This window comes from Bombyx mori, chromosome 9, assembly GCF_030269925.1.
Source record: "Bombyx mori chromosome 9, ASM3026992v2".
Classification (NCBI taxonomy): Eukaryota; Metazoa; Arthropoda; class Insecta; order Lepidoptera; family Bombycidae; genus Bombyx; species Bombyx mori.
This window is the reverse complement of record NC_085115.1, coordinates 16,205,336-16,277,424: the sequence shown is the minus strand read 5'-3', so window position 1 is coordinate 16,277,424 and position 72,089 is coordinate 16,205,336. Positions and strand designations below refer to the sequence as shown.

At 41.2% G+C, this 72,089-nt stretch overlaps 2 protein-coding genes and 1 non-coding gene across 3 annotated transcripts; 2 read left to right on the top strand and 1 right to left on the bottom strand.

Moving 5' to 3' along the window:
* Positions 1-41,893: 41,893 nt before the first annotated feature.
* Positions 41,894-41,966, top strand: TRNAR-CCU (transfer RNA arginine (anticodon CCU)). Its single transcript has one exon. It is a non-coding gene; the product is annotated as a tRNA-Arg (tRNA).
* Positions 41,967-44,850: 2,884 nt separating this feature from the next.
* On the bottom strand, positions 44,851-45,384 carry LOC101738813 (craniofacial development protein 2-like). Its single transcript, XM_004931210.2, has one exon. The coding sequence runs from the start codon at positions 45,382-45,384 to the stop codon at positions 44,851-44,853; it is 534 nt and encodes a 177-aa protein (XP_004931267.2).
* Positions 45,385-49,903: 4,519 nt separating this feature from the next.
* LOC101744263 (uncharacterized) lies at positions 49,904-52,254 on the top strand. The gene is made up of 2 exons (XM_038013068.2): positions 49,904-50,038; positions 50,209-52,254. The coding sequence occupies exon 2, from the start codon at positions 50,221-50,223 to the stop codon at positions 52,051-52,053; it is 1,833 nt and encodes a 610-aa protein (XP_037868996.1). The 5' UTR covers positions 49,904-50,038; positions 50,209-50,220; the 3' UTR covers positions 52,054-52,254.
* The last annotated feature ends 19,835 nt before the right edge of the window (positions 52,255-72,089 follow it).

Here is a 72,089-nt window from a genome sequence, read left to right as displayed (position 1 = left end):
GAGCCCATAGACATCAACAACGTAAATGCGCCATCCACCTCGAGATATAAGTTCTAAGGTCTCCGTATAGTTACAACGGCTGCCCTGCCCTTCAAACCGAAACGCATTACTGCTTCACCGCAGAAATAGGCGGGGTGGTGGTACTAGCTGATGCGGACTCACAAGAAACCCTACCATCAGTAATAACTAACTTCACTACATTTCTTTCTCTGCCCTTTATAGTCCTTAAGAATAAGGGTCAGCACTTATAATAAACTTAATATGAAGTGTGATCTTTGTCCTTGCTCTGTCGTGTACTGGGCTCTGATTTCTAATCGCTAGAGTCGAATCCTCTGAATTAAAAGATGTCTAATTTCTTAAAAAATATCTATCCTGCTGTTCAGTACCTCGTGTGAGGCGGGAAGTGTTCACAAACAAATATCTTTACTTCAAAATTCAGAAACTGCATTTGTGCTTAATAAATTAAATAAATTTTCATTTTAACCATGTATGTCGCGGTTCCACTCACCTGCCTGACACATTGGTGCACTATTATTGAAATAAGATAGAAGGCGGTTGTGTTATAACAGATCTGTAGTAAGCACTTTAATACAATAAGGACTTTTAATTATTCATTTATATCATAGTGTGGATGTCACCTTAAGATATCAAAGTCCTTGAGGTCAAACATTTGCAGGCAGGCCCCAAAAATATTTTTTTTTTTCTTCAAAAATTCCTATTGTCAGTGTGAGATATACACATAATTTCATGATAAAATCAGGACACCGAAACCCTGTTAGATAAACAATCCTACTGAAATATGATAATGAATATAGAACCTTGCCCACGGGTAAAGGTGATGTCCAGCCGGAAACGGGGATCGGGGAGGTCAGCCGCCCTGACTTAATTTCCGGTCGCCTCTCGTTCTCAGATCTAGCGATTATCCCCTCAGTTTCTTGTGTTTGGTAATAAAACGGAGTGTGAATATATATTTTTACAAAAAAAGTAATATTGCTGACCGGTATTAATATATTAATAAATATCGTACATAGCACATGTGCTGCCATCTATTGTCAATGATTTAGGTTTATAAATCTTCTATTTACAGGATTTATTAGAGTTAAAACAAAAGATGCTTAACTACGCTATAATATTATTTATTTATGCAATGTGTTAAAATACCCCCAAAATAGCATCACCTCATTTCTTCCCGTGGTTGTCACCATCAAAGATTGGGTAGCAGCGTTCTGTGAGAGCTATACCAGCGTACTGCCAAGGTCGACTGACATTTTTGCCACGCGATAAGGAATATTGAAAGCCTGTTTGGATAGCAACCACGGTCCTGCCTATTTCTGAGGCGAAGCATACATTCTTTTCAGTTTAAAAGGTAGGATAAGCGTTATACAATACAATTAACCGTTGACTTTAAGTCTCAAGCCGAATGGCAGTATTTACGTAGTGAAGTCCATGGGTTCCTAGGCACGCCCAACCTCAGTTGAGCCGCGAACTCGTTCACCAATGTATGCAAATGTACGCAAAAGATCCAACTTCAAAAAAAATTGAATTGGTGATTCACCATTGAAATATCTTTAAGAAAATGTAGTACTTCACATCAGTATATTAATGACGAAATTTGCTTAATTCCTGTTGTATTCTAAAGCCCTTTTTTAATCAAGAACTAGCAATTGACCGTCCTTGGATAGCAACCGTTGGATAAAAGCGACAATAAAAGGTGATAGACCTGTAACGTTGATTGGTACACTCGTGTAGAAAATTGTTAGAATTTATTGTTATTTTTTTACAGTGACCGGATAATACTTCTAAAAATAAACTATGCCAACCAGCTTAAGAAATTCAGTAGCTAATTTGGTATGACTCTAGCCTTCATATGCAGTTATCATTGATTACGTCGTGGCAAAAGCAGCGAGATCCAAAACGTGTTGACGTGTCCTGACACTGGTAGTGGGCCGCATTGTAAGGCGTGTAATCACATGAGTATTTGGACCGCGAGACAGTCAATCATTCATAAAAAAACCAACCTGGTTATCACATTTTTTCATAATTTTTCTTAGTATTTACTTTTATATAAACTTCTGACATAAATAATAATATTTAGAGCATTTTAAAGATTTAAAATAATATAAAAAAATATACTTCCGTTACTGCATATTATAACCAATTATGACCACTCTAGCTGACTAGTTTTAATCGTTATGCACTCAATGGTGATCAGTCGTCTCGAGTTAGGTAGTTCACGGTAAGGTAGTGCTGCTCTAAATTCCGTATATATAGATACTCCTCAAAGGAGTAGGACCTGCCCTATATCATCAATGTAAGAAAATCCCTCAATTCAGAGGCAAGTGTCACACTTCTCAACTGGTGAAGTTTATTATTAGGTACTACAAAAACTACGATTGATCTCATCAATCAAATTGGCACTGCTGGGGTCCATGGGCGACGGACCTCTCACCATCAGGTGGACCGTATGCTTTTCCCCTTCCAATGGGAATAAAAAGACGAAAAATAATAATAATAATAACAAATCACTCATGATGCTTCATATGAATTTTAGAAATTCTTACGGTCCAATAAGTTTACTAATACGTGTAAGAGAGCTTGGGCATTATGGTCGATCAGGTTACCCAACAACTAGTCCAAAGGAAAGCCAAATTTACAACTGATTTTTTTGTTGATACGCCTTCTTCTTATTTTCTTCTTATTTTTTCAGCAAAACAGTCACCTCTTAAGGTTATAATATATACGGTTGATATGTCGACCTGAAATCTCAAGTTGGATTGCACTATGTTCGGTAGCCTACAGACACAATTACATTAAAAACGCCACCTACCTTTAGGCATGACTAATTTGTATCAGAAATAGATGGGAATGTAATATTTGTTCAAAAAATGGCTTATATTGTTTAAAAAAATACACAACAGTGAAACACCAACCTAATAACACACAACGTGAGAAATAAATCAATTGACCGCAGTTCATTGCCCCAAGGTTCAAGGCATGAGGTAAACGCACCTTTATTGACCAATTGGCCACATCCTCTAGGGTCCACGACCCCATTATCCTATTGCTTCATAAGGTGCGCATTGATACCGCTTATCTGTGCATTGTCGTCTGCATATCCGATGCTTAGGGCTGGCAAATGGGTCTTTCCTTTACGTTTAATAGACCTGGGAATGCCAGCGAGGTATTCTGAAAGATGCCCGCTGTGACCGCCAACAAGTCATGGACTTAATTAATTATTCGGAATTTACAGTTATATTTGTACGATCTGGTCTGGTTGTTTTCTGATTATGAAACTTAAAAAATATGTAGATTTGGGTAATGAGACTTGGTACTCGCAAAGGGGCTTATCAGTAAGCTCATAACCATACAGAAAGAAACAGAAAAGATTATTTTGTAAGAAGCAAAATCAATAGCCTTGCCTATCATTGCGAGACCTCCTTATCACCTTATCATCTCGAGAGGCGACTCTGTACTGGAAGGCGCAGTGGGGGCTGGCTCCCATGAAATGGACCATTGACCTGATAAAGATACGCTGGATGCGAGCTGCACATGAGCTGTCATCAGTGGATGTCTTATTATTATTGCTTGACACCAATGATGTATGTCATCTAGCATGATACTAATCCTTGTCTCAATGAATACAAAAAATTGTCTTTTGGTTATTTTTTAACTATCAAAATTAATTTTTGATATTTAGATTGATACTCAATAAAAAGATTATCACAAGGATATCAATATGATAAATAAAAAAATAGGAAGAAGATGTTTTTAAACAAGCTTTTATTTTATTTGGACGGTGATCACCGGTCAGTCAGCTAGTTGATTCAAGACCGCCGGTACGGGTGCGCGGACGCTCGATTGCATTCAATTGACGGCAATCAACTATAATTTACTGCGTCCCCCTCTCCCCCGCAATACAGCTTTCACTTCTCACTGGTACATGTGAGCACAGAAGTGGTGGAGAATTAAACACATTAATTTATTGAATTTGGAAACAACTTTACTCATTTTTAATTTTCTTTTTATGCAATAACAGAAATGGTTGTTCCATCCTGCAATTAATAACTGCTTCGTGGCAGAAATAGTGGCTGCCATGTGGCACTCACTAGTGTTGGCTCAAAATAAAATATATTAAGAGTCCGCATGAGTAGCGCCGTCACTAAAATTAAATATACAAAGTATATTTCATATTCTTCATATTCAATTTTTCTTACACGATGCTATTTTTCATCGTGAAATTCCCTGTAGAATCTGAACACGCACACAGTCGGATCGCATGCCACAAGTCTATCAGGCGCCTCCTATTTTAGGTTGCCTTTAAGTGAGTTCGCTTGGACGGGTGTTCATGTATACAAAAAATAAATGCAAAGACAAAAATATTAAAATACTAGCTTCTGCCCGCGACTCCATCCGCGTGGAATAGTTACTTTGGCATAACGCTACATTTTACCCCCCACTTCATTTACGTAGAAAGTGAAAATATTTTGAAACATTATTTATTGGTGCTCCACATAAATTGGTCTTACCGTGACGTTATCTAGCATATAGCCTTCCTTAATAAATGGGCTATCTAACACGGAAATAACTTTTCAAATTGAACCAGTTCCCGAGATTAGCGCGTTCAAACAAACAAACTCTTCAGCTTTATAATATTAGTATAGATATACGCAAAAAAGAAAACAGCCTATTCCTTCCTTCTTGTCCTTCTTCAAGCAAGGCTAGTGGAGAATACTTAACGGTAGGTAGCAGCTTGGCTCTGCCCTTGGCATTGGTGAAATCCATGGGCAACGGTAACCACTTACCATCAGGTACGCTCGTCTGCCTACTGGGGCAATAAAAAAAAACATGCCTATCACAACTGCGACCCGTGTCATGAATATTATTAATACATTACTTAAAGGCATGTGGCGAAACTAGGTTACCTACAAAGCAAGAAATTGTGGACAAGGTACTTGATTAACGATTTTCAGAAACAAACCAGTGGTCAGACTCAAACCTGCGTCCCTCTCTCCGTCGGGAACCACCGAACAACAAGCACGATCTCATTAACCCATAAATCTATTAACCACCTTTCGAATATTAATAAATTTTCCTCCAAAAATATTCACGAAAACAAACACCGATCGATCCACACCGACATTATGTGTTGTAATAACAAATACATACGTTCGTCTGTTTATTTCTAGTACGGGCTGTGTTCGTAGCACACCGATATAATATATTAATGAATTATGTTTGTTTAGGTTGAAACATTATTTGCAGATCAACGTGGCTAACCCGACTAAGTGCAGTAAGGCAATTCGCTGTACAGACGACTCTATAAAAGACAAAACATATTATTATCCGCAACACGCTTCGTCAGATTATAGAAACAGAGTTATCAGCAACATGCTTCGTCAAAAAGTATAATGCTTACTTTCAGCTACAAGCGTCGTCAAAGACAAAATAAATCAAACATATACCTGCCTCCCACCTCAGTAAGACAGTACGAGGGCTGCACTAAAAGTATCGGGAATGGGATATTTCCACTGTTCCTGTCATATTAAAATATTTTTAATTGAAAACTCCTTGGTTTTAAAAATCGAATACCATTTATTTATTTAAAAAAAGATTCTCGGTCTTGTCACGAGGTTTTGTCAAACTTGTTTAGTCGTTGAGAAAATGGAATTGACTCGAGAAAATTCAAGAGCGATGATTTATTATGACTTTCGAAGTGGTTTAACACAAAAACAGTGTGTTGACCGGATGATTTCTGCATTTGGTGATGAAGCCCCATCCAAAACCACAAAAAACAAAAATTATTACTTGATTGATTTACAAAGATTGTAAATAAGTTTGAATTTTTTCTTATTTATTTTGCATATTTGTTTAAGCCCATGGACCATCTAGTGTTAAACGAATAGTGGAGCTCATTGAAATTACGAAATAAATATCGCCACTGTGAGGCATGAGGTCTGAACCTCAACTATATTGTACAACGGCTGTCCTACACTTCAAATTAGAACCAATTGCTGTTTCGCGGTAGAGATAGGTAAGGTTATTGCATCTGAAAGTGGAAGAAAAGTGGAAGGAAAGAGGCCTAGGGGGCGTAGTCCCATGCGTTGGTCCGATCAGATTAAGACGACTTTGGAATCCAGCATCAATCAAATATCCATCCGCGGAGGACAGGAGTGAATGGAAGAACATAGTTCTAACAAAAGTGCTCCGTAAAGGTCACGACCCTCAGCACTGAGGAATACGACGAACGGAGGAGGATTTCATCTGAAGTTAAGTGGTTGCAATGCGTTCAATTATTATGCCAAATGTCCAATTACTTTTTTTTTTTAATGCTTAGATGTGTGGACGAGCTCACAGCCCGTATAATGCACGATGTTATTCCTTCACCGTGGAAGTCAATCGTGAACATTTGTTGAGTACATATTTCATTAGAAAAATTGGTACCCGCCAGCGAGATTCGAACACCGGTGCATCGCTCGATACGAATGCACCGGACGTCTTATCCTTTAGACCACGACGACTTAAAATTCTTAGTGTAGCAGCATTCTTCATGTAGTAAAACGCAGAGATAAACTCGCTAAAGGCTTTCGGTAACGCCAGCTCAAAGGCCTTACTTGCCTCAAACGTATACAACAGACGTGACTCCTTAGAGGTTTATGGCTCACATAAGGAAAATACAAACGTAAAGCCGAGGTAAATCATATTAAACCGTACTCATTGTATCATGAAAGGTGTTTCATTCGCACCGCGGCGCCTTTCATCTGTTCCCGTCTCGATTTCATAGATTAAATATAGACTTTTGAAATCAACTAATGATGCCTAAGATCTGCGAGCTTCTGAGAGGACTATTGAATATTTTTTAACCAAGTAACTAAGCATTGTGTGTAACAAGATAGTATTTTAAGCATCGGTTTTAGTCTAAGTACTTCACATGTAAATTTAACCGGCAATGCCTTATGCTCAATCTCAATAGTTTCATCTTATGAGTCCTTTTTTTTTTTTTTTTTCGGGTAGAGGGCCGAACCTCCTACGAGGTCCCCGCGCAAAAGGGGCGCGCGGGGTATGTGAGACTCTACGATCTGCATGGTGTTATGAGCAGACCGCGGGACCAAGGATTTTAGGGCCCACCCACTAAACGACTCCTCTGCACTCTTACACCCGACGTCCGATCCCCTCCGAGGTCAGAACCCGGATGAGGTAGGGGGGTTACCGCGGTCAACACTACAACCAGACGGCGCGGCTCACCCCCAAGGACGCCCAGCCGACGGAGCCTTCGAGGCGAATCGAAGGCTCTGAAACGTCGGCCGTCTCGGTACGGCAGCCCGTCGGGCCGCCCAGACGGTGCCGCTGGTGTCCCGGAATACCCCGCTGGACCAGAACCAGCCTGCCAGGTCGGGACGCGATACACCGTCGACCGGTCGCTCTATTTACTCCATGGCAGCGCGCTAGAGTGCTGGTAGCGCGCCGCGCGGCCTCACCCCCTCAGGTCGCCCCTTGACCTTCACCGGGGGGAGTTCGCCTCTTACAGGGGCCGAAGTCGGACAAAAGCCCTTCTGCGGCCCCCGGCTCGGCGGCGACGGATAGGTGCGGAGAGGGATGAGCTCTCCCTCTCTCGTTCCGCCGCCTCCTTCTGCGAGATGGTGCACTCGCAGAAGTCGAGCATCGCCTTCCAGGACTCATCGCTGCCGAGCATCGTAGCCACGACAGTCGGCAGCGACAAGTCCGGTCCTATTTGCGAGACAAGGACACGGCGTTGCTCCACCCATGCGGGGCAATGTGCGAGCGTATGCTCGACCGTGTCCTCGTCGCAGTCACAGTGGTGACACTCCATCGTCGGTTCCCTCCGGGCAACGCGATGCAGGTACCGGCCGAAACACCCATGGCCGGTAAGCATTTGCGTCAACCGGAAGGTGAGACGCCCTTGGTCACGGTTCGCCCATTTCGCGAGGACCGGGCGCACCGCCTCGACGGTCCGGAGACCGGCCGACGGGTCCGCCAAGCGGCGAGACCACGCCTCCAACACAGACCGCCGAGATTGGAGCCTCCGCGCTCTAATTGCTCCTTCTCCGGGACGTGGTTCCCCCCTGTCGCGAAGGTCACAACGCCACGCATAATCGGCAGCGAGCGCCTCCGCCTCCAGGTCCCAGGGAGGCGTCCCGGCGAGAACGCACGCCGCCTCGAAGGAGACGGTGCGGTATCCACGAATCGCCCTGACTGCGATTGCACGCTGCGGGCGTCGCAGCGCCACGACGTTTCTGCGAGTCAAGGCGCGGCACCACACGGGGGCTCCGTATAATGCAATAGACCGCACCACCCCCACGTAGAGGCGGCGCACCACCGTGTCAGGCCCTCCGACGTTTGGCAAGAGCCGACTCAGCGATCCAGCCGTCGCCATCAGTCGGGGGCCCAACTTCTCGAAATGAGCGCGGAAGTTCCAACGACCGTCCAATTCGAGACCGAGGTACCGTAACCCAGTCACCCCGACCTCGACGCGGACGCCTCCAATCACCAGGTGGGCCCCGGGTGGCGGCTCTCTCCCAGCCCTGTGAAACAGCAGGGCCTGGGATTTCTCGAGGGCCACGTCGAGGCCCAGCCTTCGGATCTTACCGACGACGAATGCCACCCCTGCGCAGGCAAGACGAGCAGACTCTTGGTAGTTCCTCCCCCGGGCCACGACCAACGTGTCATCCGCGTAACACACAACGCTTAGGCCCGGGAGAGGGCCGTGCAGGGCGCTCCTCAGAGCCCATATTCCACAGGAGAGGGCCAAGGACCGACCCCTGTGGAACACCGCGCTCGACCGGAAAGCGGAGCACCGCACCACCGTGTCCGGTGCACACGACCGATCTGTCCTCGAGATAGGACCCGATCAGTCGGCGGAGGTACGCGGGGACGCCATGATATTCGAGCGCCCCCGCGATCACTGACCAGGGCAAGGTGTTAAAAGCGTTGGCGATATCCAGGGACACCGCCAAGGCCACCCCACCCCGGGCGACAGCTTCGTCAGAGAGGGCACGCACGCGCATAATCGCGTCGATAGTAGAGCGGCCCTCTCTGAAGCCATACTGTTCCTCCGACAGATCGGGACCCGTCCCGGTCAGGTGCCGGACGATGCGGGCGGCGATAACTCGCTCCAACAATTTTCCCGCCTCGTCCAGCAACACGATGGGGCGGTACCCCGCAGGTGAGTCTGCGGGGCGCCCCTCCTTCCTCAGAAGGACGAGTCTGCCCGTCTTCCACTGCTTAGGAAACCGTCCCGACTCGAAGCAGGCTTCAAAGAGCCGCACGAGCCGGTCCCCAAGGGCACCGAAGGCCAAATCCCAGACCCGGCCGTGAACACCGTCAGGGCCGGGGGCCGCGTCTTTTCTCCGCATCCTCAACACGGCCGCATGAATCTCTTCCTCCAAAATGCTCGGAGGGACCACCTCAGCAACACCGCTCACGTCACTGCGAGGCGGCGCGCCCATGGAGGGAGGCTCAAAGTCCCTCTCCATCTGCGGGAACAGCCCGGAGACAATCTCCCGCAGCTGCTGAGGCTGGAGACGCTCCGTCACTGGGAGCGCCCACGGCCGCAATTTCTTGCGGACCGTTTGGTACGGGCGCCCCCAGGGATCCTGATCGAGCATCTCCAGGAGCGTCTGCATGCCCTGAGATTTGGCCTCACCGATGGCCAGTCGCAACGCTTCCTGCTTTTGGCGGCAGTCGGCACGCAACCGGTCCGCTACCTCCGCGAAGTCCTCATCGCGAAGGCGGCGGCGGCGATGGCGAGCGCTCCGGCGGCGCGCCCGCACGCACTCCTCGCGGAGTTGCGCGATTTCGGGCGACCACCAGTACGCACCGCCACGCGGAGCACTGCTGCCTACCCGGGGCATCGCTGAGTCACAAATACGACCCATCGTTCCCCGGAACCAGTCAGCCTCTGACTCCACGTCCACGGGGCTAGTAGGCACGGGTGCCCACGCAGCCACCGTGGCTGCCTCCACCAGGAGCTCCTTATTCAGGCGCTTCAGTGCCCACCTGGGGAATGACCGAGGAGCACTTCGCGGGAGCTCCTCCTCACCGCGGGCGTTCATAGCCGACGCGGATCGAGAGGAGGCTGAGAGCTCAAATCGGACGTATCGATGGTCCGAGAGCGTCTCCGCCCCCTCAAGAACGCGCCAGCCACGGGTGCGGCGTGCGATGGACGGAGATGCGAATGTCACGTCCACGTGAGATTCGCCGTTCCATCGCACGCAAGTCGCGACCGAACCTCTGTTCAAAAGACAGAGACCAGCCGCGATCGCCCACTCCGAGAGCATCCTGCCGCGTGAGTCCGAGCGGGAGGAACCCCAAGTCACCCATTTTGCGTTGAGGTCTCCCGCTAAGATAACCGGGCGGGACCCGAGGCGGTGAACCAACACCTCAAGCCCGCCCAGGAACTGCTCGAACTCGGCGAGATGTCTATTCGGAGAGAAGTATACCCCGATCACGACGGTTTCGTCGACCCTGGCCGCGACATAACCGGATCCCCTGGCCACCATCACCAGGGGGGGTAACGCCGCGGCCTGCCTGATAGTAATAGCCACGGAGCCGTCGACGTCCCCGATCCAGGCATCCTGGTCCGCAGGGACGAAGTACGGCTCCGCGGCTATGGCAACATCGATTGACCACTCCACCATGGTGTGGACGAGGAGATCCTGCGCCCTGGCGGAGTGGTTCAAATTCGCCTGGAGGAAGCGATGAACGTGACCCATTATTAAGGGGCCACGTCCATTGCTCCTTCGTCCGTCCCGCCCTCCGGCTCTAGGACCGCGGCGGGAACTGACTCGCCAGCTGCTTTATTTGCAACCGGTTTCTTTTTATTTATTTTACCCTTCCTCCTCTTGGATGAGAAAGAGGTAAAATGACATGCTGGGCCACCAACACGGTGGTTGGCCTGCCGCTTCTCCGCGTCGCACAATACACAGTGTGGCATGGCGGCAGTGCAGGAAGCGGCCTTGTGCCCAGATTGGCCGCACCGGAAACATAGTCCGCTGCGGTCAACAGCTGACGAGCACTTGGCGAGGCCGTGCCCGGTGCCGAAACATCGAAGGCATCGCCATGGTCGAGCTTCCTGCAACTGCACGTGGGCAATGACCCACCCCACGCGTAGCCTACCGGGCGTGTCAGCGGGCTTTCCCTGTGCAGGCGTAGCCAGTAGGGTGGCTGTCTGTACGGGGCACCGCGCCCATACAGAGCGAGTTCCGGAATATGTACTCCGAAGCTCCCCCACCTTGACGTTTGCAAGAGCACAGTTCCCCTGCAATGCGATAGCGGCAGCCACCTCCTCTTTCGTGGCGCACTCGTCCAGGCCCGTCACCTTGATCTCCGCCATTCTGACAGGCCTGTCGATCCTCACCACCTCCGGATCAGGCAAGATCTCGCGGAGCCGGGCCATAAGTCGGTCCGCAACCGCTCCTGAGTCAGCACCGGGACATTCGAGCAAACGAGCGCCGTTAGCCGTGTGTCGAACCTTCAGTCCGCCTTCCACTCCGATGGCGTCAATATCCACGCCACCACGCGCCCGGGCCATCACTTCTTCGTAAGTGATACCCTTGTCTTTAGCGGCCGGCAACAATTCTAAAACAACTGCAGCCGACCGCGGAGCGCGTGTCTTGCCGGATCTTCCTCCTCGACGGTTCTTCCGTATCTTCACCGCTGGACCCTCTACGCGGGGAGCGGCAACTGCCTGGACAGACCGAGGGCTTCTTTGTCCTTCCTTCGTCTTTCTTTGTCCCCGCTTTACCACTGTCGTCCACGCTACGTCCATGCTGGATGGGACCGGAGGCAGCGGGCAGGGCTGAGGGTACTGCATCACTTTGGCAGCATTCACGCCTTTCTTCTTCGTTCGGTCCCTTCCAGTACGCGCTACGGCAGGCTGTGGCTTGGTAGGGACCGGCTGCTGGGCCTTGGCTTGCTTAGCTACATGAAGCTTGGCCAGGGTGGTCGGCTGGGTTTGATCGTGCTTGGCAGGCTGCTTATTCTGTTTGGCAGACTGGGGCTTGACCTGGGTGCCAGCTCTCCGCTCGTGTGCGAGCAGTGGTCTTGCACGCTCCACTGGCGAACTGCGCGCCTCTAAAATGGCGATCCGCCGCTTTAGCTCAGCTACCTCCTCGACATCGGGTGGAGCCGGGCTACGTATCTCCGCCATGAGTTCGTCCACCCGCATGTGTAGGGTCGCGATCTCCGCCCGTAGCTCAAGATTATTATTTTGCAGCTCGGCGTTTTGTGCCTTGAGCTGGTCTCTCTGCAGTCGCACGCATTCCTCGTTCTCGCCGCTCGTCTTGTGAGTAACTATGTTTAGGTAGTCTTCAATTGTGGCAGCCAAGCACTTAAGAGCATGCAGGTATATGCCCTTAAAACCCCTGCCCGATTTGGCTGCCACACTGGATACAATATCCGAGGCGACCCTAAATAGTTTTGTGGAGTCTTCAAACCCCACCTCGGTGAGGGAGCGGACGAGTCGCTCGACCTCTGCACTGGCAGAGTCCGTTGCCACCTGGCGACCACCGACTGGTGCCGTGGTTTCCTCTAAGGCGAGGAATTTCGCGGGCGGTGCGGGTTCCCCCTCCGAGGAGTCAGAAGGGCGGGAAGCCGCCGCTCGCGGAGCCGTTTTACGTTTGCGGAGTGCTCTTCCTCCTACAATCGTACTATTCATTTCATCTACCGAGAGCGACCCTCGGTCACTCGAGGCGCTACTCCTCACGGAAGCAGCACTTCCCGACCGCATCGAGAGTACGCTCTCGCATCTTACAGCTTTTGCTGCCACGGTTGGCACCTTAAACGGTGCCGTAGATATTTCGCGGCCCGTGTTGCCGCCCACACTTTCATCAGTTTTTTTTGGGTTAGGAGAACAATACATAACTTATCCCACGAGTATGGGGGAAATATAGAGTCCACCCGCGCAGAGACCCCTGTACACGGGTAAGTCTAGCATAACCCGTCGGAGGGTCGACCGGTACTCCGACGGAAGTCGCACTATCGACTGCACTCCCTGCAGCCACTCATCCCCTCGCGGTGCGCTGCCGCTTGGGATTAGAGATTTATTATAGAGGTGGTCTCCTCGTGGTCCCGGCCAATTAAGGCAAGGACCCCCGGTCCCCAAAACATGACTGAAAGGATTACGGGTTTGGCCGGTGGTCCACCGAGTGTACAAAGCAACACGACAGGCCACCGCCCAGCGCTCGACGAAGCGACACATCGCGAGCACCACGAAGCCACGCCGGCGAACCGGTACCCCCCATATCTGGGGGGCGTTCCCCTGTAGCCGAAGCCGGGGACATGGCAACCAGCGGCCAGCAGAAGATGCAATGCTGGCTCACTTCCACGACAACGGGCACAGAGTGCCACCGCTCACGGCAGGCCGGCGAACCGGTGCCTTCGAAAGCTGCGCCCTCCAGAAGGAGCACTCTTCACTTAATGAAGAGTGTGGAGGGTGCAGTCCTTCCGCTCCTCCTAGTGCTGGTTTGGTCCACGTCATCCGATCTCTTTCGTTGCAAAGCCTAACTAAACTATCCTAACTTAAACCTTAACCTAATCCTAAACCTAGGACCTTAACCTACATCTAAACCTAACCCTATACCTAGGACCTAAAACCTAAGAATCCTTGCAACGAAAAAGATCGGACGATACCTCTGGGAATGTCGCCCAGAGGATCCCGTTATCCGCCACCTACGGACGCGCCCGGTAGGAGTCCAGCATCTCCTCCGCAGACGAGACCCACAGCACGCAGATTGGGTGCTGTGGGTCCCGTCTGCGACCGGGATCTTATGAGTCCTGGAAACTATCCATTCGTTATTAAGGCTTGGAGGCCCAGATGCTCCACTATCCACTATATATCGTAACTACAATTAGTGTTTAAATATAAGTAGGCAAAGACAAAAGACTAAAGTACCATGTTCTGCCCTGATTGCTAATCAATTTCGTTCTTTTTTTCTAAATAGAAGCTTTGGTGGTAAATAAAAATATTGGAAATGGTTCGTTTTCAAAAGTCAATAACACAACAAAGGAAAAAATGTAAATCATAAAATGAATCTGATAATGAGGTATCAAAAATGGTAACACAAAAATTCCTAAGGGTTTTATCCTAACAAAAAAATTGAAGAGTACGGAGATCGAGGTTATGGCCCACCCGGTGCTAAGTGGTTGTCGGAGCCTGTAGAAATTACAGCACGAATGACGTCACTCATTTTAAGATACAAGATCGAAGGTTCCATCATTTTGTAAAGCAGATATATCACAAATCGCTCCAGAAAACTTAGGGTTATGATAAATACGGGTGCGGACTAACATGATGCCCTACCACTCGCAATTACGTAGACACATGAATACAACCTAGATTTTTATTGCGTCATGCATATTGCCTTCGTTGTGGAGCTCGACTGGGAATGTAATTGAGTTATTCACTTACCTATATATGCAAAATTGTATTTCTTTGCAGGATCTGAATCTAGGGATAGTCACACTACTTGATACGGGACAAAGACGTCTTAAGCTTTAGACCACGTCGGCTATAAATTTCTGATGGATCCTCAATAAATTCGACAGATCCATCAGGAAAATTATTGAAATAATATCATATGTAATAACTAAAACAAAATAGAAATAAAAGAAGCGATTATGAGAAATCAGATTTGCCTTTTTTGCGAATATTCCAGAACTCAATTCCATTTAGTGTTTCCAATCTAGGTCTGTTTATTCTACGTAGGCATATTCTCCGACAAAGGCCGGTTGTTTCGACCACCGGCTCTCATTGTGCTCACCCCTCCATTCCTATTGTTATTCTGATCTCTGTGTTCATGTATCTCGGAGGTGCCAGAATGCTGATATTTGATTTCGTTGATGTGTTACTTAATAATATTTAGGGGTTTGTGTTTATGGTAATTTATTAAATAAAAAAGTTATTCCTTCTATATCAATCTAATCTATGATAAGATACGAATGAACATTGTAAAATAACATGATTTAATTTTTTTAAGGTCCGGCAAATTTTAAATTGCCTGTTTGTGAAATTTGTTTGACTATACTTGTTAATTATCAACGGTCAATTCATTTATTGCTAAAATCTATCCCTTTTTGGGTTTACTATATTTGTAGAATTTTTTGTTGATAACTATTTGCCTGCGTCTTACTGTCGCAAAAAAGCTACGCTTTCCGTCTTAAAGGCTGAGTGGGAGAGTGAGACCGTGAAATTAAGATTTCGATACCATCTCAAGACGGGGATTCATATATCTATGGGCATGGTAACCACTTAATATCAGCTGGGCTGTGAACTCATATAACGATTTAGAAGAATAAAATATCCATAGAAAATATTATATATATTTATAGACTAGCGACCCGCCTTCGCTTCGCTTCGGAAACATTCAATTTTATTATTGATAGCTGAGTCCCGCGATGTTGCTCGCGGTTATTATCGTTGGTACTGTGGGTGACGCCGTGAGGCGAAGCTAGTCTAAAAAAGTAACCTAAGCTACTTCTTATATCATCAGCTACCTATTAATGAAAATATTGTCAAAGTCGGTCCAGCTGTTCCCGAGATTAGCCGGAACAAACAGACAGATAAAAATTTAAAAAAATATTGAGTTATATACTGGATATACATACTTACGCATTTAATAAAAAGTGATCATTTTATTATTACAAACAGACACTCCAATTTTATTTATTTGTATAGATTAACGTAAAGTTTACCATCCTACTATAAAATAAACAATATATTAATTGGAAAATGGTAGCAACACCTTTGTTTTGTTTTGCTTACTTCGGAAATTGAATACTTGTGTTTGCATAGATGAGTAAACGAGCTCACGGTACACCTGACGAAGAGCGGATACCTATAGACACGACAATGCGAATATCACTGTCCGTCGACCTTGAGACATAAATATTAAGTTTCAATAATATTATTATTCAATTGTATTCCGTCATACAATAGTTACATATTATGTTAGTACAATAGCTTTCAAACTATTAATTGTTTTCAATCATCTGCAATTCGCGAAGATGCTACTGTGGAAGTATCGTACTAACCGTTTTTTCTGTAGAAGAAAAATGAAAACAATATACCCTTGGCAACTATTTCTATTTGATCAGGTAATACGATGAAATTAAATCGTTTTAAAGATCGTAAAACTTGTGTTGAAATGGGACGATGGAATGTTAAGGACTATGTTTGTTTGAATATACTAGTTTTAGATGTATTTACGGGAGTATTACGGTTGGTGATTTTGTTTTTAAGCTTTTATATCTTTGCATTTACCACACTAGGATTTCGATTTTTCTAGAACTTTTTGCGGGAGCCTGAAATGTGACGTCGTGCTAATTATTTTATTTGCTAATTCAGTTTTTTTTTCTCGGGTTTTAAGCTGTAATAATGGCGATTGTAATAATTTCTTGGTTTCAAGTGGTCGGTGAAGTCAACAGAACTTATAAGCTGGATGAAGAGATCCCTGAAGGCATAAGCTCAGGTCAGAGAGCGCAAGGGAAGTCGTTTGGTGGATAGGGTCCTAAAACATTCTTGTGCCCGCGGGCTGCTCCAAACTGCAGACCGTCAAGTCCACATACCCCACAGGCCCCCTAGGTACGGAAACCTCGTATGAGGCTCGGTCCCCTGCCCGGAAAAAAAGTTATAAACAGTCTGCCTATTACTGCCTGGAAGAAGTATTGCGTTTCGGTTTGAAAGGTGTACTCGATGTATTGTAAAGACTGGGACTTAGAATTTATGTTGAAAGTGGGTAGCGGCTTTTTCGTTGTTGATGTCTATGGACTCTGTATCCATTTGACACCAGATTGGCCCATCCACCTTTTTAAGTAATAAATAGACAGTTAACAAAAATATTCTTATAGAACCCCCTTTTTTTTTGATTTGATTTGAATCCTAGTCTTTACGGATACCCTGCGGACGGGGGTCGGACCGGGTTATGTCGGACTCCGCGCCTCCGGTGGAAGAAAGAGGAATAAGTTGCGAACCAAGGTCCGTGCCCTCAACCAATTGTTCCACGGAGACTACGCCTTTAGAAAGGCGCGCTGGGCTAAGTTCAGCTCTCGCCAAACCCGCCCAGCTTAACGATTACCGACTAAACCCCAACGAGCTCCTCCACTCCGTCTGGGCGGGGACCCAGTACCGCCATGTGCGCGCCATAGGCCCGCCTTCGCCGGCTCCCTCCCCAATGTTACGTTGGGCGGGATCTGCCATCGGAGACTTCTTCCCCCTCTCATCTCCACGACTCGTGAGGGGCGCACCGGAGCCACAGCGCACCACCACCCCACAGGACCTTAGTGCCGAGCACCAGGCGCCCCCGCACCCAGCAATCGACGGCCCCTGCAGGAGCCGGGTGGGTTATAGAACACCCTGTATACATGAAATAGGATGACTTACGGACTGGTCACAAAGCTCGCGACTACCAGAAATGTTTTTCTTGTTACTTTCATTACTTTGTTGCAAGATATAATTGATGCGCAAGCAACGTTCTAGATACGTCAGCTATAAATATAATATTTAAGTGTATTTTATGTTTGTGGGTGTTTAGGTTTGAGTTTGAAGCTGAAAAGAGATTAAGAAACAAAATATCACATTTTTTTTGTTCCTATTCTTTTTTTTTTTTTGTTAGTACATTAACAATCAGAGTAGCTTAATCATCACCATTGTTAATCTCATTTGTAAAGGCTGCCAACTGTAGTTGCTCATAAAACTTACTCCGAAAATCCCGAAAATTCTACGAAGATTTAAGACAAACCAAATAATTTAATGCAAAAATTATAGATTGTAAACGTCCTATCTAAATATATTAACGTCTATAAAATAACATAAAGTTGTAGATCGAGCGGGAATCCGGTCACCTGCGCTTGTAAAACAAGTGAGGGCTGACATATTGCGGTTTTCAAACGTAAAGTCGCAATAAACCTAATATTTAGGATGACAGGTTGATATTCTTCATTGTATGGTAGAGGACGCGGGGGACGCGCGGCAGGCAGACTATTCCCGACGCTGAAACGATGTTCACATCTTAGAATTGAATATAATGGACAATCTTAGAGCGTGTTATAATATACTAGCTTTTGCCCGCGACTTCGTCCGCGTGGAATATTTCACAAACAATGCTTTGTTTTAGAACAAATTTGGTTAGCTTATAAAACGTTATAAAGAGTGAACCTTAACATATTATTATAGACATATACTGTCACGAACTTTTTTTTAGATCTTTTAAATGAGAACAATTCTGTCATACTTTATTTTAGCGAAGCTTTAACCGTTTCTACAGCGCACGCAGCGGAAGCTCTCAAAAGGAAAAAAATACGATTTTGAAATATTATTTATTGGTGCTCCGCCTTTATTAGTCTTAGCGTGATGTTATATATAGCTTATAGCCTTCTTCATTAAATGGGCTATCTAACACTGAAAGAATTTTTCAAATCGGACCAGTAGTTCCTGAGATTAGCGCGTTCAAACAAACTCTTCAGCATTATAATATTAGTATAGATTTGTAAATGAAGCTCTCTTGGCCTTTCATTACATTTAAATTTCCCGCGCATTAGCTTCGAATATCATAATAGTATTATCTATGGTGGAAGCTATGTTTATTCTATAATCCGAATTGCTCTCTGGCTTTGCACATTCAAAAAGATAACGTGCTTTCTTAAAAAATTAAAAAAATCAGATTTACAAAAAGGTTTAAATATTAAAGCAATAGATTTAAATGTTTTTTCCCTTTGCCAGTTCGAAAATAATTATAATAATTGTAAGTGTAGACATAAGTTAATAAAATAAATAACTCCTTGCAGAGCAACAACTTGGTTTTTTTTGTTTCAATAAACAACTTATTACACATTTTTGCCGTAATACACCTGAAAACAAGTGTCACTCCAGCTAAGGTGACAAAAACTTGATGTAGATTATATAACAAGAAAATAAAATATTCAGACTAAAAAACGGATTAGAAGCGTATTTTAAACTGTTTTAAATAGTTTTGGGGGGTAACAATCAATGTAAAATTTACCACCGAGCGGGTGAAATTACTCGGTAGACCGACGGCAGTCTGAATTTTATTGTTTGGAACTTAAGCTATGAATGTAAATTTATCTTGAAAATATCGTTAGCGAGACTTAGGCATCTGTAAAATCTTGTATTCTATAACAGCTACCGTCACATCTACGTATTTTTTTCACATGCATCCATTTGTAACTATACTTGAGACCTAAGAACTTATATCTCAACGTGGGTGGGCGCATTTACGTTGTAGATGTCTATGGGCTACAGTAACCACTTAACACCAGATGGGCTGTGAGCTCGTCCACCCATCTAAGCAATGAAAAAAAAAACAACTACATTTTTACATATTAATAAACAAGAAAATTCATTCTTGAAATTGACTAAGTAGATTATTTCCGAATAATTTCTCGCCGGATCTTCTCAGTGGGTCGCGTTTCCGAATCGGCGGTAGATTCTGCGAAGCACTGCTCTTGCTAGGGTCAGTGTTAGCAACACTCCGGTTTGAGCCCCGTGAGCTTACCTACACACGTTAGGGCGAAGCTGAAATAGCCTCTCAAAGATATCAGAATAGGTAGGAAAAAAAAACCGAATACTTACCGAAAATAAATCGTTAAGTATTGTGAACGAACTATTTGAAAGTTTAACATCTGCGCCAGGTGGGTGGTGTAAGCTACACGTACTCAGAGTAAGCTTAAATTCGCTATTTGTAACAATTGTATGGGCAGGAATAATTATATGAAAACCTACTGGTGGTAGGACCTCTTGGGAGTCCGAGCGGGTAAGTACCACCACCCTGCCTATTTCTGCCGTGAAGCAGTTAATGCGTTTCGGTTTGAAGGATGGGGCAGCCGTTGTAATTAAACATGAGACCTTAGTACTGATATCTTTTTTTTTTTATTGCTTAGATGGGTGGACGAACTCACAGCCCACCTGGTGTTAAGTGGTTACTGGAGCCCATAGACATCCACAACGTAAATGCGCCACCCACCTTGAGATACAAGTTCTAAGGTCTCAAGTATAGTTACATCTCAAGCTATATCTCAAGGTGGGTGGCGCATTTACGTTGTAGAAGTCTATGGGCTCCGGCAACCACTTAACACCAGGTGGGCTGTGAGCTCATCCACCCATCTTAGAAATAAAAATAAATAAAAACCTACTATAGGTGTGAGAACTTTTGTTCAACCATCTGCGGCTAATTGAGAACGGGTATTCATTATTCTAAACAACGATTGAAATATCAAATATAGTAACAGTAAATCACCCTGATCAATAAAAATCAAAAATGTATCTGTGTTCTATTCTCGATTGGTGGTTGGTATCTTTGACTATTGATACAAATCATACCAACACTTACTGGTACCTATTTCTACCATAGCGGGTAAATAACGGTATGCGACAAGTAGTACTCAAAATAAACAAAACAAAACAAATAAAAAAGTATAATAACTGTAGATTTATTGGTAAGTGTGCTAAAGCAATAAGATGATGCGTGAATTTTCAATGCAAAAGCTTGAAATGCAAAATTTGTTGTTTTAACGTTGAAGGATATACAAGTGAATGTTCCATGACGTCAAACTCCTTAAAGTTCGTTTCTGAGTTCATGTTTAATCACAGCATTCCGTAACCACCGACTGTTCTTGTACTTAACTTTAATCTCTAAGTTAAAGGCCTATGTATGTATCTTTTTTGGGTCCATTTCAAGATTCTATAATAAAATAATTTGTTCTTTGCTGTCTGAATTTTAATTAAACATCGTGGATTTTAAATTGAATAGGTTCTGATTGTTACTAATAATGTAACGATTTTGTTTATTATCCTTACTATTTCTCCACTCTCTACATATTTTCCGCGCAATACTACTGAAAAACAGCGGTGATATTGTGGCGGGTAGCCATCATAAACGCAAGGTAATTGACAGATGCCTGAATCTCGCTTACGACATTTTCAAGATAAAGCGCATACCTATATACAAGTTCCGAACAACAACATTCGGACCGTCGGTCTACCGAGCAAATATCACGCGCTCGGTGGAAGATCTTCCCTCATCATCATCTCCATCAAAACCAACGCTGTTCGAAATATCCAATACTCGTATATTCATTAAATCAAAATCGCTACTATCGTGATAAATTATGTCATGTTTAAACGATGCTCACATTGCATTGCTATGTTGTTAATTACGCGAACAATCCTAATAACAAATAAATCAATTTGGAGACGTCTCCTAGGATTACGGTTTTAATATAACATTCTTCATTTATATATAAACATGAAAAGAGATTGGTCACACAGTAAATACAATGAAATTAATTTTACGATATTCAAAACATGCGAACGTATATTTGAGTACAGTAAATCTTTTGGCGCCGGCCGCTGTACCGTATTGCTCTGGCGATGCCACCGTGATTTATAGCTGCCAGGTTAATTGGCGGTGAGTGTACTTAGTTTTGTTAGCATAAAATAAGTCTGCAGTCAGACGTGAGATAGGCATTATGCTCTACATTGTAATGGTGGAATACAATGTTGTATAGCCACATTGCCTAGCCACAAGTTTTTAGAAACTTAGGATTTTCTATGTATTTTGTTGATCCAGAGTTGTTTGTATCAATTTCAAATAAATTTAGGCATATTCGAAATTTAAATGATCCTACCGTCCCGCCTATTCATGCTGCAAAACTATTATTGAAGGAAAGCATGAAGGGTGGCGCATTGAAATACTATTAAGAATTCGTCCTCGTAACTTTTAACATTAAATATTAGATAATAATAATAATACGTACTATACCCGGTCACACTGTTCTAAGAGAATTAAAATGAATTAAGCCAAAAATATACAAAATATTCATCACACATTAATATAAACATTAGGCATTATATTCTTATGAAAGCCGCACCCATAATCAAAATTGGCAAGGTGGGCAGCGGCTTGGCTCTGCTGAGGGCATTACTCACGTCGATATACGACGGCAACCACTCACCATCAGGTGATATGTATACTCGTTTGCCTACAAAGGCAATAAAAAGTATATTTGTAAAGAGACAATGGCGAAATGGCTAGAAGCCGGAGATCAGCCACTGAGACAAGTATATCTTTTTCTAAGAGCAATAGAACACACTTACCACGAAAATTCCGAGATGGTGGATAACACCATAAATAACGCTGCAATTCCTTCGGATAATATACTCCATTAGACAAAAAACAGTTTTTTATTGTTAGCCAGTAACACAGTCTTACCTGCTGCAAATCAGTCATGCGGACCCTTAAGATGGATGGGATATAACGACTTCGATGCGATGTCGAAATTTCAAGATAACGTCACTACTTAATGCCAGATGGATTGTAAGCTAGGTTGCCTATCTAAAGCCATGAAAATACCTAAATATCAAGAGTGCATTTAAGACAATCGCAATACAAGCAAACAATGACAGTCAAGTCTGGTCATTTATTTGACTATTGTAAATGAAAGGGCATTGACTCTTTTAATGCAAATTCAGAAATGGAAGTCAATCCGAGTGTGACGAGTATGAAGATTTCTGCGTAACCTATAAATAGAACTTGACGTTTAATCAAGGTGTCCAGGGACTGAGACGGAAGAGGGGGGATTAGATGTGCATAAAATATTATTGAAACAGAAGGCTCAATTTTTTAAGCATTGCTTCTTTCATTTATCGACATAATTAAATAATATTAAATAAATAATAATATTAAATAAATAAATATTTACTAACAATCACGCCACGCTAACTGGTCCCGTGATAAGTTCGTAAATAACTTGTGTTACAGGTACCAGATAACGGATATAAATGTAAGATTTTTATTATACACATACATATATTTAATATACATCCATAACCCTGGAAAAGACATTTATATTTATCATACAAATATCTTTCCTTGGCGGGATTCGAACCCGCGACCCCCTTGTGTAGTGACCATGTCACTTACCACTACACCAGACGGTCGTTAAATGTAAAGTAAAATAATGTATGATATAATGAGCTCTCAACCAATTTTGTGATGAGTGGTACTCCAAGCCGACAGACACCACATCTTTAATGCCATGGCCCGCCAGGAAACATAAAGGGAAATAAAAATTACTCTGGTTGAAGAGGTTTCCTATCTATAACACTAATACTTCGCGAGAAATATTATGTTTAAAATGTAGCTTATGGCCTTATCCCTCCGAAAGTATGTAGTACACATTTAAGATGTGTTTTTACTGGTGGTAGGACCTCTTGTGATTCAGCGCGGGTGGGTACCACTACCCCGCCTATTTCCGCCGTGAAGGAGTAATGCGTTTCGGTTTGAAGGATGGGGCAGCCGTTGTAACTATACTTGAGACCTTAGAACTTATATCTCAAGATGGGTGGCGCATTTACGTTTTGAATGTCTATGGGCTCCAGTAACCACTTAACACCAGGTGGGCTGTGAGCACGTCCACCCAACTAAGCATTAAAAAAAATGTGCCCTTAGAGCAATGCTCTGGATAGGAATTAGGGTTTAAGATAGGAAATTAGTCAAAGAACCGTTTCCTATTTCGTAGGCGATTTGTAAAAAATAGAAGACGATACTAGACATGAAGATTAGTAAATTAAATAAATAGTACCTACCTAATAAAACATTTAAATAAATACGGAGAGTCAAGTTTCTGTATAGTTTGTGTTGTGTCGTAATTAAAGCACAGGTTGACAGCTGACAAATTGACCGTGGGCGGTGCTCAGTGATGCCCTCTGCCTGCATATTGTATTTTAATCTCCCCGAGACAGCGGGATTGCTTTAACACATTGTTGTGTATGCAAAATTTCAATACATCCGCTGAAATGGGAAAAGGGATTTTATGATTTTATTAGTAAAATAGGGTTCGCTAAAATTTCAATATTATCACGTCAATAGAAGAATACTACCGCACATTTGGTTTGGTTTTCGAAGTGTTATATGACACTATCAAGTTTGGCCGACCATTTCAATGATTCTTTGTGGCAAGCTTACGTCAAAAGTTACGAATATTCATCACAGGAGTTGTTTTACTTGTTTGAGGAATCAACACGCAAATCTTAGACATAGAAGGGTAGTGTAGTCCAAAAGTTAACGTAAAGTATGAAGCTCACTGTTGATGATAACAAAAGCTCCAGGAATTAGATACGAAAATGTAGATAAACTAAGACATCTCTACTTCCCTTTTATTCATTTCTTCAAAGGTTTGAACAGCGATATTTGTATAAATAGAGCAAATGTTATTTTTCTAAAACATTAACACATCTAATAACGTCTTAAGCACAACAATAATTTACCTCGTTGGCTCGACTGCTCCTTATTTAACTAAACACCCATAAAAGAGCCACTTGTCGCTGCTTTAATATGAAAAAATATTTCGTGTTTACATATAAATATAAATAGAGCCAATAGTTTGGGAGTTGTCAAGCTATTTGTCATTTTGACAAACGGTTTCCTAGTTGTCACGGCGCCACAGTGCAGATATAAAGCAGTGGATAGGTGTGGTCAGTGGTACATACCTTGGATACTATATGGAGCTGTAAAGAGAAACTTTGCTTAATTTTTGTATTATGTAGACGTCAAATGCTGTGAAAGCTACGATAACAAATAGCCAGTTACTAGAGACCTCGCAAAGTGAGGCCAGTACTCGCTTGGCTTGACGTCTAAGTTTCAATTGTACAGTAATTATAAAATTTTTTTGGGGCCTTATTATATATTATTAAAAAGCTTTCTTCTGTCTTCGTGAAAGTCATCCATGACCAAGAAGTCAAAGCTATAAGTTAAATACGTATTTTATTACAAAATTTTGTTACCGAACTGCTGTCGGATTTCGAGCACCGGTATAGTCGCATTGCTCGATACGAGTCCATGATCATGCAGGAGCAAGTCACCGTCGTCGCCCTAGACACGTCCTTACGTATCCATCAGATCCAATAATTTTTGCACTAGACGCCTTTAGCTCTAACATAGGAGCAGGCTTAAGGACCCCGGTAACCGTACTCGTCGAACTCGACAAAGAGTTCGACGTGCAACCTAACTCATGAATCAGCTCACTGAATTTCTCGCCGGATCTTCTCAGCGGGTCGCGATTCCGATCCGGCAGTAGATTCATTCGCGAAGCAGATCCTTTTGAGCTGTTAGGTCTCCTTCGGAGGCGCTCGGGCAGCTGTTAGCAAATCCCACCCCTTCTGGCTGAGCCTTTGCTCGCCCACCTGTCCTGGTGAAACTGGAAAGGCCTCCGGGCCACCAGTAAATTCTCAAACATAAAAAAATTTATAAATAAACGAGTCCATCGGGCGTGTTATCCTTCAGGCCACGATTAATTACATTGCGTACTGTTATGACTGGCATAAGAATGCCGTTACTAATACTGATTAGTAACGCCATCCTTCATCAAAGAGCACAAACTCTACTCTCTATCAACACGACTAGTACTTCCGAAAATGTTCTCGAAAATTCTAGATATTATGTCGCTTAGACTATAAAAGCGTTACAGAGATGACATGAAGGCAACTAGTGATCGATTCTACTTGAACCGAAACAGTGCACGGATCTCCTAAGAAGAAGCGAAAGAAATGAATTGCGAATTGTGAGGTGCTGTAATCATTTAATTGAGTTATAATTTGCGCTTCTGTGAAAGCTTTATGTCTCCCGAACTTTTTTTTTATTGCCTTTGTAGGCAGACGAGCATACGGCCCACCTGATGGTGAGTGGTTACCGTCGCCCATGGACTTCAGCAATGCCAAGGGCAGAGCCAAGCCGCTGCAAAACTTCAACGCGTAACATATTAATGATATAAGTGCTATCTTGGAAGTCAACATTTCTACCTTTATTTATTTTAAGGTACGATACATAAATATCCTGGGAAACACACTGACGATGATGGCGGTAGCTTGTAATTGAAAAGTGGAAAGATGCATAAAGTCGTAGCTGCTGAATAAAGACAAATTTCTAGATCTGACTTTTTTGTCAGTATAGACAGACGAGTATATGGAGTATGTGATGATGAGTGATCACCGTCTTATATGGACGTCAACAATACCAGGAGCTCAAAGAAACTGCCTTCGTTTGTGATCTGAAAGTTGAAGAATGGTTTATCTATATTAAAGTTTCAACGAGTAAATGACTCCTCCATACTCCATTTATATTCAAGACTTACTTGTAACCGCTCCACAACAATCCGAGGCCTATGGTTTTCGAAGCATAATAGCGCAAAGCAACTGACGTTTGATTTACTGTCCAGCGAGTGTTACGATAAATCAATACGTTTAAAAATTATGTTCACCTCAGTTTATGTACCTGGTGAAATATTGAAAGGGTGGGGCATATTAATAATTAAACGGTCGTTGGTCTGTGACCGAAAAACGTAAATATAACAAGTTAATAATTGAATTAATTAGTATTTGTTTGAAAACATACGTGTCGCAGAACCGATGGCCGATGGAGCAGACGTGTTCTGGACTGGAGACCGCGTACCGGTAAACGCAGCGTTGGGCGTCCCCCTGCCCGTTGGACCGATGACTTGCGGCGATATGCTGGGAGAGATTGGATGCGGAAGGCGGAGGATCGTTCATTGTGGCGGACTATGGGAGAGGCCTACATCCAGCAGTGGAGAGATACAGGCTGATGATGATGATGATGATGATGTTTGAAAACAAAATTCGTTTCCACATTTTCATTATGTCTTGGTACTTTTTGAAAGAGCGCATGTTGGTAAATGGCCACATTGGTACATTGCTGTGGTCATGCTTTATAGCACTGGCCTAGTTTAGCGCTTTCGCTCAGAACAACACATTCTTGAATTTAATTCCTACTGTCGATTTAGACAGGCGAGCCTGTGCCAATCCTCGTCTATTAAAAATATTCTAAATCACTTCTGGACCTTAAAAGATATGGTCACAACTATTTCTATACTCTGTGCTGTCTTAACGATTTGTAATGCTCATGGTTCCTCTGATGATTATGTTGGTAACGTCTATGGATTCCTAACGAAAAGTGAACGATATTGAGATTAAAATATTACATATTTTTTTTATTTCTTAGATGGGTGGACGAGCTCACAGCCCACGTGGTGTTAAGAGCTTACTGGAGCCCATAGCCATCTACAACGTAAGTGCGCCACCCACTTTGAGATATAAGTTCTAAGGTCTCAGTATAGTTACAATATTACTATAATATTATAGTAGTTCCTATTACTGACTAAATTTCAGACTACAAAAATCAGCTGTAGAATTCAGTTACCTTAATATAAACATTACGCTAATCTACCATCTACGCGTGAAAACACTGGATTTACGGACAGGAAAATGTAGCCACATTTTTTATTTTATTGTTTACGAAGGAAGAGTTCACATTCCACTTTAGAGTATTATTGCCCATGGACATCAGCAATGCCCTATCACTGCCTAAACCATGTCGCTGTCTGTTGTAAGGTTTTTTTTTTCCTTTTGTCGAGAACCTGCGATGCTAAGGATCGTAGCCTCTCAGAATAACCTTCCATTGGACTATCTCGCGCCAGCTCAGTCAATCGTTGTCTGCGTGGATGGTGTCTTTGACTGAGGGTTTGAGTCGCAAGGTACTTTCTTTAAAACGTTTCGCGCTAACTTTGTGAAGAACCTTTAATCGATAGATACAACACGAATTATAAAATATCCAGATAACATTCTCTTAAAACCAATTTGCTTACTGACCCTGGTTTTACAGGGAGCCGGCACGTCATTACGGATCCTCCAGATCCATTAACGGTGCTTTTAGGCACCACAAGAACCAGTCACCGTCCTCGTCGACGCCGTCGCTTGCGACGAAGGGCTCGACGAGCGAATTAACCCATAGACACAGCCCACTGGGTTTCTCGCCGGATCTTCTCAGTGGGTCGCGTTTCCGATCCGGTGGTAGATTCTGCGAAGCACTGCCCTTGCTAGGGTCAGTGTTAGCAACACTCCGGTTTGAGCCCCGTGAGCTCACTTACACACGTTAGGGTGAAGCTGAAATGGCCTCTCAAGGCTATCAGCATAGGCAGGAGGAAAAAAAAGGCAACCGGAACTGGTAATTGACTTAATCTCTCTTTGTCTTTAAAGAGCCGGTCAAATAGACATTAACGATACACTCACACGAGGACCAACATTAAATCGTGTGAACAGACGGATACTCAAGAAACACATGTCAAAACTACTCTTTGATCTAACATTCCTTCTTAAAACTTCCAAAAGAAAAATCGACCCTAACTAACAAGACACAAAACTTAATATAGTTTGAATAAAAAAATTAGTATTTCAATTAAATCCTTTCCAAATGATCTTTATTTTTATGGATCAGAGTTCCTTTTTGCTTGTTACGTTTTAAGTAATTTCAGAAGGGCCATGATTTATGGTAAATAAACCTACATAGACGAGTGTCGTGTTTTGATGTCACACCGGAGTTCGGTCAATGATTTCGTAATGCATTTATGAGAAATATGCGCACGTGGTCGGCACATTGATTGAAAGATTAATAATATGTCTAATATCAAAGAAAACGCGATCTGAAACCGGCATGAAGCGTATAAGACGCAAGCTGTAATCATGTCTGGCGATCCGTTATCAAACCGACTAGCATATACTAATTCTTGGCGTGACAACGTCTTATAATTCGACGGAGCCGGCTACACGCACAAAAAAACATGACTCATGCGGCGTTACCTCGCTCTGAGGCGTATTTTCTTATGACGTTGTCACGTTCAACTATCGTCAGTAAGCCGACTTTACAGACAACCGATTTTTTAAATGAAATAAGGGCCTAGCACATATTCCTGAACTACTTTCATGGCGCAGAAAGTACATTGCGCTACAAAATATCTAAGCGATAGCAGCCCACGATAAATGAATTACCCATAATGTTAGTAACATACGACTTATAAGCTCTCTTGCAGAACTTAATGGATTTTTAACGAATTACTAATTTATTCAATTTTAAATATGAGCTAATAATGTAATACAGTGCAATAAAATTGTAGTTTGACAGTATAATTTGGCGCAAGCAGCCTTATTGTGCTAGAGTGTTTATTTATTCACGACGTTATTGACTTATTGTATCTTATTTTGTTATTTATGTATTAGCATACCCATTTAATAGTCAAATAAACCAATATGAGTTTTTTCTATTGCTTAGATAGGTGAACGAGCTCAAGTGGTTATCGCAGCCCATAGACATCTACAACGTAAATGCCACCCATCCACCTTGAGATATGAGTTCTAAGATCTCAGTACTTAGTACTCGTTTATACCTAATAGTTTATTAATTGCCGCATAGTTACGAACACCTAAAAAGTCTATAATTTTATTATAAACTAGCGACCCGCCCTCGCTTCGCTTCGGAAACATTAAAACACACATGAAACAAAAAAAAAAAAAATAAAAAAAAAATAAAAAAATAAAATAAAAAAAAAAAAATAAAAAAAAAAAAAAAAAAGAGGAGCCTATGTTCATCAGGGACAATGTCGGCTTCTAATGGAAAAATAATTTTTCAAATCGGTCCAGTAGTTTCGGAGCCTATTCGAAACAAACAAACAAATCTTTCCTCTTTATAATATTAGTATAGACATCGATTACATTTATTTATTTTAAAGGTACAGGAATAATTTTACAGGTGGTAAGGCGTGCTGTATCCCGCAGAGATATATCGGCACCCCACCTCTTCCGTGAACCAGGCATACGTTCCTGGTCAATTTAATCTTATGTCTCAACGTGGGCGGTTACATCAATGATATGATGTCTATAGGCTCCAATAACCACATATCATCTGATGAACAGTAAGTTCAGTCACTTTTTTTTAAAAATAGATGGTAACAAATCACGCACGGTCATCCGGCCCCAATTTCGGATTCCTTTGTGTTATGGATTGGCTATGGGTACCAGAGATTTAGATATATTTAAATATATACATATATAAATAATAAACACCCAGACGAAGAGCAAACAAACCTGTCCATCACACAATGTTGGCTCAATGTGGGAATCGAACCCAGGACCCTCCGTGCATTAGTCAACGCCGCTAACTACTGCACCACCAAGTTACTTTTATTTTTATTTTTTATCTACTGCTTCGGCGAGTGGACGTGCTCACGGCCCACCTGGTGTTAAGTGGTTACTGGAGCTCATGGAAATCTACAAAGTAAATACCGCCACCCACTTTGAGATATAAGTTCTAAGGTCTCAGTATAGTTACAACGACTACCCCACCCTTCATATCGAAACGTATTACTGCTTCACGGCAGAAATAGGCAGGTTGGTGGTACCTACCCGTGCAGACTCACAAGGCGTCCTACCACCAGTCATTACGTACGTATTTCATTGAAAAAATTGGTACCTGCCGGCGGGATTCGAACACCGATGCATCGCTTCATACGAACCCACTGGACGTCTTATCCTTTAGGCCACGACGACTTCAAAACATCACTTGCCTTAGTAATTGAAATAAATTAGCAAATTAGGATATAACATCGTTTTATTTAACTTTTTAATATCTGTGACTATGGCTACGAATACACCAAAGAAGACTATCAAAAAACAAACAAAAAAGCTTACATCTCGATAGTGCCAAAAGCTCGTAGAATAAATTCAGCTGAAAATTTCGTGTTATTGGTCCGATAACGGGACTCGAATGTGGCTCAGTAGTTTTGTTTACACGGAGCGCGTGCTCTATAGCCGGGCTTCGCTTCCCGGGTCGTAACTTTTAGTTGAATTAGCCGTTCGTGCTCTGTATTGACCGAGTTCCATCGCTGCGTTATTAATTATTTAGGATAATGCGCACTAAACCGGGTCGAGCAGCTAAATGTATTTAAAATGTTACGTTAATAATGACATTTGTATGTATTTATTTCAAGTATAGTATTTACCAATTTGTATATACGTATTTAAAGAAAAAAGATGTGTGGTGTCGTGGGACACCGGATAGGAACGAAGTTCCTTATTATAAAAATATTAAGTTTAAGTTCTATTCGAGGTATAAAGAAAATAATTATTCGGTTATACATTTTTTATTATGATTTTTTTATTAATAAAAAAAATTACTTTACAAAGTTATCAACTTTATTTTATTCACAATGATTTATAAAATACACATATGAACTAAGAGTAAAGCTTATGAATAAAACTGGAGGTTTCGCAACAACCCACGGTCATTCGGTAACGTGCGAACTTATCGTGGTACACTTCATTCACGGTTGTTTGCATAAGAGTTAGTGTATTGCGCAAACGAACGCTCTGAGATCGTGGTCAATGAATGATAAAAATATGTTATTTTTTGTACGTTATTACAAAGTTAAGTCGTACACTGTGTGCATTACTAATAAAAATCTTATGTTACGGACGTTTTTCCCCGGTTAAGCTACCCCTCCGCATCATCCCATAAGGAAGTTCGTTCCAAAACCTTTGTTACTTAAAGCTTTTCTTCAATGTCATTCAGTGTCATGGAGTGAAAGTCTGTAATTCAATAAAAAGAGAGTTCAGTTTTTTATAACTTAATTTTTAATATTAATTTAAGAAGAGATTACTTTTAATATTGTTTTTTTATTATATTTATTATATCACAGAAAATGCAATTACGTCTTTTATTGTTTATTCATTCTGAAATACTTCACATCATTATACGTATCTATATAATATGATGATAATAAAATGTTGTAACATTTTGTTGTAGTTGAAGGGTGGTATAACCAGATTTCGAACTCATATCTCAAGGTGGGTGTCATACTTGGTGGTGTCTATGGGCAATGGCTGCGGGATGGTTGAGATCTATACTGATAATCAAGACAAGCTGTATACCTTTTATTAGTAAAGTAGTCTCCTCCAAGGCCACGGGGCTCAGTCCCTATTATTGCTGATATTCATTTGCGATGGTGCCGACTCTGAGTGACCTGCCAGGACGTTAACCTCAAAACGCAATTAAAAAAATACTACTTTTATAATTTGGATATAATGTTGTCTAGAAGCGATAGCGTTAAACGAAAAGCTTCCAAGCGTTCTAGACGCAATTCTAGTACGATTTTTAATTTTAACTAGCTGACCCGGCAGACTTCGTAGTGTCTCAATCGATAAATAAAAGACCTAAACTTTTGTATCAAATAAACCTAAAACAAACAAAAGGAATCCGTCCGATGGGGGACACATCAAAGGGAAAACACTATTGTTATTTTTATTTAATTTCGAGCATTTTTATATTTAACTACCTTTTAAACCTTCTCTGGACGTCCACAAATAATTATTATTCAAGATCAAAATTAGCCAAACCTGTCCAGCCGTTCTCGAGTTTTAGCGAGACTAACGAACACCAAGTCATTTTTATATATATAGATAGATTTGGTCTTTGAAAAGAGTTCTATTACAATATTATGGTGAACTGACTTACTGATCGTAGGACCTCTTGTGAGTCCGCACGGGTAGGCTATTTGTGCCGTTAAGCAGTAATGCGTTTCGGTTTTAAAGGTGGGCAGATGTTGTAACTATACTTGAGACTTTAGAACTTATATTTCAAAGTGGGTGGCGCATTTACGTTGTAGATGTCTATGGGATTCAGTAACCACTTAACACCAGGTGGGCTGCGAGCTCGTCCACCAATCTAAGATAAAAAAAAGATGTGAAAACATCTTATATAATGATAATTGCTTTCCAGAAACAAGCGACCTTCAGATGTTACTTATCTAACAACAGTGACGGCCTCAAGTCACGCGATAACCTCAAGTTAGTGAGGTGATCAGTGACAGGAAGCGGAAGCGAGGCGCTGTCGTGTCCGGCGTACCCTATGCTTCCGGTCAGGTTACTCACGTTTCTTCTGACTTTGTTCAAAGCTACTCGCACGAACTATTATGAACTTTTGGGAACTAGCATGTGATCAGTTCGCCGACGGGGAAGGAGTTCGCGAGGTGTACCAATAACCTGTCTAATTAAATATAAAACATATCGACCCTTGAAAGGCAAACATGACTAAGCGATAATGCATGAACTTTACAGTAGACTAATTTGAAGTTGAAATACCTGAAAAAAATTCTATTTTAACAAATCTAGCTGTAGGATTGAAATTATTTTAATAAACCTAGAAATATATTTTTTTGCGCATCGAATACGGTTATTGCCTATTATTTATGTACAAAGCAGTTATTGTCGCTTAGTCACGTTTGCCTTTCAAGAGTCGATATACATGTATGTAAAGAAAAACCTTTATTATTTAAAGCTCTTTAGTTTTTAAAAAGGATTTTTCTTTAGTGTCATTCAGTGTCGTGGAGTGAAGTCTGTCATTCAGTAAAAAAGAAAGTTCAAGTTTGTTTAAATATTATATTAATACTATTTAAAACATTAATTTTAACAGATTAAGCGCTTTAAATGTGGTTTAATTATTATACATATAACAAAAAACGCAATTCAGTCTTTTATTGCTTATTCACTCTGAGATCCTCCATGTCATTATACCTATATATATACATTATTAGATAGATAAATATTAATCACACAGAGAAACAGGAAAGAAGCCTGTACGTCAAAGTTTATTGCCCCAGTGGGAATCGAATCCATGAACCTTGGCTTAGCAATGGCGTCAACCGCCGTGCCATCGCGTCAGTCAATTATACGATTGTATAATACTTGGAGAGCACTGCTTAGCATTCTCATGTGAATCTATTATTCTCATCAGACGACATCCACTCGAAAAGAAGTAGTATTCTAGGCCTGTATTTCCAGTGTAAAATAATATAATATTCGACTCCCTCAATATTTTTTAAATAAACAAAACTAAACATATAAGAATTTAAGCAAAACACAAATAATAAAATCTAATCATTTATAATACTATTAATAAACGAGCCGTCGCTTCATGCAGTGACATAAATAAATGCGTTCATTCGTGTGTTTGAACTATATTATATAAATTTAAACATACTAGAGGTCCCGCAGTAGTTGAAATTCGACTATAATTAATTGGTATTGCAAGTTTGTACACTATTATGATTGTATTTTATACTTCTATAATCACAAATTTCTCCAAGGCTACTCTATAAAAAAATATTAATAAAGACAAACAATATTTAGTCTATTCTCAATTTGACAACAGAAGTCAAGAACACAAGTTTGACAATAAATAGTATGCATGCGTGTGTGCGTCAAATACATGGTAGTGTGTGTAATGTTTTCTTTATTGATTTAATGTATCTTTTATGCATTATTTTAAAAAATATTAGCATTGTGCACTTCTTCTCTATATTTTCTATAAGTGTGGAAAATTTCATTTTTATTTATTTTTTATTTATTTATTTATGTACACACAGAAAACAAGACACAGTACAGAGTAATAGGAAAATTATGTACAAAGGCACTGCTTATTTCTTTGAGAAATCTCTTCCAGCAGACCTGCGAGAGGATAATGAGAATAATAATAAAAAGTGATAAGTGTGTGTAGAACAAATAACACATAACTGAAATAACAAATACAACATGAGAATTATAGCACATACACATAGCAAATATTATAAGTAACACAGTACTCATACTCCTCCGTCCGCGCAATTTTCGTAAAAAGGGATACAAAGTTTTTGCTTCACGTATTAATATATAGATATCTAAGTGTAGTAGTATATTCAGTAGTTTTATACCTGAGAAATTCTGAATGCTCTTTTTCTACTAAAAGTGATTAACGGAATGACACCGTTAATAAATAGTGAAAGCGTGGAATTCGTGATAAATGTACTTTTTAATTCGATTTATTCGTTCGAATTTTAGATATGTCTCGTTCTAAGAAAGAAGCGACTTTTCTCTTTTTATTTGGAACAAAAAAATAGCTGCACTGGGAACGGTATAATTATTTCACTAAAAAAGTTATTTTTACTTTTTTTTTTATTGCTTACGTGTGTGGACGAGCTCGCCCCACCTGGTGTTAAATGGTTACTGGAGCCCATAGACATCTACAACGTAAAACGCGCCACACACCTTGAGATATAGTTCTAAGGTCTCAGTATAGTCACAACGGCTGCTCCACCCTTCAAACCGAAACGCATTACTGCTTCACGGCAGAAATAGACGGGGTGGTGGTACCTACCCGTGCGGACTCACAAGAGGTCCTACCACCAGTAATAGGCGGGGAAAATAAAAATATAAACACGCATTTTTGGTAGAAGGCCTCACAGTGTGTCCGTAGCGATGGTACCACCGGCCAGCTTTTCTGCCGCACAGTAATCATGCGTTCCGATTTATAAGGTACTTTCATTCCATAAATGAGATTAAAGCTTCAAATCTCCGAGTCTGCAGGTTCTGCTTTCTATAAGCTCCTGTAGCCACTTAAGATCAGGTAGACTGTAAGCTCGTATCACATCTAATGAAATTAATAAAATTTTAATTGTAAAATTGCAATGGAAGTTCCTAATTGAATCTCCTCAAGGCAACTTTTATTTGTTTTTTTAAATTAATTTTTAAGAAATTGGGCTGTTTACTGACTTTGACTTACAACAATGTTGTTAGTTGAAAGGGCTTTCGTGTTGAAAGCTTCCGGTAAACTATTACTGAAGGTTCCTTGTTGTAGATTACTAGATTACAAGCTCATCGCGGTATGCACTATAACCAATGCCCCATATATCAACTGGTCCACTTGTCTTTCCTATATACTCTAATGAATAGAATCTAATTACAGTTATGAACAGCCATTTCTTTAAGTTTCAACTTCATTGCTCAACAAGGCTTTATTCACGTTGAGTTATTTCACTCGAATCGTCACTGAGTACCAAGTGAGCTGTCAGGACATCACAGCACAGATATTGTAGTTAAAAATCAATAATAGACAAAGTCACAGGAAACTATATGGTTAGGAAACCATAATTTATTTCGCCTACGCTGAATGTCTTTATTTTTTTTCGTATTATTATGTCTATGTATACGTGTACAGGTATGACAACAGCTGCGGTTACTAAAATAAATGGCATACCGAGCCGCGAATGGATTACGAACTTACAATAAACGGACAGAATTAGGTCAGACAAGAAAAATGAACGAAACACTAATATTTTGTATATACAAATTTTAATTCACATTTTTATGTTTAAATAAAAAAATTATGTATATTTTTTGTGTACAAATTGGAACAGTTTATGAATAAAATGATGATTTACTGATACGTCTTCGTGGAGTTATGGTGGAACAACAGTTGAATACGCGAATGGGTTTCTTAAATGGATATTCAACTTTAAAACGGTTGCCCCACCCTTCAAACCGAAACGCATTACTGCTTCACGGCAGAAATAGGCAGGGTGGTGGACTCACAAGAGGTCCTACCACCAGTAATAACGCAAATTATAATTTTGCGGGTATGATTTTTATTACATGATGGTATTCCTTCACCGTGGAAGTCAATCGTAATGTTGAGTACGTATTTCATTAGAAAAATTTGTACCCGCTTGAGATTCGAACACCGGTGCATCGCTCAGCACGAATGCACCGGACGTCTTATCCTTGAAGCCACGACGACTTCTTGATATTATTTCTTATATTGCTGATATTCGAGAACGAAGGTAATATATTTTTTTTTATAGTCAGACGAGCATACGGCCCACTTGATAGTGAGTGGTTACCATCACCCATGGACTTCAGCAATGCCAGGGGCAGAGCCAAGCCGCTGCCTACTGCTTAATACTCTCCACAATCCTCGTTTGAAGAAGGACATATCATAGCGCTCGGGAAACACCGTGGAGGGGAGCTCATTCCATAGCCGGATGGTACGTGGCAAAAAATAGTTCTTTAGTAAGGTAATTTCCCTTGGTTGACCTTCCACAACGCTTCGAATAGGGCTGTAAGTCTATTTAACTTTGTTGGCAATAAAATTCCGCAGAAGTGACAACAAATCGCTGCGTCTTACATCGAAACCTGTAAAATAAATCGCACGTTTTAATAGTTGGCGTTTCGCCTAATTTTAGAGAAACCGACGAAAAGTTTCGTGTTAACTCCCGAAATTATTCTCAATTGTAGAAAGAGTCTTTTTTTTTTACTTTTAATGATGTTTACTTTAAAAATATTTTAGATGGATTAAAAAATATGTATGTGGGGGCAAACTGGGAATGTGTGCGTAACTTAATCTGCCCCACCCGTAATGCCTGTAAGATACAATACAATATTAATGTACTACATATATTGATATTCGAGTCCAGTAGAAAGATATCGTGAACGTCTTGTTTACTCTTTTTAGTTAGTATTTTTAGTGCAGTCGCAGTTTTTTTCCCTTACGCGACGTTAAGTGGCTGTTAGAGTCCTATGAGCCTGTGTCCTATGAGCCTATGGGCTCACAAAGTAAATGTCCTTCCACCTTGAGATATAAAGTCGAAATTGTGATTATACAGACTAATTGTTGTTCCACCCTTTAAGCCGTAATGAATGACTGCTTCGCAGCAAAAATGAGCAAGGCGATACGTCGTCAGTAAATTTCAGTTGGCGTTCACACTACGCTGATACATAGGGAATGCTGCTATCCGTTCTCCACTGAATCCCTTAGTTTTTTTTTATTATTATTGCTTAAGTGACCGGACGAGCTCACAGCCCACCTGGTGATAAGTAGTTACTGGAGCCCATAGACATCTACAACGTAAATGCGCCACCCACCTTGAGATATAAGTTTTAAGATCTCAGTACAGTTACAACGGCAGCCCCACTCTTCAAACCGAAATGCATTACTGCTTCACGGCAGAAATAGGCAGGGTGGTGGTACCTACCCGTGCGGACTCCCAAGAGGTCCTACCACCAGTAAACAGCCGCCAACTGCCAACTTGACTTTGGTCGGTCCGTCGCATAGGCAGCCTTTCACGCGATCTGGTGCCTTTTACCTGACCCTGAACGATAAGGAGCTCTATGGAGTCATTTCTATGGAGTCTCTTACGACACCGACGGAAAATTCTAAGCCGACAGCACACCTGTAAATATTACACCTGTAAATAACAGGCACATATGTCTTCATTTATGACGCGTTGTGCTCCGTGCCAAGATCAGTAATTACATTTTTTGTGATGGTTTTAAATTTCTGCGCCTAATGTACGTTTGACGCCACTTCCCATTTTAATGGTATTTTTAATTCAAGACACGATCACGTCTTGTTATTCTGTGTCCGATATTTAACATTTTTCGGCATTTTTCTGCCACGCACAGTAAATCTCTGGAATTCGTTGCCATCAGCGGTCTTCACCAACAACTGCGACATTGGGTTATTCAAGAAAAGAGCATATTCTTACCTGAAGGGTAGGCAACGCACTGGCGTAAACGCTGGTGACCGTGGGCGGCGGTGAATCACTTACCATCAGGTGACCCGTCTTGCTCGTTTGCCTCTGGTTGTTATAAAAAAAAAAAAATATGAGAATAAAATTAAGTGTTAAAGAAATATGTAACAAACTAAATTTTTGAGTCCTCAGGTAATTATTTGGAGGCAGACAACGTATCTAAGTAAAGTAGTTGTCGACATGAACGATTTGTTTTTAATATGTTTGCAAATGGAAAAATACTGTTTTTTAGTAAATAAATGTATTCCAAAATGTTCTTGTTAGTCTGCCCTAAAGATAGAGCACAGGATTAGAATAAATAGGGCGATTTTATATCAAAAGACAATTTAGATTTGGATCCCTGAGCCACAGAAGTCAGGTTTACATTAATTAGTAATTGAAGATCAGATGGTTGAGTAGATACTACATTATAAGACAATTTTTTCTTATCAAGTCCCACTATGCTTATAATAATATTTATAACGCAGACACAGTAGAGACACGGTAGGCAGCGGCTTGGCTCTGCCCCTGGCATTGCGGAAGTCCATGGGCGACGGTAGCCACTCATCATCGGGTGGGCCGTATGCTCGTTTGCCTACAAGTACAATAAAAAAAAAGACAAGCACCAAGACGAAATAAACAAATAATACTTTTTATTATTTTATAGTTGAATATTTTTTTTGTGCCCCATAAAATCGTAAGAACTAAACATCTCACGACATAAAAAATTAGCATACATCAATTTTATATCTTAAAGTGAAGCATTTTATTGCTATAGTAATTGTTTTCAACTTACGCCCCCGCAAGCATCGGCGTCCACGTAAAAAAGTTCATGAAATTTCCACATGACAAAATAATCGTAAATTATAAAGAGCGCTCGGGAAATATGACGTTTTATTTGAAAAATGACGGTTGGCAGCACTGCTCATTTTATCAATTAATTATAAGTTGATTTACCGGTTCGAATTAGAATTTGTTCTTTTTCTAACATTGGTCTTGTGTGTTTGGACGTAAAATCTATTCTGATATTTGTCGTTTTATTTACGTGTGTATTGCTTTGATAAATGTTTCCAAGTTCCAAACAAAATCGTAAATTATCACGTCACCTAACACGTGATGGCGTTTAGAAGTACGGGGTCTAATGGATGAAGCAGAATCCTATAGTAAAATTTCATGGTTCTAGTTTCTAAGCTAGTTTGAACCATTTACAAATTTCCAAACAAGCCGACATTGTCCACAGCAGCTTTATCACCGAGCGGTTTACACGCCTTCAATTCACACAATTCCGAAATCATTGTGGTCTAAAGGATAAGACGTCCGGTGTATTCGTATCGAGCGATGCACCGGTGTTCTAATCCCGCAGGCGGGTACCAAATTTTCTAATGAAATATGTACTCAAGAAATATTCACGATTGACTTCCACGGTGAAGGAATAACATCGTGTAGTAAAAATCAAACCCGCAAATTTATAATTTGCGTAATTACTGTTGGTAGAATGTCTTGTGAGTCCGCGCGGGTAGGTACCGCCACCCTGCCTATTTCTGCCGTGAAGCAGTAATGCGTTTCAGTTTGAAGGGCGGTGCAGCCGCTGCAACTATACTGAGACTTTAGAACTCATATCTCAAGGTGGGTGGCGGCATTTACGTTGTAGATGTCTATGGGCTCCAATAACCACTTAAGACCAGGTGGGCTGTGAGCTTGTTCAACAATGAAAAAAAAATGGGATTTTTTACGGCCACGTCTTCGTTCAACACGACCATATTTTTAGATAGATTTTTGACTATATTAAACTCGTCTATCCTGAATGCTTTTGTCATCACGTGAACAGGCTTACACAATACTAAAACATGCCTGTTTTGCATTACAAGTAAATACTAGTTTTATGTAAGAATTAAGTCAGTAAATTTCAGTTTTAATAAAAAAAAATCTTATTCAAATACAGGAAATACATAAAGAAAGAACTTAATGAAGTTAAAAATAAATAAAAAATGTTTATGATAAATTAGTTATAAAATATAAAAATATTATATTAGTACTCTTTTGCATTCAACCAATTTCTTGAAGCAAATTTAAGATAAGACCACTTTAATGTGTGAAAGGAAATTGGCGGACGATACTCTTACTGATTTTTAAAGACGTTTGAACTTACTGGTGATTAAAGTATTGGAGCCCGTTCCAGTAGCTACCATCATCTTGAACGTTCTTACCGCGAAGCATACTGGTTGGAAAGCTGCGACACAACAAAATTGTGATTTCGATCTCATATCTCATGATAAGTGACCACTGAACATCAAATATACCGTGCTATTCCTCACCCACTTACTGCCATAAAAATAAAATATCAGGCAACAGGTCCAGTAGAATATAACAGGTCATTTACTGGTGGTAGGACCTCTTGAGAGTTCGGGCGGGTGAGTACCACCACCCTGCCTATTTCTGCCGTGAAGCAGTAATGCGTTTCAGTTTGAAGGGTGGGGCAGCCGTTGTAACTATACTGAGACTTTAGAACTCATATCTCAAGGTGGGTGGCGGCATTTACGTTGTAGATGTCTATGGGCTCCAATAACCACTTAAGACCAGGTGGGCTGTGAGCTCGTCCACCAATTTAAGCAATAAAAATATAGGGAAGTTTTGCAAAATAATTATAATACATTTAAATCATCCCTAATACAAAATCTTTACACCACTGTAAGTCATCAATACGACCCCGAATACTTACGCTAATTCATTAAAAACGTCCCCTTCTAGAGTAAAAAAAAAAAGAATCCTCAAATAAACAACTCCACCGGGATTCTCCTCAGCCGTAAGATTAGCATATAAATGTGCGCCACTTGCGGGAAATAGGTAAATAAAAAGCCAATCGGCGGCACATTAAGTGGTTCTTGAGAATTTACATTTCTCGTGACGCTCCCGCTCCGATGGCGGGTGACATGTGTTAAGACACCTTAATTTACGGGAAATGGAAAAGCATATGCAGTAACACGACTAAAAGCATTTTCCCCAACTTTGGACAAACAGCGTACCCCAAACAGGACATTTCCTTAGAAAGGGATTTTGAAAAGAGTCCTGTGTCCTTAGTGCGAGTTTTTTAACACTCGCGATAGCGTAAAAGTAAATTAAAATTTTACTGCAGTTGGAACAGCGCCCCTAGCGACAAACGTAGGCAAAACGGTTACGCTTTCGAGAACGTTAAAAAACTCGCTCTAAGCACACAGAGCTATATTTATTACATCACTAATCTACTACTGACCATTTAAACCTCCATGGGCGGTATACTCGCCTACCTCAATAGGCCATTAAAAAGTAGTCACGCACGTATTCCCCCAATTATATTTTTATATTAGTACACCATATTGATATGTCTCAACAGTATGACGGATACTTCATCCTTCATTTAGGAACACATGAGTACAGAAACAGTAGTAGAATCCGGTAGCACAATGCTACTCATACGAGCTGAAGCTATGTGCTATAAAAAGAGCAAAAAGTGTCTCTTCGCAATGTGTTACTGTATCTATTACACCGCGGATTACATTTGTAAAATGTTTAGTAGCCTGCTGCCTAGAACTTTATAATAATCATAGTAAAGTACACGCGTAGTATTAGTTAAAATGTAATCATTAATTTGACATCTGCAAGTGTCGCCCCTGTGGCCTAATGGATAAGGCATCGGCCTCCTAAGCCGGGGACTGTGGGTTCGAGTCCCACCAGGGGTACGCCTTTTTTGCTTTTTTTATTTTTTTATATACTCGTTAAACTGTTTTATCTAATTACTTAGTACTTTGTTATATTGTTTACCAAAACACAACAAATGCAATGCATTGAATTATTTTTAGGTGTAAAGTGAAAAGTTTTATTAAAAATACAAAACTTTCAAGCGTCTCACCTTTGGGCATGAGGCCAGATTATCCGAATTATCCGAAGTCCTGATTTTAATATTTTCAAAATGGCTATCTTTAAACCTAATAGTTTGTCGCGCTATTAGGCCTTTGAGATACCACAAAGAACATAATATAACTTATCTGACATACATCTGACATTTCTCGTAGATAGATAGAGCCTACATTTCTTCTTCTTCTTCTCAGTCGTTCACTCCTGGCGGAGTGGTCGTGGTTACGTAAGTCTTAATATTTGGTTGCGGCTTTTGAGAGGCTTCTCCATCTCTCTCTATTTGTGGCGGTACGTGTACACTCAGTAAGGGAACACTTCGTAGAAAACTTAACCAAGTCTGTCCACCTTGTGGGTGATCGGCCGCGAGAGCGTTGGCCGTCTACTCTTCCTTGAACCACTAAACGTTCCAATGACCTTTCATTACGAATGATATGTCCAAACATATTAAGGATTCGCAATTGCACAATCGACGAAAGCCTTTGTTTGATTTGGAGCTCTTTGAGGATGGATACATTAGTGCGATGAGCAGTCCATTTTACCCTCAGCAAGCGTCTCCAGCACCACATCTCAAGGGCGTCAATCTTTTTACGACATTTTTGATGGATCGTCCATGTTTCTGCTCCATATAGGAAAATAGGAAATATTAAGCACCTCATTAAGCGAACTTTGGTATTTTTAGTTATACGGCGATCTTTCCATATTTTTGTGAGCTTTTCCACGGCTGATCGTGTCACGGCACAACGTCTTTTAATTTCTTCTTCGCAACTTCCAGTATTTGTGATTGTGGATCCCAGGTAGATGTAACTCTGGACAACTTCGCAATTTGCTATTTCGTGTAAATCAGATCGATTGTTATTCTTACGATCCACCACCATCACTTTAGTTTTATCGCGGTTTATGGCAAGGCCAAAGTTGGAACTAGTTATTTCCAGAAGCGAAAGAAACTGTTCTACGTCGGCTTGTGACGTTGCAAAAAGAGTAGTATCGTCTGCATATCTAAGGTTTGATATCAGTCGACCTCCAATTGAAACACCTTTGTCCCAGTTTTCTAAAACCATCCGCATTATGTATTCGGTGTAGATATTAAACAAAAGAGGGGAGAGAATACATCCCTGTCGAACACCAGCTTGAGTCTTAAAATTTTCGGAATCTATTCCATCCACGCGAACAGCAGCTGTGCCGTCTTCATAAAGTCTCTTAATGAGATAAACTAGATGTTCTGGTACTCCCATTATTATTAGTACTTCCCACAGCTTCCACCACTTAACGGTGTCAAAAGCTTTGCGAAAATCCACAAAACAAATAAACAGCGGTTTATTGAACTCACGCGCTTTTTCTATGATTTGTCTTAGGTTGAGAATTTGTTTGCGTGTTCCTTTTCCTTTCACAAATCCGGCTTGTTCTTCTGCGATCTCCCGACCCACATATGCCTGTAGTCTCTTATTTAGAATAGAAAGAAGGACCTTGCTCGCGTGGGATATCAGAGATATTAGGCGGAAATTATTACACCTTTTAGTCGACCCTTTTTTATGCAGTGGAATGAACAAGGAATGTGACCAATCCTTAGGCCACTCTCCCGTATTCCATATTTGCAGACAAATTGAGTGTAAAGTATCTACACCAATATCCCCCATCATCTTAAATATCTCTATGGGAATTTCATCAACCCCTGTAGCCTTGCCACATTTGAGGTGTTTTATAGCGGCCTCTACTTCCACTCTCAATATAGACGGTTCTTGTTCTGTGGGCATTGCGTACTTAGATTCAGGGATCAGTAATCTTTGCTTATCTAAAAACAAGGATTTGCAGTATTCCTCCCATACCCTGACAATCAGCTTAATTTCTGTAACAGTGTTACCAGCAGAGTTCTCTATTGCCCAGGACTTTGGCTTGAATTGTTTTGTAATCGTTCTTATTTTTATGTGAAGATCCCTTGTCTCGAGTTTCTGAGCGTGCCGTTCGAGTTCTGTGCAAATAGTGTTGAGCTCCATATTGCGATCTCTCCGACAAGCAGTTTGTATTTCAGAACTTAGCAGATTTAGTTTTTCCATGCTAGCTCCAGATGCTTTTTCCTTGCGTCGCTTTTCTACGAGTTTCCAAGTGCTCCACGACATCCAATGCTGGCGTTTTGCAACCCCTAGCCTGGGCTGGGAGATCTTAACTGCGTCCTTAATTATTGTTTTGGCTGATTGCCAAAGTGACTCCGACTCACCATCGTGGATGGCATTCGTCGAGGTACCTTTTACATTTTGCAGAGATTCATAAAAGGCCTCTCTGTCTACAATTTCAATACGTCTTGATATTCTTTTGGTAGTGCAGTTGCGCAGTTTAAGTTTCAGGCCACATATCAACAGTTCATGATCAGAGAGACAATCTGCTCCGGGCAATGTGTGTGCGTTACATATCGAGCTCCTCCATCTAGTTCTGATCATAACGTAATCGATCTGGTTACGGTGTTTGCCGTCAGGGCTGGTCCACGTATATAGGCGCCTTGGATGTTGTTTAAAAACGGTGTTCATTATAGTGAGGTTGTTATCGGCGGCGAATTGAATTAAGCGTTCGCCCCTGTCATTACGTGTACCCAGACCATATAGCCCTACTATGTGGCGCAGGCCAGATTCATTTTTTGTGCTACCTACCTTCGCATTGAAATCTCCCAAGACAATCAGAGGCTCTCTCTTTGGGACTTGATCCATGCAAGTTTCTAGTTCATTTATAGAAAGTTTCCATGATATCATCATCAGCTGTCGATGTGGGTGCATAAACTTGGACTATATTTATTGGAACTGGTGAAGCATCAATTTTTATAGACATAATTCTCTCATTAACAGGGTTGTAGCCCAGGACAGAATTATTCCACAGTTTTGGTATAGCAATAGCCACACCGGCAAAGCTGTTGTTTTCTTTTCCGGAGTAATATATGGTATGTTTCCCTGTGTCAAAGTGGCCGCTATCCTTCCAGTGAGTTTCACTAATGCCAGTAATAGTGGAGTTACATCTCTCTAGCTCGCTTTCCAAGATCTTCAGTTTGCCATCCTTGAGGAGACCACGAACATTCCATGTACCGACGCGAATCTTGTTGCGTAGCTGTATGGTTCTCCTTCCAGTAGCATATTTTCCAGGAGATGCCTGGTTGCCTACATCGTCCTGGCCGGTAGCACATTTCACACCCTGATCCCCGGAAAGATCATGGCGCCGGATGCCACGCGGATCGCTCGCCTTCTTAAAATTGTTTTTAGACATTTCCATAACTTTAATGGGAAAATAGTAGCAGTGGTTTCCCGTTGCCTTCTGCTCCAGCACTTTTAGAGATTATTTGGACCTCAAGGCTGCTGTAGCCTCTACTCTAGGTAGGTATGTAGTTATACCGCTACTTGCTCGGTCGCCAGAGCCTCGTTGGTTATCTAGCAGGAAGTACCACGGAAGCCAATTGTCTTCCGCCGCCATCCAGCGCGTGCAGGTGAGGTTAACATTTGGGATGGCAGAGATGTTGATTACCTTCCCCTTACTCCCCCTTAGCCTACATACCCGTCTCAATATACCTATGAGTGAGACAGTACCATTTAATATAACCGATTTGCGGTAGGCAGCGGCTTGGCTCTGCCCCTGGCATCGCTGAAGTTCATGGGCGACGGTAACCACTCACCATCAGGTTGGCCGTATGCTCGTCTGCCTACAAGGGCAATAAAAAAAAAAGATTTTCTTTTAAAAAACACATTAACACGAAAAATAGGTTATTTTAGAAACGGATGGCTTAATTGGTGATTTAATATTAATTTTTCTTAAAACACATGTAATATATAAAGATAAATGTACCATACGCTTCCGTTCCTACTAAATAATATTAAAATTCGAATTATTTTATTTTCAAAAGCTTTCGAACGAGGAAGACACTTTAATTCATTTTAACGATGCTAAATATTGCGGCTGGTAGTTTATTGAACAGTGCTGGGTTAAGACACGCACCGCGATAATCTTTGCTAAATGTGTAAACACCCATTTACTAAAAGTATACACGCGCCACCTGTCGTACGCTAATGGTACTGTGACATAAACCTTCTCTGAATTGTCAAAAATTACACAACATTTTAACTCAATCCGATAATCTCTATATTAATACGTGAAGCAAAAACTTTGTATACCTTTTTACGAAAATCGCGCGGACGGAGGAGTATGAAATTTCCCACACTTATAGAGAATATAGAGAAGGAGTGCAGAATATTAATTTGTTTTAAATTTGTGCAAATTGTGCATAAAAAATACATTAAATCAATAAAAAAACATTACTCACACTACCATCTATTAATATACTCTTTGCTTATTGTCAAACTTTCCTTAAAGTCTTTGGTCAAATTCAGAATAGATTAAATATTGTTTGTCTTTATTAATATTTGTCTAAAGTGTAGTATTGGCGAAATCTGTGATTATAGAAGTTTAATAGTCTTTGACAATAGAATTATAATAGTGTACAAACTTATAAATTAATTATAGTCGAATATCGACTACTGCGGGACCACTAGTAATAATAAATAGCTGGGAACAAATTACGCACTGTCATCCGATCCCAATTAAGGATTCCCAGTGCTATGGGTACCAAAGACTGATAAACATACTTATATATATTTAAATATATACATAAAAAGATAATAAACACCCAGACAAAGAGCAAATAAACCTATTTATCACACAATGTTGACCCGATGTGGAAATCGAACCTAGGACCCTTGGCGCAACAATCAAAACCGCTAACTACTGCGCCATCGGGTCAGTCCGGGTAGGATAAGCTCATGTTGGTATTATTATTAGTAACTGTAAGCTACAGATGACCTAACAGCTCTCTTGATGCTAAGTAGGTATTAATCTATAATCACCATAACGTGAGATGCATGAGAACTCTTGCTATCTCTTTCTTCAGACGTCAGATTACTTCTAGTTTATGACTGTGTTGCATAAAATAAAGTGATCCCTTGTATTATGGTTATGATAAATATTTCAGATTCAAGATAGAGTTTATTACTTCATTTTTATAATCACAGCTCCCACATGACAATCTTCTTTACTTATCAGATACATTGATGGTCGGAACCCAAAGAAAACAGTTGCCACAAAGCAATCATGTATGGTTTAAGCAAAACAAAAGGTTCTGGTTTAAGCAAAGCTTTTTAACAAATACCTTTTTACGTGATGGGTGTTACAGAGCAGGTAGTCAAGGTATGCGCCACGCCTTTATATCGACCTGACAGGTGCGATGTCTTCTGATTGGACGAGATCTGACTTGGGACAGGTGTAGTCGGTTTTATAGCCAATTAGAAGTTTTCACCTTTTTTTTCGAATTTAGAATATGCGATGAAAAGCAGCATTAACAGTCTTTTATGAATTTTAGAAAGTTGCGCATTTCGAATTGTTGTTTTACTTTTTGCGCAAAAAAAAAAATATGGCATGGAGTCTAGACGTTTTTTATTTATTTATTTCAATATTTTTAACTTACCTGTGAAGTGACATAAAAAAGTAAACGAATACGAAAAAATAAAAATATTTTTTCGAAATAAAAAACAAACCATGTATATTTCTGTCTGGTGCATATTACACGGTGCTTTAGTTCGTCACACGGCGGAAATCCGGCACGTAACGAGTTGTAATGATGTGTGGACGATTCACCTGGATACAGCGGTCATTAGTGGCTTAGTGAGGTGAGGATATCGATAGGGTTCAGTCGATACTTTGATGTTAGCTCAGCATTATGTAAGCATGCATCAATATAAGCCAATATAATAATAATAAGCTCACTGTATATGTTTTAGAAGAATAGTCTTCCACAATGTATATTTTACCAAATAAAAATTTCAAACAACGATTTATTGCGGGGATAATTATTACAGTGGATGTATGTTTATAGTGCTCTAAGCGCACGTGTGATGCAACGTGGTTCTGAACCATCAGATAGACTATACAAGTCGTGTTGATGATGTTTGATTATTTTTGTCTCACGAAGTATGATATTACTAAAATTATGCTGAGCTTAGTAATTGTTTTTTTTTCCTTTAAATTGAGCTACGAGTTTGTTCCCTTTTTTTTTTTTTTTTTTTTTTTTTTTTCCTACCTATGCTGATAGCCTTGAGAGGCTATTTCAGCTTCACCCTAACGTTTGTAGGTGAGCTCGCGGGGCTCAACCGGAGAGTTGCTAACACTGACCCTAGCAAGAGCAGTGCTTCGCAGAATCTACCACCGGATCGGAAACGCGACCCACTGAGAAGATCCGGCGAGAAACTCAGTGGGCTGTGTCTATGGGTTAGTTCGCTCGTCGAGCCCTTCGTCGCAAGCGACGGGTTCGACGAGGACGGTGACCGGTGCTTGTGGTGCCTAAGAGCACCGTTAATGGATCAGGAGGATCCGTAATGACGTGCTTTGGGTGACGTCGACGGTTTACCATTCGGTCTACTGGGTCGGGTATGTAATTTCCAGCGGCTACGATGAGAGGGTTCTCATGTCGTGCCGCCTTCTCAAAATGGCGCAGCGATGCCGACTGTAGATACTTACTGACAGAGTCAAGGTCCAGGTCATCGTGGAGATCCACGTTCCTCAGGAACCATGGTGCTCCGACGGCTATCCTGCAGAATCGGGATTGAATAACCTGAAGGGGCTTCAAGTTGGTGCGGGCTGCGTGAGCGAACACTACGCTTGCATACGTCATGACGGGGCGTATGCAAGTTTTGTAGAGAGTTACCTTATTACGGAGGGACAGTTTGCTTCGCTTGCAAAGCATAGGGTAGAGACGTCCTAATATGAAGGCGGCACGGTCGCGTACCGTTTTAATATGGGGACGGAATGTCATCCCTCTGTCGAGGGTGACGCCTAGGTATTTGACCTGCGAGGCCCACGGTATGGGCTGGCCAAAGAGAGTGACGGGGCTAACGGCGGAGGTGTTTGCGCGCCTATTAGGGAGTGGGATGCTCGAAGTGGTATTCGGAGGGCGACCCCTTTTGAAGAGCACCGCTGTGCTTTTCGTGGGGTTGATGTCGATGCGCCACTTCCGGAACCACTGTCCCATGGTGGCTACTGCGATCTGGAGTCGCCGATGAAGCAGCGACATCTTCCTACACGAGTAGTAGATAGCCGTGTCATCGGCGAAGAGCGCTAGATGGGTCTCCGGAGACCGGGGTATATCATTGATATACAAACTAAATAATAACGGGGAGAGCGCGGAGCCTTGCGGGACTCCGGCGGTCAGTTGACGGGGACGAGAACGAGCTCCCTCTACTCGATATCGAAACGAACGGTTCGACAAGAAGTCTCGTATGATGAGCACGAGTCTGTCTGGCACTCCCATGTTGTACAGTTTGTAAATTAAACCGTTGTGCCAGACTTTGTCGAACGCCTTCGCGATGTCGAAGAAAAGGGCGCCGGTCGGGATTTGTTTACGCCTATTTAGTCCTATCAGGATGTGCTCCGTGAGGCGGTGCACTTGTTGTACGCACGAGTGTTTAGAGCGGAATCCGAACTGTTCGTCTATGAGAATTTTGTTCGCGGTAACAAAATCCCAGAGGCGTTTCCTAAGGAGCCGTTCGTAAATTTTTCCTATCGTCGGGAGGAGACTAATCGGACGGTAACTAGAAGTTTCGTTTGTCGGTTTGCCCGGCTTATGTATACCGATAACGTCCGCTTCTTTCCACACCGCGGGAAAGATGCAGTGCGTCATAGCGGCATTTAACCCGGCGAGCATGAGGCAGGGTATCTCATACCCTGGTAAAATTTTAAAGTTGTGTATTTTATAAAATTTTCGTCTGACAACACTAGCGCGCTCAGTAGCTGGAGGCAGGAGCGTGCGGGAGGGGATAGTGGCGTGATCGCAGTGTGGCACGGGACACCGGCGAGATATTCGTGTGCAAACCTGTTTCGGGTATGTTATACCCTGCCTCATTGTTGACGTATTTTTTTTATGTAATTTTTCCGATTATTAATTTCAACTGTTTTATTGGTATTTTTATGTTATCCATTGTTCTTTTTTTATGATTTACTGTATCGGTTGTCTTTCGTTCCTTTAGTTGAGTTTTTTTTTATTATTTTCAGTTTTTGATCAAAATGGATATTGAAAGACAAGAAGAGCGAATCCGTGCCATGTTAGAGGAGGAGCTAAGTGATTATTCTGATGAATCCAGTTCAGAAGATGAAACCGATCACTGTAGTGAGCACGAAGTGAATTATGACACAGAAGAAGAGCGGATAGATTCAGTTGATGTTCCATCCAACTCCAGGCAGGAAGAAGCAAATGCAATAATAGCAAACGAATCAGATAGTGACCCCGATGACGATTTACCATTGTCTCTCGTCAGGCAGAGAGCTTCAGCTTCTCGACAAGTGAGTGGCCCTTTTTATACGTCAAAAGACGGTACCAAGTGGTATAAAAATTGTCAACGTCCAAACGTAAGGCTTCGTTCCGAAAACATCGTAACAGAGCAAGCTCAAGTAAAAAATATTGCAAGGGATGCTTCTACAGAGTATGAATGCTGGAATATTTTTGTCACTTCAGATATGCTACAAGAAATTTTGACCCACACTAATTCGTCAATTCGCCATAGACAAACCAAAACTGCTGCTGAAAATTCGAGTGCTGAAACTTCTTTCTACATGCAAGAAACCACATTATGTGAATTGAAAGCATTAATTGCATTATTGTACTTAGCTGGCCTTATCAAATCTAATCGACAGAGTTTGAAAGATCTTTGGCGAACCGATGGAACTGGCGTTGATATATTTCGCACCACAATGTCACTCCAGAGATTTCAGTTTCTGCAAAATAATATTCGTTTTGATGACAAATCTACGAGAGATGAGCGTAAACAAACTGATAATATGGCTGCCTTCAGAAGCATTTTTGACCAGTTTGTTCAATGCTGTCAGAATGCGTACTCCCCAAGTGAGTTTCTGACTATCGATGAGATGCTACTATCATTTAGAGGTCGATGCCTGTTTCGTGTCTACATTCCAAATAAACCAGCCAAGTACGGTATAAAAATTTTGGCTCTAGTCGATGCAAAAAACTTTTATGTCGTGAATTTGGAAGTGTACGCAGGAAAACAACCGTCGGGACCATATGCAGTTAGTAATAGACCCTTTGAAGTAGTGGAGAGACTCATTCAACCAGTTGCACGATCACATCGCAACGTGACATTCGATAATTGGTTCACCGGATATGAGCTAATGCTGCATCTACTAAATGAGTATCGACTCACGTCGGTTGGAACTGTACGAAAAAACAAGAGACAGATTCCCGAATCTTTCATTAGAACTGACAGACAACCTAACAGTTCAGTCTTTGGGTTTCAAAAAGATATTACACTCGTTTCCTATGCGCCAAAGAAGAACAAGGTGGTTGTTGTTATGTCCACCATGCATCATGATAACTCAATAGATGAATCTACAGGAGAGAAACAAAAACCTGAAATGATAACATTCTATAATTCGACCAAAGCTGGCGTTGATGTGGTTGATGAGTTGTGTGCCAATTACAACGTTTCTCGCAACAGTAAACGATGGCCTATGACTTTATTCTATGGTGTCTTGAACATGGCAGCTATAAATGCTTGCATTATTTATCGAACAAATAAAAACGTTACGATCAAGAGAACAGAATTCATTCGTAGTTTGGGCTTATCAATGATTTACGAACATCTGCATTCAAGAAATAAAAAGAAAAATATTCCCACCTACCTCCGCCAGCGAATCGAGAAACAGCTAGGTGAACCATCACCAAGACATGTGAATGTACCTGGGCGATATGTCAGATGCCAGGATTGTCCATACAAGAAGGATAGAAAAACCAAGCATTCCTGCAATGCTTGTGCCAAGCCCATATGTATGGAGCACGCAAAATTTCTTTGCGAAAATTGTGCTGAACTCGACAGTAGTCTTTGATCATATTTTTAGTTTAAAAAAATAATTATATGTTTTATAATGAAAAGAATCTCATTATCTTTCAGTATTAGGTTGATTTATATTCCAAAGAATAATATTTTTGTTAAATTGTTGATTTTTGTAAACCTCTAAATGTTTGTTGCTAAAATTACTGTGTTTAAGAAAAAGATTAATAAATAATAATAATTTCATAATTAAAAACTTCTTTCATTGAATGCCATTAAATAAACCATTATTTTACAAAATAAGATCAACATAATTGAGTAAATAATAATAAGAACAATATTATAGTACAACAAAATATGGGTATGTCATACCCTGCCACATTCTTGATGTAACTTTTTTTCACCTCATGCTCGCCGGGTTAAAATTGTAGCCAACATTGCTATCAGTTGGACTGGCAAGAGTTTTAGCGCGCGGTTGCGGATGCCGTCGGAGCCGGGTGCCTTCCTAGGTTGGAGGTTGTGGATCGCGTCTCTAACTTCGTCAGTGGTAATGGGGGGTAACGCGTCCGAGGGCGGCAGGGAAGCTCTGCGCTCGACCTCCCTGTCGACTAACTCGGTGTGTTCGGGGTCCGCGTGTTGAGTGCTGGTGGTGCACTGCTCTTGCAGTGCATCGGCCAGCAGCTCAGCCTTGTCATCGTCATCGAATGCCGGTGGTTGGCCTGAAGGGCGTACGAGGGGAGGCATAGTAGCGGTAGTTTCGGATTTGAGAGTCCTAGCTAGTCGCCAGTATGCTTGGTGGGAGGGCGCGAGTTGTTCTAAATAACTATGCCAATTATCGTTACGCGCGTCACTTAGGCGGGAGTGGACTTCGCGTTGTAGACGACGCATCCGAATCCGGTTTGAATGCGTGGGAAGACGATCGTAGGCCCGGATTGCCGCGTTCCTAACTCTTAAGAGATTCCTAAGTTCGGAGGACAGTCTGATGCGGTGGAAGCTGTCCTCCACATCGACTTCTTTTGAAGATCTAATGATCGCGGAAGAGATATGATCGGTAATGATGTTTATGGATTCGACGGTGTCCTCGGGGGATAGATTCGAATCTGGGCCGTAAGGGAGGATTGGCGGAGCGGCTTCGGCTAGGCACGTGCCCAGCTTATTCCAATCCACCATGGTCCTCGTAACAGTGGCTGGGTTGTGAGGGCGACCGAGCTGCATAAGGACAGGTCGGTGGTCTGAGTCGAGCTCTGACAGTGCTTCGATGGAACGTAAGCGCAGAGTTACGTTCCTAAGCAATGCCAGGTCTATAGTGCTCGGACGGAGCGCGATGTTATACGGATAACATGTTGGAGTTGGGGGACCGACTACTTCAAAAGTGAGGTCGTCTATAAACGCGTCGAGACGCCTACCGTTAACGTTCGTACGATGGCAGTTCCACCTAGTGTGGTGGCAATTTAAATCGCCTGCCAGGATGACGGAGTCTCCCATGCCAAACAGTGACTCGATGTCACTGCTCAGGAGGGGCTTGTCCGGGGGGAGATAAACGGATGCGATGACGATCGGCTGGTGTCCCGTCAGCGAGATACGGCACACTGACGCCTCGATATGTAAGAGCGAGGGAGTATCGAGAGGAACAACGTGCAGAGCCCGCCTATAGTAAATGGCAGTCCCGCCTTTGGAGGCGGTGAGTCTGTCATTCCTAACCATGACGTAATTCGCGACTTTCGGGTCACGACGCGAGGGCTTCAGACAGGTCTCCTGCACTAACAAAATATCTACAAGATTATCGCGGAGGAATTCGAAAATTTGATCGCGTTGCCGTGCGAGTCCGTTAGCATTGTAGAATGCCAACGTAAGGGAATACGGTTTTTCTCTACCTTTTTGCGCCATTGATTACCGGTAAAGAATTTTTATAACGTGCGAGACACGGACTCGTAGACGTCCATGTGATCGAAAGCGGCCGCGAGCCGCTGTTCGGGGGTTACCGACCTACGGATAGCATCTGCGAACGATCGCAGACGGTCAAAGTTTACCGCGGTGACGAAGTCGCGCACGAGCGCGAAGTCGTTGACGACTGAGGGTTGCGGGGGGCGGTACGCGGGCGCGGGGCGAGGTGCGAGCAGGGGCTGAGGCGCGTGACGTGTCGCAGGCGGGAGCTGGGGTACGTTTTGTGTTCCCTCCTTCGTATACGGCAGCGGTTTTTTCCACGCCGAGACGGTGGGAACCGCAGCCGGTACGAAGGCTGGTTTCGGCACTGAAGGCGCCGAAGTCTTTGGGTCGACGGTTCGGGGGGCTGGGTGGTTCAGGCGTTTACGCGGAGCCCTAGGACATCCGCGGTAGTTTGCCGGGTGCCCTTGCTTAAGGCATAGGACACAGCTTGGGGGTTCCGTCGCGGTTTCCCTAACACGCGAACATTCTGTGGTTGCGTGATCGCCGAGGCATTTCACGCAGCGGGGGCGCGCGTGGCAATTACGCGCTGAGTGGCCATAGAGATGGCACCTGTGGCACTGCCCGGGAGTACCACGTTTATGGGGGGCTTCGATGGTGACCCCGGAGAGGCCGCATATCGTTTTGAGACATGAGATTCTTTTCTTTGCCTCCGGGGTTGATTCTAGCGCGACGAGAATCATATTGTACGGCTGTCTGCCGCGTCTGCTGTGCATCCGGTGCACACTAATTATTGGGAGGGACTGACCGATCAGATCCTCCTTTACGTAGTCTATGTCGAGTTCCTTGGGGACTCCACGTATCACTACGCGGAGTTCGCGGTCCTCCTGAAGAGCATAGGTGTGATAACCTATGTTCTCCTTTCGGAGGTAAGCAGAGAGGGCCCTATGGTCGCCCGGCGTTGCGACCTTAATCTGAATCCCATGCGCGACGTTACGCGCATGGGTATAATTAATTTTGTTGGCCTGAAGGGCCTGGGATACGCGATTCCACGCTGACTTCTCCTGGAGTATCAGCGGGGGCGGGACAACTGTTTTAGGCGCGGGCGCGGTTTTTGGGCGCGGCGGTGGGATTACGCGGCGGGCGGAGTCCGACTCCGGCGTTACGACTACCTGCGGTCGGGAGGCGGTCGCGGACTTGGTTTGCTTCGTCATGGAGCTCCGGGACTCCACGACGCGAGTACGCTTTTTACCGCGCGTTACAGTTTGGAACCCATCCGAGGTTCCGGGTTGAGGGCTAGTCGCGGACTCGAAGTCCATCTCCGATTCGGTATCGGAGCCTGAACTAGACGCTATTGAGGTCGCGACGGACGAAACTGACGTGATTGACGCGGGCGCGGGGGTAGCGGGGGCGGGGGCGTTAGACGCTACGGCGGCGGCGTGCGTACGTGCGCTTGAACACGGACCGGCGGCGGGGCACGCGAGGCATGCCTGCGAGGCATGTTTGGCGACGGCGGCGAGAGATGCGGGGGGAGAATAATTACCAAATGAGGCCCTATAGGCTTCGAATTCGGGCGCGATTGACGGATATTTTTCCCGAATGAAGTCGATGAAAAGTTTTTCCTCCATCTTTACGTGATTTTCGCCCGGGGGGGGCGGCCCCGGGACTTAAACACGCGCTCGCCTTGCGGCGAGGCCCCTGCGTCGGTAACACTAAATTGGCCGAAGCGATTCTAGGAATTTTAGAAATTTTTGTGAATAGAATAAGTAGAATAGAATTAGAGTGAATAGAACCACTGCACAGTTCCCGGGCGGCAATGCCTTGCAATTAGGCGCAGGTACAAATTCCGAGAAACACTTGGGCCACAGATGTGCCACGAACAATGATCTATTATCACCGGTAGTCACTTCCGACAAAACAATGAGCACGTCCACGCGCGTCGGTTGCTCAAATCGGAATGGTTTGTTCCCATTGAGCCACAGATCGCAATTAACGATAGCTTTAAAGACTGTGCCATTTTTCCTGTAATCAACTCAAATCGCCTGGACCAGAAACTACGCGGTTGCAATTTAACTTATACACCGCTCCGCAAACAAACCCGTGCCACTTCTACAGAATTAGTAAAACAATAACCGTAACTATCTTTAGATGTTTTTTTCACAAACAATGCCCAAAAAATATATGTACCTATATAAAATACGTAACTGTCACGGCAACAGGTGTACCATAGTGCGGTGTTCGTGCCAAAAAAAGTTTATCGATAAAAATAAACGTGTCGCTTCCCTATGTTGTCGGTAGGCGCCGTCGCTGCCAAGAAACGAACTCTAGACGTTTGTAATGAAAGGTGTCTGTGACGAGCCAGTGTTGAGGCACAAAGCCGTCAGTAAATAGATTGACAACTGTCTATCTCTCTCTATTGTCACAATAAACAAAACTAAATATGTTTTAATATTCAGTGGTATCGTAATGGTTCATTTTGCAGATAATCTTCAGATGAAAATGGATTTTGAACGTTTGAATTTAGTCTTGAGGAATATGATAGTAGGGCGCTAACTTCTTGACAAAAAAATTAGTGTCGCGAAACTGCAGTAAGCGCTTTCGGACTGTTTTTATTGTCGTTATAGGCAGACAAGCATACGGCCCGCCTGATGGTGAGTGGTAACCGTCGATCATGGACGTCAGAAATGCCTGGTGTAGAGCCAAGGCGTTTCCTACCATTCAATACTTTTCAGAAGCCTCATTTGAAGAACGACATGTCATAATCAGTAAGCTTTCAGCTGGAGCTTAGTAGCCACTGGGCCCATACTTGCAGCTTGCTGTTCAAGACAAAAAAAATAAGCAAATACTAAAAAAAATACCTTCCGTAGACACCGCTGATCAAGTTCCAATTATCTCGAACTCTGTGACATTAGGGTTCCCGTGTCAGACATACAGCACGCGAGGGACCAGGAAAAATATTCGTAATACATACGTAATTTTACGTTTCTTCGGGTCGTCTTGCTAGCTGAGCGTAATATTGTATTTCCTAGTCTTGTTATTATTTAATAATCGCGTTTAAATGTAAGAACGCAGAATAGAAACCAAGCCCCATAAAAAATATTTTCGCTAATTGTGGTGGAAGGGCCTTTATGAGAGTCAATCCTGTAGTGAAACTCTTATTTTTCGGGATTGAAAGTGGAATAATAATAATATTAATAATAACGTATATGACCATGCAAAAAGCCGCAAGGTAGGCAGCGGCTTGGCTCTGCCCCTGGCATTGCTGAAGTCCATGGGCGACGGTAACCACTCACCATCAGGTGGGCCGTATGCTCATCGACCTACAAGGGCAATAAAAAAAAAAATATATATATATATTAAACACATGCCGTATAGTCCGTCAACTATTGCAGGAAGACTTAAATATTCTGCAAGTAGAAAATGAAGCTCACTTGGCATAGGCCCGTGATCTTCATTGTACTGAAATGTCTTCAATATTTCGAGAAACACAATTAATAATAAATCTTTAGAGATGGCCCACGAGACTACTGCTATATGGCATGTTGATTCAACCATCATTGTTCCATTAGTTGTGTCGGTATACAGTTTGATAGCGAAAATTATCGATCAAGACCTTAAGAAACTTTCGTTATCCAGCTGGTTTAGGGGCCTGATACACAAGGCAGTTATCCTCGATACTGCGCGTATTGTGAGGAGGTTTCTCACACTGAAGTCCTAAGCACCGGTAGCTTGTGTTGTAGACACCACCATCAGCGGTAATCTATTCTTATATAGTGTTTTTTTTAATTGTAAATTAAATATATTTAAAAAAATATGTGTATAATTAATAAGATTTTAAATAAATATAGATTATTAGCTGACCCGGCAGACTTCGTAGTGCTTCAATCGATAAATAAAAAACCTATACTTTTGTATCAAATAAACTTGAAACAAACAAAAGGAATCCGTCCGACGGGGGAATTCCGAGCATTTTCATATTTATCTACCTTTTAAACCTTCTCTGGACTTCCACAAATAATTCAATTATTCAAGACCAAAATTAGCTAAATCGGTCCAGCCGTTCTCAAGTTTTAGCGAGACTAACGAACAGCAATTCATTTTTATTATATAGATAATAATAAGAGTACTGGGAAGAAATCACGCACGGTCATCGAGCCTCAAATTGGGATCCCTTGTGTTATGGGTACCAGAGACTAACACACATACTAATATACGTTTAAATAAATATTTAAAGATAAGAAACACCCAGACAATGAACAAACAAACCTGTTCTTCACACAAATGTTTGCCCTATAGGGGAATAGAACTCACGACCCTCGGCAGACGAGTCAAGGTCGCTAGCTACTGTAACACCAAAGCCCTTCAAATGATTCTTTAATGTCACAATCCTGACGTAAATAAATATATAGAGGCACGTGTGCCGCATTAACTATAATGGCATTCCTTGCATTCCTTTAAGAAATCAAATAAAATAAACAACGTAATGCGCCATTGAAAACGTTTGGATAAGATATCTCGAGCTTACCTGAGAGATATTACTTGTTTTTTCGTGAAGATAAAATGATCGCGCGAAATATTTTGAGATTTTTGGTTCCGTACAAAATGATTTTACTTAAACCTATTCGTTCAATTGTTGCGTGTAATCCACAAACTCCTTCGGAGGCGCTCGGCCAGCTTTTAGCAAATCTCGCCACTTCTGGATGAACCCGCGTTATCCTGGTGAAACTGTAAAGGCCTACGGAACACCAGTAACCAATGCTTAAAAAAAAGATGTATGGTGTCGTGGGACACCGGATAGGAACGAAGTTCCTTATTATAAAAATATTAATTTTATGTTCTATTCGAGGTTTAAAGAAAATAAAACTGGAGGTTTCGCAACAACCCGCGGTCATTCGGTAACGTGCGAACTTATTGTGGTACACTTCATTCACGGTTGTTTGCATAAGAGTTAGTGTATTGCACAAGCGGACGCTCTGAGATAGTGGTCAATGAATGATAAAAAATATGTTATTTTTTGTACGTTATTACAAAGTTTTTTCCCGATTAGGGTACTCCTCCGCATCATCCGATAAGGAACTTCACTCCAAAAACTTGTAATTTACGCATTTACTGTACCTTTTTATATATTAACCTATTTTAAGGTTTATGTTGAAGATATATTTAGTTTAGATATTCTCCCAGATATTCTCCCTCTAAAACATTGCAATGGTTTTCTCGGGCAAAGACGGAACGCTAAAAAATTAAAATCAGTGCCAAAAAACGTTTGGCAGCCGTCCTCGCGAGACACCTTCATATCACCTACATAACACGGTGCATCGTTTATCAAACCCTAATTATCATTATCCATTCAGCACATGCGCTACATAAAAATAGAACTTTACACTGATTACAGCTAATTGGCTTTCGGTACCGAATGTTTTAGAATGATTTGTCTAAAAATTTATTGGAGCTGCCTGTTTATTTAAATTATATTAATCAAATAGATTGGTATGTTCAGGGATTAAAAATACATTTTATTTGACGTAAGTATAAAAAAGCGCGCATTTTAAAAAAAATGAAATTGAAATTTTTTTTTAATACTGTATAATTTGATCAATATAGGCATCTCTCGTCAATTCATTTTTTTAAACAAATACATAATAAATGCGTAGTTTCTTTTCAATATTTATATAATTACGTGTAGTCTTTTGACTTGGTATTTTACATAATTAATAGCTGGTAGAATCTATACCAACATATAAATCTAGTTACAGTGGTTTTTCGGATGTTCCGTTATAACTACTGAACCATGCATCCGATTGACTTGAAACTTGGTATCCATGTACAAAATACATGTACTTAATAGATAGGCTAATATTTATATGAGTGTTGGACTCCCTAATGATAATGACAATAAATAATCTATATATTAATACGTGAAGCAAAAACTTTGTATCCTTTTTTACGAAAATTGCGCGGACGGAGGAGTATGAAATTTTCCACACTTATAGCGAATATAGAGAAGAAGTGGACAATGCTAATATTTTTAAATTACAATAATTTTAAAGATACATTAAATCAATAAAGAAATCATTACACACACTACATGTATTTGACGCACACAGGCATGTATACTATTTATTGTCAAAGTTTTGTTCTTGACGTCTGTTGTCAAATTGAGAATAGATTAAATATTGTTTGTCTTTGTTAATATTTTTTTATAGTGTAGTCTGGGCGAAATTTGTGATTATAGAAGTATAAAATACAATCAAAATAGTGTACAAACTTACAATTCTAATTAATTATAGTCGAATTTCGACTACTGCGGGTAGCTAGTAATGTTAATTTTAAATGCCCAGCGAAGCGAGCGAGTACCTACGGCTAATTTCTCTATGAAACTGCTCAAAACATAGTATCATGTGAATAATTACATAAAACCATTTATGTGACAGTTGTAACGTCAAAAAGGCGTTTCCAATGTCACGCCGCGTCTGACAGGTGACAGCTCGCGTGACAGATCGAGACGTCACCCGCCTTGTGCCACACACCTTTGTTCCATTGTTAGTAAGGTTGGAAAATATTTAATGAAAAATTAAAATTATAATTAGAATTGTTTCATTGCACTTCGCCGTGATCACTGTGTGTAAGCAGACGAGCTTAGTGACCCATTTGTTAACAAGTAGATACCGAACCTCATACACATCACGTCAGCAATACTGCTTCAGAATCAGATGGCCTTACCTGTCTATGAGGAGCTACATGCACACAGCTCTCTTCTCAATCTTTCAGATGGTTCTAGCAAGTGTCCTAGCTTTTGGACAAAAATATGAATTATATTAAAGGCTGGGTGGCTATCAGCAGTCACCTTAGAACATTCCTCACATTATTCACAGAATTAATTCACAACTTTTCGATCTTCATCGACCCCCTAAAGCTTCTTTTACATCTAACATCCTCACCATTAATTATTACGCTTTCAAATATTGCCACCCATTATCATTACAAGGGGTTCTCGTGAAAACAAAATTTATCAAGATTAGACTATCATCGCAGCATAACGTTGATGAAGTAGACAGGCTTTACAGCAATTAGCGGTTGGGCAGCAATCGCAACAACCCTTTACTGGAAGGAACTTCTTTTAAAAGTACCATTCAAATTGAGAATGTAATAAAATTGTAATAGTAGTCATGTTGGACTAAGAACAGTCGGCTTAAAGGCAAAAATATTGCACATAAGTGCATCTTGAACTTTGTGAACGCACTCTTTTATTTAAGTGAAGTCGTCGTGGCCTATGAAGTCGTCGTGGCCTAAAGGATAAGACGTCCGGTGCATTCGTATCGAGCGATGCACTGGTGTTCGAATCTCGCTGGCGGGTACCAATTTTTCTAATGAAATACGTACTCAACAAATGTTCACGATTGACTTCCACGGTGAAGGAATAACATCGTGCAATAAAAATCAAACCCGCAAAATTATAATTTGCGTAATTACTGGTGGTAGGACCTCTTGTGCGTCCGCACGGGTAGGTACCACCGCCCCGCCTATTTTTGCCGTGAAGCAGTAATGCGTTTCGGTTTGAAGGGTGGGGCAGCCGTTGTGACTATACTGAGACCCTAGAACTATATCTCAAGGTGTGTGGCGCATTTACGTTGTAGATGTCTATGGGATCCAGTAAGCACCTAACACCTGGGGTTGTGAGCCCATTCACACGTCTAAGAAAAAAGAAAATGTTATGAAAACGTCTGAATACAAAAACATTACGGTCAGTATCATGGGAAGCCGCATGAAATATCGAAGCAGAAAGAAAAATCCAAAGCATGATAGTCCATTTTAGTCCTTATTTCGAAGTGAATGTGAACCGTGATATTTCCTCGGGACTGTTCAAAAAGTTTTAGAGCATCGCATTACGAACGATACCTCGTTAATGAACAGTGCCAGTTAATTTATTGCCTATTGTAAATCAAAACTTAAATGTTTTGTTTTAAGCCGTAATTTCATTTGAATGTGTGTCTAGGTTGGGATATTTTTAATGAATTTCACATTACGTCACACGAATACAAATTGGTAAAACTACGAGACTGAACACCAGGTTTACAGATCTTTACTTACAGACCAAAGTGATTGCTCGGAAAAAGTGGAAGTGGGCCACATATGCCGTCGCACTGACAATCGATGGGGCACAAATGTACTGGAGTAGAGACCTCGTACTAGACGTCGTAACGTGGGCAGACAGCCAACGAGGTGGACCGATGACCTTGTCAAAGTAGTTGGTAGAGACAGGATGAGAAAGGCAAGAGACCGAAGAGAATGGGGTGTATTCGAGGAGACCTACATTCAGCATTGGGTGGACACGGGTTGAAGAAGAACTTCCTTCCGCCAAAAAGCGGAATAATTGGAAGATTCTCTGCCATAAAAATAAGTAGTACCATCATGACGATTCTTAGTAATCCTTCTTACAGTACAGTAAATACTTAAGTAGTGACCAAGCAATTAAAGAAAACGACTAAAACTCATAACACAGTAAAAGTATTACCAAATCTTACCGTAAAATCCACTATAGGCCTGTATTACAACAACTACTCATGTATCTATAATAATATTATAAAGCTGAAGAGTTTGTTTGTTTGAACGCGCTAATCTCAAGAACTACTGGTCCGATTTGAAAAATTATTTCAGTATTAGATAGCCCATTTATTGGGGAAGGCTATAGGCTATAATTATAACATCACGCTAAGACCAGTACAAGCGGAGCACCAATAAAGAATGTTTCAAAATCGGGTTTTGAGAGCTTCCGCTGCGTGCGCTATAGAAACGGTTAAAGTTTCGCTAAATTAATTTATGACAGAATTTTTCCCCTTTGATAGATCTAAAAAAAGTACGCGACAGCATATGTCTATATGTCAAGGTTGACTCACTTTAACATTTTTTATGCTTACCAAATTTATTCTAAAATAAAGAATTATTTGTGAATTATTCCACGCGGACGAAGCCGCGGAGTAAGCTATGCATGTATAAAATTGAACAGCCGTATGCAAATGCTGTTGCGTTTTCATATTCCATTAAACCTGATATCAAACAAAGCTATAAACTAAACAGATAATCGGCACTTGTAATTTTTAGGTTGACAGCTGACTGAACGTCTTACGGCTGTTCAACATAGATTAGATACGCGTGACCAGATGAAATTGGCAATTTAATTTGAGAAGTAGCATTTCACTATACATCTGTAGGTTCAACATAAAAATATATATAAAAAAAAAGAAATTGTGTGGTGTCGTGGATAGGAACGAAGTTCCATAATATAAAAATATTAATTTTAAGTTCTATTCGAGGTATAAAAACTATTTTTATTCGGGTATACATTTTTTATCATGATTTTTTTATTGATAAAAAAAAACTACTTTACAAAGTTATCAACTTTATTTTATTTACAGTGATTTATAAAAAATATATTATTTTTTGCACGTTATTACAAAGTTAAGTCGTACAATGTGTGCATTAGTAATAAAAATCTTACGTTACGGACGTTTTTTCCCGGTCAGGGTACCCCTCCGCATCGTCGCATAAGGAACTTCGTTCCAAAAACCGATAGATGTTACATTTACTCCTTCAGTTCGTAATTCGAAGTTTGAGATCGTAATTTGTTAGGAATTTAGAGGACTGTAGACAAGGTATTTAGACGAATTGATATAAATAGCAGGGACACATAAATTCCATTAAAAATCGGTGGAGCAACTTTGATTTAGCAAATCTATACTAATATAATATTATAAAGAGGAAAGATTTGTTTGTTTGTTTGTATTGAATAGGCTCCGAAACTACTGAACCGATTTAAAAATTTCTTTCACTGTTGGAAAGCTACGCTATCCCCGGGTGACATAGGCTATATTTATAACATTTTAAAAAAAATTAGGGGTCCTTACTGAAACTCCAATAATGTAACCCAATGTGTAAAAAAATTACCTAAAATTCTTTACATCGCGTGCGCTACTTTCTATGCGAAGCCGGGGCGGACCGCTAGTAATAAATAAATTAAAGCCGAGATAATAAAATATTAATAGGTAAGTATGTAGTAATTTTGAACCCACTAAAATGAAAACTATGCTCATTTGAAAACGGCACGTGGAAACTTGAAGTCAGATAATTAGACGTCTTTGTTTTAATATTCTATGTCCAAGATCAAAGCTAAGCCATCTGTCGCGAGTACACTGGCACCCCGCGTCACTCGTCCACTTGTTATTAACTGTGTCATTGTACGTTAATGGTTTCACATCAACGTGTACACTGAATACCGCGAAATGTTGCAAATAACCCCTGATGAGAGCACGACTATTACTGGTAGTAGGACCTCTTGTGAGTCCGCGCGGGTAGGTACCACCACCCCGCCTATTTCTGCCTTGAAGCAGTGATGCGTTTCGGTTTGAAGGGTGGGGCAGTCGTTACAACTATACTTGAGACCTTAGAACTTATATCTTAAGGTGGGTGGCGCATTTAAGTTGTAGATGTCTATGGGCTCTAGTAACCGCTTAACACCAGGTGGACTGTGAGCTCGTTCGCCCATCTAAGCAATAAAAAAAATCGTGAAAGCTGCTATCTGGAGAAATTTTCACTAGACTGAAATAACGGCTATTATTTTAAAGCAAGCAATTATGGATGCTTCAGAAATTGACAGGAAGGTGGTCTCTTTCTATGCAGGTTATTGTGCACATCAATAACAGGCTGCTCGATATTGTTATGACCTACTGAAACATTGAGGTAGATACCTAGCATCAAATTAGGGACTGACTTATTGACTAAGATCTTGATACATATTGATACCTACCCGTGCGGACTCACAAGAGATCCTACCACCGGTAAACCACCAGTAAGTTGTAAAAAGAGCTCCAATGATCACCCGATACAATGTATGTAAAGCAATTACTACTGATCATTCTATTCATCACAAACTAAAGCGCATTAATCTCACACAAAGAACTCGCGCATCCCAACATCCATAGGTTAGGTGTGCAGACGGCAGGAGCGGAAATACGTAGCCCCTGGGCGGCCACTTCCGGCGGATAAGTGCTGCTCTGACCCAATTTCCGGTTTTCATGTTTCATAGATCCCTACGTATGATAATTCTGAGATTAAGGTATTCTCTTCGAGGGTATGTTTTTCTGATATTTATGAAAAGTATTTTTCTGGGAGAAATTTACATTACGTTAGTAATAGCATGTTTACTTTTGCTACCATCATTAGCATATATCTTGGTCGTCAGTGATAAATGTGGCTAATAGGCATCAGCAGTGCCAAGGAAATAGCTAATACTTATACCGTTGATTACAATTTTTTTTGACATGACTGAATTTCAATAATGTTAAATATTCATCGTTTTAATACTATAAATAGGTCTTTATTACATTAAGAAACGTCACAAAGCCAGGTTTCAAGAGTGGGGTAGAGAGAACACGCTAAGTCTTCAAGCTGTGTCTGTGTCCCAGTCATAGTGTTTCAATAAAACAAAGGTTGTCGCTTGCTAAGCAGAACGGAAAGGATATGAGCTACACTAATCAAGAATGTCATGGTACTCTTTAAGTACAGAAGCCGTAGTCTTATTACAACTAAGACTTCTCCTTCACTTCTAGAGGAGTCTCAAGACATATTAATACTAGCTTTTGCCCGCGACTCCGTCCGCGTAGAATAGTTACTTTGGTATAACGCTAAATTTTACCCCCCACTTCATTTACGTAGAAAGTGAAAATATTTTTGAATTGTAGAATGTTAAGGAGCTATTTAAACCTCTATTTTGAAACATTCTTTATTGGTGCTCCACTTGTATTGGCCTTACCGTGATGTTATATAGCATGTAGCCTTCCTCAATAAATGGGTTATCTAACACTGAAAGAATTTTTCAAATCGGACCATTAATTCCTGAGATTAGCGCGTTCAAACAAACAAACTCTTCAGCTTTTTATTATTAGTATAGATATGGCCCATCGGATGGCGAGTGGTTACCTCTTAATACACGTTAGCAATATCAGAACCAGCAATAAGCGCTATCCTTAGTACTAGTTATTTTCCAATTTAATCGCAGCCCTGATACAGACAAAGAGACATCTAACAAAACGCGGACTGACTCATCGCTCGTGCATAAATTAAAAAGCTGTCAGCCTGACACCTGGCGCCAGAAATAATCATAAAGGAAGCCTGACAAAGAAAAGACATACTAACAAAGTACTTTGTGCAAGGTTTTGGTAGTTTTACGGTGCCAACGGTACATTCATACAAATTTGTTGGTGCAATTGAGTCAATGATGTGTTCCGAAAGATGGGACAACAGTCAAATATAATAATAAATATCTCGACCTTTGGCGTTAAAGTGGATACCATTCATGTGATTGTCAATAGACTTCGGGAATCACTTACTGGTGTTATGACCTCTTGACTCACAAGAGGGTAGGTATGGCCAGCCTGACTATTTCTGCCGTGAATGCGTTTCGGTTTGAAGGGTGGGGCAGCCGTTGTAATCATACTTGAGACCTTAAAACTTATATCTCAAGGTGGGTGGCGCATTTACGTTATAGATGTCTATGGGCCCCAGTAACCATTTAACACCAGGTGGGCTGTGAGCTCGTCCACCCAACTAAGCAATAAATAAAAAAAAACTTTAAAATAAATGAGTCGCGAGTTTGTCTGTCCGTCGAGAGCAATACAAATACCTTGCTAAATCATTCAAAGTCGAAAATAATTTTATTGTTAATACTAGCTGATCCGGCAGACTTCGTAGTGCCTCAATCGATAAATAAAATATCTAAACTTTTGTATAAAATAAACTTAAATCAAACAAAAGTAATCCGTCCTACGGGGGACACATCAAAGAGAATACAAAATTGTTCTTTTTATTTAATTCCGAGCATTTTCTTAATTGTCTACTTTTTAAACCTTCCCTGGACTTCCATAATTAATTTAAGACCAAAATTAGCCAAATCGGTCCAGCCGTTCTCGAGTTTTAGCAAGACTAACGAACAGCAATTCATTTTTATATATATAGATAGATAAAGTATTTCCAAATAGCAATCAAAAGATGAAAATGAACCTTGAATGAATGTTACTTCATAACTAACCCCCTATTTACAAAATGCTTAATTTCTATCTACTAGTGCCAATTGCAAGCTCGCGCCACTGTTCTATCTATTTTTACCATGAAACAATCCTGGGTCCCAGTTTGCGGAATCCAAGGTTAATCGACTAAGTAATAAAAGTTTATTTGACTATTAATTAAGAGACGTGAGAAAGACGTCACTAGTACGAGTCGCGTTGGGTACATCATTATTCATCTTTAATATTAAAATTCTTATCTTGACTGGTGGTTGGATTATTCGTAGACCCTCACCAATGGAGCCAAGGTCATGTATGTTACGATACGGGACAGTGGAATAACCAGTGGAATATCTGTATGTCCCTATGTATGCTTAAATATTTAAAACTACGCAATGGATTTTGATGCGGTTTTTTTTAATAGATAGAGTGATTGAAGAGGAAGATTTATGTGTTTAATAACATCCATTAAATAGTGGAGAAATCAATAATAAATTACAGTTTCCGAAGCGAAGCGAGGGCGGGTCGCTAGTTAATGATATGTATAACAAGATTTTGTAATTCTGTACTACAGCAATTCAGACTTCTGATTTGTAAATGCTGGCAGCCGTACAAATTACTTGGAGGTATTTGATGGATGCTTAGAGACAAAATGATTATCATTACCGATACGAGTGGGTTTAGCATGTGGAATATGCAAAATGAAACGTCCGTGGCTCAGATGTAAAACGCCGTCGATGGACCTGTCAGATTTCATGCTCCTTTTTATTTATTGCTTAGGTGGGTGGACGAGCTCACAGCCCACCTGATGTTAAGTGGTTACTGGAGCCCATAGACATCTACAATGTAAATGCGCCACCCACCTTGAGATATAAGTTCTAAGATCTCAGTATAGTTACAACGGCTACCCCACCGTTCAAACCGAAACGCATTACTGCTTCACGGCAGAAATAGGCGGAGTGGTGGTGGCACCTACCAGTGCGGACTCCCAAGAGGTCCTACCACCAGTGATTACGCAAATTATAATTTTGCGGGTTTAATTTTTATTACACGATGCTATTCCTTCACTGTGGAAGTCAATCGTGAACATTTGTTAAGTACGTATTTCACTTTGATTATATGTGTATATAATCAAAGGTATTTCATTAGAAAATATTGGTACCCGCCTACGGGATTCGAACACCGATGCATCGCTACATACGAATGCACCGGACGTCTTATCCTTTAGGCCACGACGACTTCAAAACATTAATAAATTAATAAAAAAAAATAAAAAAAAAATTAAAATAACCTCGAGTCAGAAACCAGGTAATCACACAAATTATAGATACCTTTAGATATCTGAGGGAAATCTCAGCTGCAATTCGATTTCGGCTACCTTGTTTTTAGATACCATTGCTCTGCGCCAGAAATAGGGTTGAGGAGAAAGAGTTGAGAAATTTAACTTGGAAAATATGACGAAGACTAATTAAAGACGATCAATGCTGTTTTAATCAATAGCCAGACAGACTATCAACAAATTAAATCGTAGTAAACAAATTCATTTGGCAAGCCCTAAAAACAATTAACGAAACAGTACAATAATTACAGTTCGGAACGTGTACAATATTTGGCGCGGTGCAACATCAAAGCCGACGAGTTGGGCGTGCCTAATAACATCCCGGTCCGAGCTCTATCCGGCTACACGTTTTTATTTTTAGTTTACAGGTAACAAGAATGCCGCTTTGAAATGCTACACTTCCGCTCGTAACCCCGATCGTTGGTCGAGGTGTAGATTATGCTATAACATAGATGGGTTAATAAGTTGAAGCTAATGCACAATATTGTATGCCCTCTGAGAGACTGGACATAATGGATACCTATTTATCTTTCAGCTGACAGACGTCTACTGCTGTAAAAAGCTCTCCCCTAAGCTTTCTCCCAACGACTGGTCCTACGCTATCTGCTTCAGAATGTACTATGTGCTTTTAGGGATTTGTATATTTCTTTGTTTGGTTGTTTAATCTAAAGCCTATATTAATCTCATTCACTCTTTTAATGACCTCTCTTGGAAGATTAAGAAGCGGCTTGAACGAAACCCTCGATGAGGCCATTTAATTACTTCAAAATGCGAAAGTATGATTTGTTTTTCCTTCTTTCATGTAACGACGGAGCCAAGGATGATCTATTCCAAAAAGTACTTTAGGCACTAGAGAAAGATAAAACTAAGTTTTACCAGATAAATATGTTCGGGTCGCAAAATATGCAATTAATTAATTTTAATTTTTTCGCTTAACATATAACTGATAGATTACGAATAAAAGAGAGATTAACAGATAGATTATGAATATATTAGTACATTTGTACATTCCTTGTCACCGATGCTATTGACTACAATCCGAAATCTTGATATTTTCGTAGGCGTTAAAGTCATCGTCCCGTCTACGTTGAATTGTCATTAATTTGCCATCCCAAAATATCGCAATGACCACATAGCTATTTTATATATCCGTACAACGATTCTGATCGACGATCTAACGTATTCCTTCGTGATGTTGTTTATATTTCATATCATAGATGTGACCAACTGAAACACATGTGGAATGTGCGTATCTTTATCGCTAAATCTAATTATATTTTGTACTGGAAGTTGAAAGAAAAGTCTGATCAGCTATTAATAATGTGACCAGGTAGGCGACTCTATTTATTTCCTTCAGATATTATTAACTGATTCGTTAACTCATTCCTTTTTTAGTAATGGCCTTACCTTTTTTATAATTTCATATTGATTAATTATTTGTCTTTCAGAAAGAAAACATATTCAGAACCCTGATATACCTGTATACCCCTTTAATGTAAATCAAAAAATTCTATTGGCCAGAACATGAGTTGTATTCCGATACCACGGAAAGTAGATTTCCTTAAACTGATCAAACATGGTAACCGGCACTCATGAACATTACCAATTTGATGAACACAACTTAGATTGTTACGTAGTCTTTTGAGCCCTCGTCGGAAAACCGTTCTATTTCAATATAAGTTCCTACATTTACCGGTTATTTAGGCATTGTATAGCACTGTTAAAATAAAAAAAATGTGTGGTGTCGTGGGACACCGGATAGGAACGAAGTTCCTTATTATAAAAATATTAATTTTAAATTCTATCGAGGTATACAGAAAATAATTATTCGGGTATACATTTTTATTATGATTTTTCTATTGATAAAAAAAAAATGTTATTTTTTGTATATTATTACAAAGTTAAGTAGTACACTGTGTGCATTACTAATAAAAATCTTACGTTACGGACGTTTTTTCCCGGTCAGGGTACCCCTCCGCATCGTCCCATAAGGAGGAACTTCGTTCCAAAACAAAGGTCTCAACAATTATGATACAAATGAAATGGAACCTGCTATATTCCATATTATTATGGAGTTCACACGATACTACCAGTACTTCTGGTAGGAATCAGGAAGATTACTATCGCGTAGAGATTAAGAAGCAGTTGGAGTATCATTATGTAAATTCCAATTTTATCTTTAAATTTATCTGACGCAGTTTTTGTAAATTGTTTCGTAGCAAACAAATTTTCTCTTGTTCAATCAGAATTTAGAATATTCAGCGATAGTTTGGTACATCCTATTTGTAACGACACTATGAATTGATTAGTATTTGGCAATAGCTAAATGTAAGTTGTTTTTAAGCCCGATGCTTCAAGTAAATAAGAAACTTTTCCTGCCAAGTCAATACCTTAAAAGTAAACATTTTAAATTTAAAATTCCGTATTAACCGTCTCCTAAGGGATTGGTTCGAAGCGAGGTGACTCCGAGCATCTTACCACAAGCAAGCTTTAACTTTAATGGCATTTAAATTAGGTTTTTATTTACTTGACTGCGTTTTCGGGTAACAAGGTTTTAAGAAAAAATCTAGAGATGTGCTTAAAAACATTTTTGTTTATTTATCCTTTACTCAGATATGTTCTTTTGTGCTTTAGCCTTAGACTGTTTGTCTTTCGAATAGTTACAGTCACAAATATATTACTGACGTGATCACTAACTTTTTCTTTGTTATTATCCACGTGTACTCGTGAAAACTTATAAAAGTCATTTTACACGAATTGACCTTATAATGGTGGGGATAATCATGCTGTGATATATTATTATATGGACTACAGCACCCACTTAACACCAAGCGGGCCACGATCACGTGCTTCCGTCTATACAACAAATAAAATGCGTGCTTACATTTTAGAAGTCGTCGTGGCCTAAGAGATAAGACGTCCGGTGCATTCGTGTTGAGCGATGCACCGGTGTTCGAATCCCAGGCGGGTACCAATTTTCCTAATGAATTACGTACTCAACAAATGTTCACGATTGACTTCCACGGTGGAGGAATAACATCGTGTAATCAAAGTGAAACCCGCAAAATTATAATTTGCGTAATTACTGGCGGTAGGACCTCTTGTGAGTCCGCGCGGGTAGGTACCACTGCCCTGCCTATTTCTGCCGTGAAGCAGTAATGCGTTTCGGTTTGAAGGGTGGGGCAGCCGTTCTAACTATATTGAGATCTTAGAACTTATATCTCAAGGTGGGTGGCGCATTTACGTTGTAGATGTCCATGGGCTCCAGTAACCACTTAACACCAGGTTGGCTGTGAGCTCGTCCATCCATCTAAGCAATAAATAAAAAAACAACAAGAAACTGAACGATTTAAAAAGTATCACTAAAACCGTCATTAAACAAACCACAACATGTCCTGTGTCACACTTGAGCACGTCAGACGGTCGTAAATCGAGATGAGGAAGCGTTGCAACACTTGCAACTGAATCGCATCACTGTTCGTACTACAATCACCACTCTACCGTGTAACTATTATGTTTGGATCGCTTCATGCAGTACTAATTCAAGAAGAAAATTTTTGAGCGTTTATCTTTCAAGTAGGTATTTGTTGTTTCGCGAGGCAAATTCCACGCGCTTTATTACGCCACGTATTTATATACATCGTGTAGGAAAAAAAACTCAGTAAATCGAGTAATTCAATGGTATGAAAGCAATTAGTTAAACCTTATTTAATTAAAAAAAGGTATCACACTAACCAGTTCCAAGTATTTTATAGAAAGCTTGTACTCATCTGTACAAGTAAACCTAGATGTCAGACAGCTTCTTACCAAATG

What these genes read in the sequence shown, in the direction of transcription:
- LOC101738813 (XM_004931210.2), bottom strand. Translation starts at nt 45,384, where the DNA reads ATGTCTAAAAACAATTTTAAGAAGGCGAGCGATCCGCGTGGCATCCGG.
- LOC101744263 (XM_038013068.2), top strand. Translation starts at nt 50,221, where the DNA reads ATGGATATTGAAAGACAAGAAGAGCGAATCCGTGCCATGTTAGAGGAG.